The 72,089-nt window shown below is 39.2% G+C and overlaps 2 protein-coding genes across 2 annotated transcripts; one reads left to right on the plus strand and one right to left on the minus strand.

Annotated features, from left to right (window-relative positions):
• The first annotated feature begins 29,968 nt into the window (after positions 1–29,968).
• Positions 29,969–32,098, plus strand: LOC133824083 (uncharacterized). The gene is made up of 3 exons (XM_062256950.1): positions 29,969–30,122; positions 30,612–31,119; positions 31,390–32,098. Exons 2-3 carry the CDS (start codon positions 30,652–30,654, stop codon positions 31,693–31,695), a joined length of 774 nt encoding a protein of 257 aa, XP_062112934.1. The 5' UTR covers positions 29,969–30,122; positions 30,612–30,651; the 3' UTR covers positions 31,696–32,098.
• Positions 32,099–32,222: 124 nt separating this feature from the next.
• LOC133824082 (gibberellin 2-beta-dioxygenase 8-like) lies at positions 32,223–34,295 on the minus strand. The gene is made up of 3 exons (XM_062256949.1): positions 33,653–34,295; positions 33,119–33,440; positions 32,223–32,882 (listed from the first exon to the last, which is right to left on the minus strand). The coding sequence occupies exons 1-3, from the start codon at positions 34,111–34,113 to the stop codon at positions 32,610–32,612; spliced, it is 1,056 nt and encodes a 351-aa protein (XP_062112933.1). The 5' UTR covers positions 34,114–34,295; the 3' UTR covers positions 32,223–32,609.
• Between the last annotated feature and the right edge of the window lie 37,794 nt (positions 34,296–72,089).

Raw genomic sequence — 72,089 nt, forward strand, 5'->3', positions numbered from 1 at the left:
TGATTATGATTTAAAAAAATAATAATAATATGATAACATTTTAGATCACAAACTATCATATTTAACATACAAAATATTTATGTTATTATTCAAATCACACATCAATAATTGACGAAAAGCTTGCTTATTATTGATAAAAGAGAAATATTATTCTAATTTCGTATGTAATTACACAGCTATACTATTTGTACACATGATACTTATAGATAATGTATTTATAATGTTTGTTGTTATTTAATATAAATATATTTATATAAGTTAGATTAAATAATAATAAAATAACATGTTTTCTTTTTAAATATAAATGATAAAAAATTTAATAAAAAATAAGATTATATATTATATATTATTGTAATTTTGATATTTTATAACATTTAAATTTATATTAATATAATTATTAAATATCTAGTTTTGTACTAAATATTATTATAATATTTTATTTTATATTAATATATTGATTAATTTCTTCTACCAAGATTTTATAAAAATTAGGATTTTATAGAATATATTATTATAATAATAATAATAATAATATTTTATAACATTTGAATTTATATTAATATAATTATTAAATATCTAGTCTTGTATTAAATATTATTATAATAATGATATTTAATAATATTTGAATTTATATTAATATAATTAATAAATATTATTTTTAATTAGTTTCAGAAGTATATTACTTTAAATATTTAGAATATTTCATGAAAGTTAAATCAAGAAAAATCGTTAAATAAAACACTAGTTATGTATAAAGATACTGGGTGCAAGCAACGTGCCTTTAATTTTATTTAAAAATTAATTAATTATTTTTATTAAGTTTTTATGATTGTCATATAAATTTTAAATAATAAACAATATTACATATAAAATAATGACATAAACATATTAAAAGAAAAATTAAATTAACCAAAACAATGGCTATGGTTTTCTTTATAATTTAATTATAGATAACATTTTAAATCACAAACTATCATATTATATAAGGTAAAAAATATTCATGATATTATTCACACAAAATAATTGGAGAAGAAAATTATTTATTCTTAATAGAATATAAATGTTATTATAAATTTTATATAGTTACACAGATATATTATTTGTACATAAAAAATATATAATACATTTATATATAAACTAATAAGCAAACATATTATATCATCTAATATATTTATATATGTAACTACTTGCCAAGAATAGACATAAAAATCTAACCATTAATAAATTCAAAATTGAAAATATGATTTATTTTCATAGTCGAGTGTATATTTATTTCAAAATTTAGTATATATTTATTTCAAAATTTCTGTAAAATATATACATATATCGATCATTAGTCGAATATATTAAAAGTAGAAAATTTATAGAATATTGGAGTAAAAATTTTATTATCTCTCTTATAATTGGAAATGATGTGCATTTTAAATGCTAAAATATAATTAAATGATGATTCTACACATTTTAAAGTTCTAATCATCTCATACATAATAATATATAAAAAAAAAAAAATTCTCATACATAAGGGCCCTTCACTTTCAAAAAAAAAATAAAAACTCCAAAGACAATCCCGGTTATTTAGCCGTTTAATTAATTAACTTAATATTTAGTAAATTTAGTTGTAATAGACATAAGCAGGAAATCAAATATACAATATCATTAAATAAAATATAAATTACCATAAATATATATATTAGTTGTATTTAAATCTAAATAGTTGGCAATAATAGACGCGTATTTAAAATCTAAATTAAATAAAAATTTAAATAAATTGAAAAAAAAAAAAAAAATTATACTTCGTAGTCGGCAAGTAACATATTTAGTATATATATGCCTATAACCTAATAAACTCTTAATTCTCTCAAGTCAAGAACTATTGCTTTCGATCTCTAACTATATATCTGAAACCCTCCTCCTTTTCATGATCATCAATGGTGGCGGCAGCAATGAAGAGAGAGTGTTTTTACGGTGCTACATTGTGCTGCTACGAGTGTATGGTGGGGGCGACCACAGCATCGCTGGAAATCCAGATGAGGAGAAGGAACATACTCCAATTGTCCTTTGTCGGAGACAATAATAAGAGTGTTGTCATGAACGTAGACGACGTCGTCTCGCCGGTGTTCAGCACCTGCACGCTTATCCCTCTGTCAATTCTGGCGTCTCCTGCTCCATCGCGAGGGCTGTTCGTGGCGGACTTCCTTCGGAGTGCGTGCGGCCTTCAGGAAGAATCGATATGTGAAAATCTGGCGAACCAGATAGTCTGGTTTGTTGGGAAACAGACTCAGAATTTAGGGCTTCGAGGGTTTGATATAGTGGCTCACGTTGATGTTGTCGCCATTGACGTTAATGATACTATCCATCCTCAACAACAACATGGTTTCGTCACTAATACTGCTACTACTACTACTACTTCCACTTCCACTTCTTCTTCCATGTTGTAACGAGATGAAGCCACTGTAACTTTTTTTTTATTTATTTAAATATATATATGTTCTATTTAAAAAATGGGTAATACAATTTTTTTTTTTATTTTAGCAGTTTTTTTTTTTTTTTTTGTTAATTTTGACGAATATTTTAAATATCTAAATATTTAAAGGAATATAATATTGTGGAGAATTAAATGAAAACATTGTAGCCTTGGTATTGTTTCAAGAAACCACGTGGGAAAAGTTATTTATGTTAAGTGTGTGTTGCTGCAAGCCTTCTGATGCTGTAACTGCATTGGAGATTGGTTGTACTAATTTTAGCATTGAATCTGATTGTCTCAATCCACTTTGCTACGAACATTCCAATATTATATATCCTATCTGGTTTCCTAGGCTTTAAGTTTATTCCTAGAGGCCCCAATAGAGTTTTTTCCCTTTTAAAAAATCCAATATTTATTGAGAGGAACATACATGCCACGCCTAGTTTTGAATTCAATATTTATTGGTTATAATTGTCTGTTGTAAATCGTTTTCGTCAAATGTACTGTAAAGGAAGAAGAAATTAATACCTCAACTAGTCAACTTGAAATCATAACAAGTGGTGGAAAAACGCTAATTGAAACAATACTAAGAAAATTAAGAGCAAATTTGAACAAAAAAAAAAAAAATATATATATATATATATAAGAGCAAGCTTCCTATACTGTTTTCTAATAGTCTCATCATCTGCTTCTTGATCCACACCAAGTATTCCATACCAATCTGCCTCTCCTCCTATTTTCTTCTCAGCGGAAATGTAAATATCAAGTGTGTTGATATCATTTTGGAGATTCCCTCAAGGGTGGGATATAGGGTTTGAGCCTTCAAAGCAAACCTTTTTGCACCCACTATGTCATTTGCCATGAACTTCTTTTCTGCAATCTCTTTTACTTTAATGCCCTCATCTCTATTGCACTCCATTTTCCCACTTATGGCCAATAATATTGTTAACACTAGCTGTTCTATCTACCTACTTGACCTGTATAAAAAATCATACATAAATGAAAAATAAGAAGAAAGAAAAATGAAAATAATATACATACATATATATATAGACTTACCATGTTATTGGTTGTAAAGAGTTTGATGAGACTTCTTTCTTTTTTTTTATAGGCGGCTCGACTATATTTATAAATAACTTGAAATATTCAAATTTATGTAGTGGTTCTTTTATAGGCACTATCATTTGCAACTTTTAATGTTCTAAGTAAAAAAAAAAGAATTACTATTCTATGAATGACTTGAGACTATATTCAGTCTTCCTGATTGAAATAGTGTAAACCAAGAAAATTATAACAATTGTAACTTTTGAAATTAGGAAATATGGGCTGACGTGAAATTGGTATTTCTTAAAACGTTTATTAAAAATTGCTATTTTTCAAAGTAGTCACTGTTAACATTAAATGACATTTTTCAAATTGTATTTATACACTGCAGTATCTTTCAAAATTCTGAATTTATATATTCATAAAAAGGGATTTTACTATTGGGAAATTTATACACTATTTTTACATGTATACAAGATTCAAATTGAGTTCTTTAATTAGATTTTTTTTTTTAAATGTTAGAAAAAGAATGAAAACGAGAGAGAGAAACAGACATGGTTATTTTTGTGTGCATCTTTGATACAAGCAAAGGATAGACGTACTCTTCGAGTCAGTGCCAAACTCCCAAAAAGAGACTTAATTCTTCATTTAGCATAACTCCCATTCTCAATACAACCTAGTTTATATATGCATGGCAAGGCAGTAGCAAAATAGAAAAAGAAATTCAAAAGCAATAAAATTCAGTTGCTCTCGGTAATCCCTCTTGGCTCCACATCTTCCAGCAACCACAACATCCTCATTCATTTTAGCTTCATGCGCAGCCTAATCCCACGCTCTTTCTTGTGCTTTGTTTCTCGTTCTGCTGTAGCAATGGAAGAAGTTGTTACTTCCTAGATGGTCTCGACAGGAGGTGATGTATGGATAACTTTTTGGGTCTCTTCAGCTTGGGTCTTGGCATCAGTCCAATGTGCTACATATTTTTGGGGCAAATGGTTGTCCGATGGTATGTGGGCATGTTTATCACTACCCCCGTCCTCGAAAACGACCTTGTCCACAAGGTCGGAAACACCACAAAACGTGTTGGAGTGAAGAGCTTCCCATGTAGCATCTTATGGGGTGCTATGGGACCAGTGCACCAAGACCTGTGGTATCAAGGTGGTGTCGTGAGACACACAATGCCCAGCGAAGAAGGCAGTCAAACATGTAGCAGACTCCGTCGTCGTCGTGGATAAGTGGAACATCCTACTAATTGCAGCACCAAGCACTAGAAAACTCAACAGAGAAAACGAAACCTACTGAGCTCGCACCGGAGCAGTGCCCACCACGCAAACAGTTTGCCCATCCCATTGAAATGCCACTGGCAGAGCATGACGAGTATGAATGCAAAGGCCAAAAGCTTGTAACCATTGCATACCAAGAACAATATCTAACCCCCTAATAGGTTTAAGATGAACAATTCAACATCAAAATGATGTCCCTGCAGCTCCAAGGTGACTTGTTTACATTGCTAGGAGCGAGTCAAATAGTGACCATGGCTTATATAAACCGTGCAACATGTAGTGTCCTCGCAACAGAGATTGAGTGGGAAAGCCCAAACATCGGAGATAAAATTCAAGTTGCTTCCAGGATTGAGTAGGACCTCCAATGTAGCGGACCATGATTGGCCATGATGCAAAAAATGCAAGGATTGACTGAGTTAGCGAGCGTGTGTAAACTGACCTCGTCTTTATGCGGGGAAAGGACAGTGGAGATGAAGACTCAAAAGTGCCAAACCAGAAGCAACTGTTAGGTGCACGTGTATGCACCTTATGATAGACAAAACCAGATGGAGAGTCATCACCATGAGTGGTGCCCATGAAGTCAATCGGACAATCCTCATAGAGCGAAGCTTTAGCCATCGCATCGACCAAGTCCGTCGGAACATCCCAGAAAAATGCCCTTCGGATAGCCACAGTCAAACTTGAGATGAAAAAATTAAGGAACATCAAAGCAAACACACATGTAATACAAGGCATGAGTCCCTCAAATGCAACTCGAAATTGTGAAACCATTCCAAATTGGGTCAACACAGCAAGACGCCCAAGGGGGTTAGCATAAATGGAAGCCCAAATCGGTGTCAAAATTTTGGAAGAGACACCTCCCAACCAGTGAAAGAGCCACCCCATTCCCTCCATTGAAACCATGTAGATGGGTCACTGTCCCAAGGGAAAGCAACCATGGTCAGTTGCATCTTCAAATCAACTTGGGGAAGATCGAACAATGTATGGAGGTGGTTGGAACATGTTTCGACATCAACATCATCAAATCGAGGTACCTGGACCAGAGAGTCGTCAAAATGGAATTCACATCCTGGAAGGAAGATCTGCCAATAGTGCGCCTAGCGAAACGACGTTGGTCCGACTCGGATTCGATGGGTCCCTTCCATATCTCCAACGGAGGATCAGACCAAGAGTGGGAAAGAGAGAGCTACGAAATCTTCTCCTTGGTGCGAACCTGATGCTGCTCAAGCAAGGGGGTAAAGCGTTCTAGCTGAGAATCAACATGCTATTTGAAGCGTAGCTCCATGGATTTCAAGAGTGCAGCAAGTTCTTCATTCTTCATGGCTAGAAAAGAGAACAATGAACACACCAATTGATATAAGTTAAGGATAGACGCACTCTTCGAGTCAGTGCCAAACTCCCAAAAAGAGACTTAATTCTTCATTTAGCATAACCCCATTCTCAATACAATCTAGTTTATATATGCATAGCAAGGCAGTAGCAAAATAGAAAAATAAATTCAAAAGCAATAACAAAATTCAGTTGCTCTCGATAATCCCTCTTGGCTCCACATCTTCCAACAACCACAACTGTTGGGGTTTTATGCCTTAATTAAAATGTAATTTCTTTGTAATCTCATTTCATTATCAATAAAAGAATATAAATCAATTTTTTGACTTGGTCAATCACTTTGCTCACATGTTTTATTTTCATGATTATTTGTCTAATATAAACTTCTATTAAATCCCGAGCATATAACTAATCATATTTATAGTGATGTAATCACAGTGGAATATAAATATGATTATATGTTCATACATAAGTTAGTCATAAGATTAGTCAGTGCACATGACTTACACTGACTTGCCAATCTACGATATGATCTTATTACATATTGCAGTGTTATGTTTGTAACCAGATTACCTTATGGACTAGCCCGTACTTACATCTTGGGAACTCGTTAGTATAATTTAGTGTGAGTGTTAATCATGGATATGAACATCTATAGCTTCAGATGAAGAAGTAAAACAATGATTTCCTTTTAGTTTGGTTCAATGTGCTAAATGATAGAGATCTCATTTTAGTAATTAATATTAGTTTACTGAAATATCATTTACAAGGAACTAAGTGTTTTAAGGATAAAATACAATGAGGGGTAAAACAATATTTTAGTCCCATCTCATTGTAGACCGGCTATAGAGGATTGAGTGATAATTATGGTTGTAACAATGGATAACTAATAACGTATCTATATTGCTTATAAAGCATTTTATGAATTCAAGAGTGTAATTCTGAGTCTTTAGTGGAGTCACGATAAATTAATAAGTTAGTAAATTTATTTGTTAAATTTATAATAACTTATTGGACATTGATTTCATAGGCTCATGTTCCCCACTGTACCTTAGATAAAATTTTCTAGATAATCTCAATTAATTGATTTGATTATCAATTAGAATTATCAAAGTTGATTAGGTCAATTTTGGATAGTTTCATAGAGTTATACAATTTAGAGAATAAAAGAGATTTTTGGGTAGATTTATTAATTAAGACAAATTGATGTCTAAATTAATAAATAATTATAAATCAAGGTTCAAATTATATATATTTATTTGATAAAGGATTTAAATAATTATTTAATTAATTAATCAATAGAAAATAATACAAATCTTGATTTTGAGTCCAATAGACTTATAATTAAATGGGAAATTTCACAGACCTAAAGCACATGAGAATTTTTACCTAATGACTGATATTATCTATTATTCTATTGATTTTTTAATTAAAATAAATGACATAATTGAGCATATAAAAGGAATGCTAGATGTAGTTGAAATTAGACGATCTAAGTGAGAAGATTAGAAGATCTATTCTTGATGCTCTATGTTTTTAGATTCTCTATACAACAAAAGTCCATTTTCTAAGACTCTAAATTCTCTTCTCTTCTTCTCTTTGTATCTATCTCATGTGTTGAGAGTTGTCCACTTTAGTCTAGGTGATTCTAAGGATACTTTGGAAGACTGTGAAGAAATTTGAAAATCAATTCAGTTTCTTGATAATATCCTGCGACAAAAAAGATTCAAGGGTTAGAGAAACTAAAGGAATGACTAATACATTCCGCTACATATAATATAAGTGTTGAGGCGGTTCTTCGCCAACAGGTAATTAAGAAAATAAGAGAAAGAGATCAGTGCTTAATAATGAACCGAAATAGATAAATGATCTTAAAATGGACTGATGACACAACTACGTTTTTAGGTGGTTCAAAGGTTAAAATCCTTCTACTCCACCAGCCAATATTATTGCTATATGTCTGGTATTCTTTACAGGGTATTTCCTTACACAATAGAATCCAACCCTTTGCAACTCCCAGGGTCTCCATATTTATAGGAGAGGGCACCTGGGAGTTGGTAAGGGGGGTCATCCCGTGACCCTCTCACCCATCATGTCATTTATGCGACATTCATGATTAATTCCTAAAACCTGACAAATGAAGTGTGGTCTAATCAACAGGTAAGGGGGATAATGGGCCGCACCCTAACCCAGTCGTGGGTCCCTGAATACGCACGTTCATGCTGCGTGTTCGAGAATTCAGGGATATATCAGACACGTGATGTCTGATATATGCACGTTTACATTGCGTGGTTGACTTTATAAGGGGTCACGGCTTCCACCTCCAGCTCGTGCCCCGAGCTGGACGCCTTCCTAACCTGCGGTCTTTATCTTCCTGTCTCGGCCCTTAAATAATCTTGGCGAACCTTTGGCTACCTCGAGCTAAAGAGGTAGGACCTAACGACAGCAGCTCCAGTCATGTGGTATCCACGTGGCTGAGATATAATTAGGCCATATCTCAGCTCGCTAATAGCCTGTGGAGAATTAGGGCGTACATTTGCCCCCCAAGCCCCTGCTCGTGGTACACGACGTCGTTTAGGGCCACAGTAGGGGATTTTAGGCTTCTCCATGGACTCTCCATATTCCAACTTTTACGCAGGCGCCGAATACGTGGAACATCGTGGTTGGTGACGGTACGTCTTCCTAGAACCGCATTAAATGGCCTAGCCTATACTCAGCCGTCGTTTCACCTTTCGAGTGGAGAGCCTCGGATCCCACATCAGGGCGATCCAACGGCCCTCCTCTCATGACCTTTCACGTATATAAAAGGGGTGGCCACCTTACGCATGGGCCACCCGTTTATTTGAAAATTTTCTGAATTTCCCTTCTTCTTCTCTCTTCTCATCCTCAAAAAACCCTCTTTTTCTCCCGGTTACCGTTCCCATCATTCCAGAAGATCAGGCGCAAGGGTTCCTTTGAGGTTTTGGAACCAGTCACTCCGTCGAGGCCCCAACCCAGACGACCCCTTCATCCCTCCCTTAGCAAAATACTTTGTAAGTTTTCTGACTGTGCACGCTTTAAATTTTCTTTTCACTATAGCTTAGGTAAATAGTTCCTGTAGCTGCATGCAAGGTTTTGTTGGTTTTTTGTGGGTATGAAGGGTGTAGGCTTTTAAGTTAGGCTATTTCTTGTAGAAGAAAACCATTTAGGAGCATGGCTCATAGGGTGCATTTTCTGGGGAAACCGTCTGGGTATGCTTGTTCAAAATATCCAGCATTTTGGGTGCAAAACCGGGTAGCTTAGGGGACACGCTTCACAGGCGGTTTTGCACCTCTTGTCTACATCAGCCCGTGCAAAGGAAACACTCCTTCAGATTCTTTCTTATGCTTAGGTCGCCTTTTCTTAAATTTCTTCTTTTGTTCGCTAGGCGACCAGATGGGACACAAGAAGAACGCTCCCAAGAAGACCGCAGGCAGCTCGTCCTCGCAAAAATCCAAAGGAAAGGAGGTGATGACAGACTCCCCAATCCCCGCCTTTGGGCCGGCCGTGGAGCGGGAGCTCGAGGTGGCGCCCGACGCTTTTTTCGAGGCCGAGAGGATCATCTTGAAGATCACCGACCAGGGGAGAGTGAATAAAATATTCCTCTCCCACAACATCGAGATGGGGAGGGGCGCCCTGATCGCCCGACCTCCCTTAGAAGGTGAGCGGAGCTGCGCGCCGCTCGACAAGGAATATGCGGCTTGGAGTGACGAGCACTTCAAGGCTGGGGCCTTCCTCCCGCTGGACCAATATTTCGCCGACTTCCTCAACTATGTGAAGTTGGCTCCTTTCCAGCTCCCCCCCAACTCCTACCGTTTGTTGGCGGGGTTGAGATATCTGTTCTTGAAACAGGAGTGGGAGGTCCCCACTACGGCAGATATCTTATATTTTTTATGCCTCAAGGCCAACCCGGAGCAGCGGGGGTGAGGCGACGGGTTCTACTACCTGACCTGTTTCCCAAACACGACTGCGGTCATCGAGCTGCCCAGCCACCCCAACGACTTCAAAGACCAGTTCTTTATGTCCAAGGGGTTTCGTAACTGCGAACTGCACTACTTCAACCGTCCTCGTAAGTGCCTTTTACTCTTAGCTCGTAAGTTAAGTATTGGTTAGCTCCCCTTTATCAGTTTCTGACTTAGACCAATTCTGCAGCCATTTTCACGAGGACAGACAAGTCTATGATCCTCGGGAGTCAGTACGAGACACTGGCGGGTTTGCCCCCAGTGAAAAGGACTATCGCCAGCTCGTCATAGGCAATACGATGTTGGCATGCAAACTGATCTCTCTGGGTTAGACTTTGGCCCTGAGGAGACCCCAGGGGCTTCCCCCAGCTCGCGAGATGAGGCCCATCCCCGAGGAGGAGGCTGCGGGGGAAGAAGAGGATGAGGACGAGGAGGACGAGGTGCCCCTCATAAGGACGAGGAAGAAGCGGGCGCTGGAGGTCACCCAAAGAACGGACGAGGAGAGGATCCGGTCCGGAGTAGCCGCAGGTCCCTCTGGGCAAGGTAATCCTTACATGTTTAGGGGCTTAGATAGGGCCACCACCGATCCTCGTTTAGCTAGGTTTAATCCCAACCAGCCCGTCCAACGCCATCGAAACAACCCCGACCTCGACGTAACCCTACTCCAGTGTGTCGACCGACTCGTGCTGGATTACAAGAGTAGCTGCGCTAGGGGTACTGTAGTCGTAGACAACACCTTAGCCTTTAGGTCGGCCCTCTTTGAGGAGTATGGGACTAATCTCCGGTCGTGGCCCTCTCTTCGGGAGGGTACTGTAGCTCCGGGTCTTAGGCAGTATGTAGAAGAGTCTAGCCCCGAGCCAGATTCGGACCCAGGACCTGTTCCAGCTTGCGAAGTCATTGTCTTAGATTCCCCCGCAGGAGCTCCGGGGCCGATGGTCGTGACCATAGATTCCTCTTCTAGCTCGGGGGGTAGGATCCCTTTCAATATATATACTTGAGTTCCGCTTTTTCCCCCTTATTTTTGTTCTTGCATAAATGCTTACTTGTATACTAATGTTGTCTTTGTTTTGCCAGAGGAAATGTCTCAGCCCGGGAACAGAGACCTGCGAGCTATGTTCACCGGAGGGAACTCTTCTGCTGGAGCCTCTGGGCCCAAAATGAAGAAGCTCCAGGTGGCGAAGAAAGCCGCTGGGACCCCAACCAAGTCCCCTGCAAAGGGGAAAGACCAGACCCCAGCTGCCCAGGCCAAGGTACCTCCACCTCCTGCCGCAGTGGAGAAGATGCCCCCGCCCCCTCCACGAGCTCTGGCCTTTGTTCGGGATATGGAGATGGAGCCTGGGACTTTGGCAGCTGCCGCCACCAAGGTGCGCATTCCAGTGGACCCCCAGGCCCTGGAGAAAATTCCTGACGTCTTTCGGGGGACGGTGTACAAGACGGCGGCCTACACCGTCGACCACTACTACGGGGCCACCGAAAGGGACCTACGGGTAATCGATACAAGGAGCCCGGAGAGCGTGATGGAGTCTTCACTGGGAATGGCTCTAATGGTAAGCGGGCTTTGCTCTTTTATAATTTGGTTACCATGCTTTGTCTTGTCTCTCTCTTTTTTTTTTCTAAGGCAGTTGCCTCTTGGTTTTGTAGGGCGCTCTAGCTCTTCACCGGAGCATATCCAGGTCTAAGGCTCAGCTCGAGGACATGAAGGGAGAGCACTAGGCAATTTTGGTCACCCATCAAACGACCTTGGCCGCCCTGCAGGCGGCCCAACAGCAGGAAAAAGAGGCCAAGGATGCCTTGGCGGCCGCGCGGGCTGAGCTGGACGCAGCCCGTCCTAAGCTTCAAGAGGCTGAGGCTACCAAGGCTGCCCTTGCTGCTGCGGTGCCCGAGCTGGACTCTGCGAAGACTGGAGCCGAGGAGGCCAAGGCCGCCTTGGCAGCGGAGAAGGCAGCTTCCAGCTCCGCCATGGAGGACATGCTCTACCATTGTTGGGTCTTCAACTCGGATGGCGACTTCTCCTTTTTAAGAGCGGACTGGGAGGACTTCCGAGAAGGGTTCAAAGCTCGCCTCCAGCAAGAGGCGCCTTCTGAGACTGGGGAGGCCTCCACAGTGGCCGAGCAGGAGGGCGAGACGGCGACCTCCAAGGAGCAGCCCGGTGGAGCCTAGGGCCTTCATTTTTTTCTTTTTACATTTTTTTTTTTTTTTTTTGTAACTTTTTATGAGGTTTTTTTCACCTCGAGACATTTGGTTTTAGTCAATTTTTGATTCTATACACCTTAGTCTGCTTTTCTTTTTCGTGGTGCCATGATTGATACTCTTTATCTGGGAAAAACATATTAACCAATCTCGATCCAATTTTTAAGACAAATCCTGGTTGAATCCCGGACCTTGCTTTAACAACTTAGTTCGCGTTAATTCTTTGACTAATGTCTTGTGCTTTTTAAGAAAAACATTGATTAATCAATTTGAATCAACTTCAAAGTTTTAGGACCTGGTTATGTCCAGGACGTTATTTTGAAAACTTAGTTCGCGTTAATTCTTTGACTAATGTCTTGTGCTTTTTAAGAAAAACACTGATTAATCAATTTGAATCAACTTCTAAGTTTTAGGACCTGGTTATGTCCAGGACATTATTTTGAAAACTTAGTTTGCGTTAATTCTTTGACTAATTTCTTGTGCTTTTTAAGAAAAACACTGATTAATCAATTTGAATCAACTTCTAAGTTTTAGGACCTGGTTATATCCAGGATAGGACTTAGTTTGTGTTAATCCTTCATCAATATGTCGTGTTTTTTAAGAAAAACATCGACCAATCGATTTGAATCAATCTTCTAAGTCTTTAAGGCGACCTGGTTATATTAGCCAGGTACCATATGCCCCCCAAGTAATTAGGAAAGGGTCTTTCGTGGTTACTTGATATTACATTTGCAAATATACACAATAATGAAAGAAGATTTAATTCTCATTGCTTGATACATAAGAAATGGCCTTTCTGAGTAAGCCTTACAAGGGTGTCATTGATAATACTTCTTCAAGTGGATGGCGTTCCAAGCTCGTGGGACCGCTTCTCCATTAAGTCGGGCTAACTTGTAGGTTCCTTCGTTTATGACCTCGGCTATTTGATAAGGCCCTTCCCAGTTTGGTCTCAGTACTCCATCTTTGGGATCCTTGCCAGCTAAGAAGACTCTCCTGAGGACCAGGTCGCCAATGCTAAAGGCGCGTTTTCGGACCCTTGAGTTGAAATGACGCGTAATCTTTTGCTGGTAACGCGCGAGCTGAAGCTGTGACTCTTCTCGCCTTTCATCAATCAGGTCGAGGGATGAGCAAAGTAGTTCATGATTGCGATCCTGGTCATATGCCTGGATTCTATGAGAATATACCTTTAACTCAACAAGAAGGACCGCCTCGCTCCCAAAAGCCAGGGAGAAAGGAGTATGCCCCCATAGAGGTCTGATGTGAGGTCCGGTATGCCCACAGTACCTGAGGGAGCTGTTCTGGCCAGACCCCTTTGGCTTCGTCCAACCTCTTCTTAAGGCTCGCCTTCAGTGTCTTATTGATAGCCTCAATCTGGCTGTTCACCTGAGGATAGGCCACAGAGGAGAAAATTTTCATAATGTCGTACCTTTCACAAAATTCGGTGAAGAGGTCGCTGTCGAACTGAGTCCCATTATCGGATACGATTTTCTTCGGCAGCCCAAACCGGCAGATAATTCTCTTGACTACGAAGTCGAGGACTTTCTTGGAGGTGATCGTTGCCAAAGGCTCTGCCTCAGCCCACTTTGTGAAGTAGTCGATAGCCACCACGGCGTAGCGGACCCCGCCCTTCCCAGTAGGGAGGGCGCCAACCAAGTCGATTCCCCAGACTGCAAATGGCCATGGGGAGGAGATCATCTTCAGCTCGACTGGGGGAGCTCGGGCAACTGTAGCGAATCGCTGACACTTGTCGCATTTCTTGACATATGAGATCGAGTCCTTTGATAGAGTGGGCCAGTAATACCCTTGCCTTAATACTTTTAGGGCCAAGCTTTGCCCCCAGTGTGATCCCCGCAAAAACTCTCGTGCACTTCCTGCAAGATGGCCTTCGCCTCGCCTGGCAGAACACATCGTAAGAAGGGTAGGGAATGCCCACGTCGGTACAACATCCCATCTATCACCGTATACCTTGGGGCCTGGTACAGTACCCACCGTGCGTCATTACGTCCCTCGGGTAACTTTCCTTCGGTGAGGTACTCGAGGATGGGAGTCATCCAGGTCGGTTTGGCGTCAATCATCTCAACCTCCGCCCCGACCTCTTCTATACTTGGTTTTTCCAGGTATTCCACCAGTACTAACTCCAACGTCTCCATCTCTCCAGAGGTAGCGAGCTTGGGGAGGGCATCTACGTTAGCGTTCTGCTCTCGAGGTATCTGCTCGATTGAGCCTCGTTCAAATGCGGACAGCTCGACTTTTACCTTGGCCAGGTAAGCAGCCATCCTGGCTCCTCGTGCTTGATATTCACCTAGCACCTGGTTTACCATGAGCTGGGAATCATTGAAGCACTGAACGGAACTGGCCTTCAGCTCCTGGGCTACCCTTAGCCCGGCCAGCAAAGCTTCGTATTCGGCCTCGTTGTTGGAGGCCTTGAATCCGAATCTCAACGCCGAATGGAATCTATGCCCTTCAGGGGATATCAAAATGATTCCAGCCCCGGACCCATTCTCATTAGATGAGCCATCCACGAAGATCTTCCACGACACCTGGGGCGAGGTGACTTAGGGTGACTCCTCCACAGGATCTCCCCTGAATCCTGTGCACTCTGCCACAAAATCAGCCAGGGCCTGACTCTTTATGGCAGTTCGGGGGGTGTACAAGATTTTGAACTGACTGAGTTCGATAGCCCACTTTAACAGGTCATCCCGATGCTTCAGGTTTTTACAAAACCTGCCTTAAAGGCTGATCGGTCATGACGTGTATTGAGTGGGACTGGAAATACGGCCTGAGCTTTCGGGAGGCCGTGATAAGACAGAACACCAATTTTTCCATCAATGGGTATCGGGATTCGGCCCCGAGAAGTCTCTTGCTGATGTAGTAGACCAGTTTCTGAACCCGGTCTTCCTCACGGACCAATACAGCACTAGCTGCATCCTCTGTGACAGCTAGGTAGAGGAAAAGAGGCTCTCCTGCCTTTGGTTTGGACAATACGGGCGGCTCGGCCAGATGTGCCTTCAGGTCGAGGAAAGCACCCTCGCACTCCTTGGTCCACTCGAACTTCTTATTTCCTCGGAGCAGGTTGTAGAATGGCAGGCACTTGTCGGTGGATTTTGAAATAAACCGATTTAGGGCTGCCACCCTTCCTGTCAGGCCTTGGATGTCTTTACGCGACTTGGGTGAAGGAAGCTCGAGCAATGACCTGATCTTATCGGGGTTCGCCTCGATTCCTCTAGTGTTGACAATGAAACCCAGGAATTTTCCAGACGCGACCCCGAAAGTGCACTTCTGATGGTTAAGCCTCATGCCGTATTCTCTTAGTATCTTGAAGCATTCTTCCAGGTCGGAAACATGGTTATCGGCAATCTTTGACTTGACCAGCATGTCATCAACTTACACTTCCATGTTCTTCCCGATCTGGTTGGCGAACATTCTATTCACTAATCTCTGGTATGTAGCACCGGCGTTCTTCAACCCGAATGGCATGACCTTGTAACAATAGATGTTAGTCGGGGTCATGAAGCTAGTGTGCTCCTGGTCTGCCGGATTCATGGCGATCTGATTATAGCCTGAGTACGCGTCCATAAAGGACATGAGCTCGTGCCCCACCATGGCATCCACCAATTGGTCAATCCTTGGCAAGGGAAAGCAATCTTTGGGGTAGGCTTTATTCAGGTCGGAGAAGTCGATGCAGGTCTGCCATTTCCCGTTGGACTTCGGGACCAGCATGGGGTTGGTGACCCAAACCGGAAACTTGGCTTCGCGGATAAAGCCGCATTTCTTGAGCCGGGCTACTTCTTCTTCTAAGGCCTCAGACCGAGTTGTTCCCAGGGGCCTCTGCTTCTGGGACTTTGCAGGAATGCTCTTATCCAAATGTAGGGTGTGCATGATGACATTTGGAATGATTCCCACCATGTCCTCGTGTGACCATGCAAACACATCCAGGTTATCCTACAGAAATTTGATCAGCTCCGCTTTCCTCTTGCCACAAAGGTTTTTCCCGAGCTTGACCATCCGTGAAGGATTTTGTGGATCGATGTTTACTTCCTCGAGCACTTCAATAGCTTGGAGCTCGGACTTGTCCTCGCCTATTCGGGGGTCAATATCCTCGCTTAGGACGATACTTTCCCCCTTGGCGCTCTGAGGTTTTTCAATCTCAGGATTAGTCAAAGGTTCATGAGATTCCTCTCGTCCACCTTGGATGGCCATCGTTAGCTTCCTGGGTTTCGATTTTCCCTTCATGGAAATGTTGTAGCATTCCCTGGCAGCAAGCTGATCGCCACGAACCGTGCCTATCCCTGTGGAAGAAGGGAATTTCAGCGCAAGGTGGCGAATGGAGGTGATGGCTTCAAAAGCTATAAGTGTAGGTCGGCCCAAAATGGCATTGTACGCAGCGGGGCAGTCGATGACCACGAACTCAAGAAGTTTTGAGACTGTCTGAGGTCCCTCTCCTAAGGTGATCACCAGCTCGATCGTCCCTATAGCCGCTGATCCTTCTCCCGAGAAACCATACAGCATCATGGAGGTCGCCTTCAGCTCGGCGACAGTCAAACCCATCTTCTCCAGCGTGGGCCGGAATAGAAGGTTTACCGAGCTCCCATTATCGATTAGCACTCTCCTAACCCTCCGATTAGCGAGCTGCACTGCTACGACCAGAGGGTCTTTATGAGGGAACTGAACGTGGCTAGCATCTTCTTCAGTAAAAATGATTGGTTGCCTTTCCAATCGTTGCTGCTTTGGCAGATGCTGCTCGAGGACGAAATCTACTCCATTATGAGCCTTGTGTTCGTTGACGTACCTCTTTTGGGCACCCCTGCTCATGCCAGCCAAATGCGAACCTCCCGAGATTGTGGATATCTCTCCTCCTATCACTGGAGGAGGGACGTCTTGATCTACCCGAGACCGGGCTGACTGACCGGGACTTCCGGAGCTGGTCGGCTTGTTGGAACCCTGTTCCGCGCATACTGAGCCAAGGGGTCGGCTCTGATGAGAGTCTCGATCTCATCTTTTAGGTATCTACAATCATCGATATTGTGGCCAACGTCGTTGTGGAAACGGCAAAACTTGGAGGTGTCTCTCTTCCCCTTCTGGTGCTTTAACGGCTCTGGCTTCTTCCAGGGGAGGCGAGCAGAGTTTGCTAGGAAGATGTTCTCCCTAGAGTGGGTGAGATCTGTGTTAACCCAAGATATGTTTCCAAGAGGGGGGGTGAATTGGAAATTTAAACTAATTTCAGAAATTTAAAACTTAATATGCCAAATTATGCAATAAATCAAATTTATCAAGTAAAAGCAAATAATATGGCAATCAAATAGATATAGCAAATAATCAAACTTGTAATGTAAATAGTTGAAGGTTAAGAAATTGCAAACTCTTGAATTTTACAAGGTTCGGTAGAACTAAGCCACCTACGTCCTTGGTCTTCAAAGCTATGGACCTAGCTTTGAGTTCAACTATCGAGCCAAGTTAGCGGGCTTGACTAACCCTTACAGCCGGGAATTTTTCACCAAGGTATTTCCAAACCTCTTACAATAGTTTTCCACCACCAAGGACTATCAACCTCTTTTTCGGATTGTTGCAGTGCCAATCTCACTCTAACCGGGTTGTTTACAAAACCGGTGCCAACCTCACCTCAATCACAATATGGGAATGTGTTTGATATTACAAGCAAAAATCACTCTAGAAGTATGATAATACAATGAGAAACCTAGAGTGATTAGCAAGCACACTTAGAAGAAATAAATACAAATTTTGGCTCAAGTGTGTGAATATGTGTTTGGATGAGTTAAACTTTGAAAGCTCTTTGAAATCAATGGATTTGGTTTGGTATATGTAATAAATGCTCAGCCAACCTCCAACTTTGAGTGAAAAACGAGTTTATATAGAGTTTGGGAAAAAACTGGCCGTTTATAGCCGTTAGGAGTTAATTTTCGAAGCTGTCTGCCGCGAACCGGAAGTCCGGATGGGGAACCGGAATTCCGGTCTGGAAGCAACCGGAATTCCGGTTGCCAATCCGGAATTCCGAATGGCAAACAGAGAGCAAAAGTCCGAATTGTGCCATTTTCCCGTTTTTCAATTCTTCATAACTTTTAGCTCGTTTATCCGATTTCAAAAATTCCAATTGCGTTACGACCGTATCGGGATGTATTTTCTTAAAAGTGAATTTAGGATATTTATTTCTCATTTTAAAAAATCACCATTGTTTAGTACGTGAGTGAGCCAAATTTTATACTTATGACTTAAAGTATACTTGCAATCACTTTACAAGACTAAGAAATGAAATTAAACCTTTATCTTGAGTTTCTTGAGTCTTGAAGTCCATTTCGGGTCGTTTCCGGAAAATTTGGTAAAATGACCATTTTGCCCTTGGTCATAAGTTTGACTTTGAAGTGCTAATTCACTTTGGTTTTTGCTACAAAATCAACAAATCATTAGTAACAAATAATAATCAAATATTTGTTAATCATCAAAACAATGAGACTTAAGAGTTTGGGTCAACAATCTCCCCATTTTTGATGATATCAAATATTTGATTATTTTAAAAGGGAAAGAAGATATTTTTAAATATGAATATTAGATTAGCTCCCCCTTAATGTGTGCAAGGATAAAAGAAATTTACCTTTTAGTTTTACCTTGCATGATTTTGTAAACTCCCCCTCAATATATCACTTAAGTTCAAATAACATTGTTAGTCTTAGATATTGAGGTTTTGCCAAACATTAAAAAATAATCCTATCACTTCTCCCCCTTTTGATTCATCAAAAAGGATGGCAAAGGAATTCACAAAATAAATGGCAAAAATCAAAGAAAACATAACTAGCCATTGATTGAAATAACCATCAAAGTCAACCAAAAATATACAAGAATATGATGCACATGCTATGATGGTGGATGGCCAAATCTATTTTACCAAATGATGAAAATAGAGAGAATAAGGGTGAGTTTTGAGAGATTTGGGTAGATAATGAGTGTAAAATCATGTGTGGGGTGTTTTGTATGAGAGAAATGGGTTGAAAGAGTTATTTTTACCCTTAATACTAAACTTCCCGGTTCATCCGGAATTCCGGATGGAATGTGCCCAACCAACCGGAATTCCGGTTGGTCATATATCAGCAACTTTTTCGTAAAAGTTGTCTAAAAACTTCGTTTTTAATCTGAATGACCCGAAACTTTTTCCAGAACCTTAAATATGATAAAATGAAGATGCTCAAACAAGAAAATCAGAAAAATGTTGAAAATTGAAGATTTTGGGTAGATTTTTCGATTTTAGTCAAGAAAACTGGAAACGTACCCAAAATGAGTTTTATTTATCCAAATTGAAAAATTCTTTTTGCAACACCTCAAGAATGTTAAATGTGAGGTTTGGGAAGTTACGGTTTCTAAAAATGATGAAAATTGAGCATTTTGGGCAAAATTCCTCTTTTAGGCTTAAAACTTTTTAAAATGCACATGTAAAATGCATGAAATGCATTCAAACTATTTTTCAACCATTTAGAACCTATAGGCATACTAATTTCACTCATTTAGACATGTTTAAACATATAAATTTATATAATGATCAATAATGCAAAAATTTGTGTGTGTACTAATTCAAAAAGTATGTCTAAAATATGCCTAAAAATCACAAAATGACCTATAATCTGATTTTTCAAGGAGTACAAGGTCATATATCATTTAGTTAATTTATTTATGCATTTGAAACATGTAAATATCATATTGAGAGTACATATGAATAAATTTATAAGTAAAGAGAGATATGATACCAATGATTTAAAGTCGCTAGTGAACCTTATATTTCATTGAGGTTGGTCATTCCTAGCTTTCTTCTAATGAAACTAAATCTCTCATCACTAAGAGGCTTGGTGAATATGTCCGTTAATTGGAATTCGGTGCTTACAAAGTCTAGTACAATTTCACCTCTTTGGATATGGTCTCTAAGGAAATGGTGCCTTATATCAATATGCTTGGCTCTAGAATGCAAGATTGGATTCTTAGAGAGGTTAATGGCACTAGTATTGTCACACTTTATGGGTGTACATTCAAAATCAACATCAAAATCCTTAAGAGTTTGTTTCATCCAAAGTATTTGAGCACAACAACTACCGGCGGCAATGTATTCGGCTTCGGTTGTGGATAGGGGTACCGAGTTTTGTTTCTTGCTAAACCATGACACTAAAGAGTTTCCTAGAAAGTGACATGTTCCACTAGTACTTTTCCTATCCGACTTACAACCGGCAAAGTCGGCATCCGAGTAACTAATGATTTCAAAGCTTGAGTTCTTGGGATACCAAAGTCCTAGATTCATTGTGCCTATCAAGTATCTAAAGATTCTCTTAACGACACTTAAGTGGGATTCCTTGGGACATGATTGGTACCTAGCACATAGACCAACACTAAACAAAATATCGGGTCTACTAGCGGTTAAATATAATAATGAACCAATCATACCTCGATACTTGGTGATGTCAACATCCTTACCACTTTCATCCTTGTCCATCTTTATGGAGGTGCTCATAGGGGTTTTCATGGACTTTGCATTGGCCAAGTCAAACTTTTGAAGTAGATCCTTGATGTACTTGGATTGACTTATGAATATTCCATTCTTTTGTTGCTTTATTTGAAGTCCAAGGAAAAAGTTGAGCTCTCCCATCATGCTCATTTCGAATTCACTATGCATACTCTTTGAAAATTCTTCACAAAGAACATCATTAGTAGCACCAAAAATAATATCATCAACATAGATTTGTATTATAATAATGTCTTTTGATTTTATTTTAATAAAAAGTGTATTATCCGCTTTTCCCATTGAAAAACCATTTGAGATAAGAAAAGTGCTTAAACGATCATACCAAGCTCTAGGAGCTTGCTTTAAACCATATAATGCTTTCTTTAATTTATAAACATGGTTAGGGTGTTTGTGATCTTGAAAACCGGGGGGTTGAGAGACATAAACCTCTTCCATAATGTATCCATTTAAGAAAGCACTTTTAACATCCATTTGATACAAGACAAAGTTCTTGTGGCATGCAAAAGCTAATAACATTCTTATGGACTCAAGTCTTGCTACCGGGGCAAAGGTCTCCTCATAATCAATTCTTTCTTCTTGATTGTAACCTTGGGCCACTAATCTAGCCTTGTTACGCACAATGACCCCATGCTCATCTACCTTATTTCTATAGACCCATTTTGTTCCAATCACCAATTGGTGTGACGGTCTTGGAACTAACTCCCAAACATCATTTCTAATAAATTGATTTATTTCTTCTTGCATAGCTGGAAGCCAAGATTCATCGAACTCGGCCTCTTTAAAATTCTTTGGTTCAATTTGAGAAATAAAAGCAATGAAATTACACAAGTTTCTAAGGGAGCTTCTAGTTGTGACTCCTTGTGAAGGATCACCTAGAATTTGGTCTATATGATGAGCACTTTTGAACTTCCACTCATGAGGGAGGTTAGAATCCATACCTTTGCTTTCATTTACCTTTTCCTCGGGTAGTTCCTCTTTGAGAGTTTGTGATGGAGTGTTAGATGATTCTCCAATGTCAAGCTTTTGAACCTCTTCTCCCAAACCTACAACATCATCATCTACACTTTTGCTTGTAGGAGGGTTAGACTCATCAAATGCAACATGAATAGATTCTTCAACAACATTAGTTCTTTTGTTATAAATTCTATAAGCTTTACTATGTGTTGAATAACCTATAAAAATTCCAACATCGGATTTTGCATCAAATTTTCCAAGGTTGTCCTTGGTGTTCAAAATATAGCATTTACATCCAAAAACTCTAAAATATCCAATGTTGGGTTTTCTCCCTTTCCAAAGCTCATAAGGGGTTTTATTCATGTTAGGCCTAATGAAAACACGGTTCAAAATATAACAAGAAGTATTAACGGCCTCGGCCCAAAAATATTTAGGTAATGAGATTTCATTGAGCATTGACCTAGCCATTTCTTGAATTGTTCTATTCTTCCTTTCGACAACTCCATTTTGTTGTGGAGTTCTTGGAGCCGAAAAGTTATGGTTAAAACCATGTTCATCACAAAACAATTCTAAGGCATCATTGTCAAACTCTCCACCATGATCACTCCTGATGGAGGTGATTGAATACCCTTTTTCATTTTGCACACTCTTACAAAATTTAACTAGATTTTCCAAAACATCATTTTTGAGTTTCAAAAATATAACCCATGTAAATCTAGAAAAATCATCAACAATCACAAATGCATAGTATTTACCACCTAGACTAGCAATTCTTGAAGGACCAAATAAATCAATATGAAGCAATTGCAAAGGTCTAGAGGTTGAAATCTCTTTCTTGGAATGAAAAGATGTTTTAATTTGTTTTCCAAATTGGCATGCATCACAAAGTTTATCTTTAACAAAAGGAATAGATGGAAAACCAACAACAAGATCTTTTCTAACCAACTTTGAAATAGAATCCATACTAGCATGTCCTAATCTTCTATGCCACAACCAAGAATTATCATTCATAACGGTTAAACATTTATTTTTGCTATCAAAGGAATCAACATCAATAACATAAACATTATCCTTCCTTTCTCCAACAAAAATAACTTCATTGGTTGAAGCATTTTCAATGGAGCATTTTGAGGATTCAAAAACAACACGAAAATCTTTATCACATAGTTGACTAATACTAAGTAAATTATGTTTAAGGTTATCAACAAGAAGCACATTTTTAATACATGGAGAGTATATGTTACCGATATCACCAATGCCCAAGATTTTTCCTTTTGAATTGTCTCCAAAAGTGACAAAGCCACTTTCCTTGCTCTTAAAACTCGAAAATCTTGATGGGTCACCGGTCATATGCTTGGAACAACCACTATCCAAGAACCACAAGCTTTTGCTCTTCCTTGTTGATTCCTACAAAAATAAAATCATTTGTTGGCCTTTGGTACCCAAACAACTTTGGGTCCTTTCTTGTTAGTTTTGGAACCCTTTGGTACCCATTTGGTCTTGCCTAGATATGCATATCTCTTTACATGACAATATGAAATAGTATGACCATCTTGGTTACAATATGTGCATGTAAAGTGTGGTAGGCTAGTTGGTTTTACAAAGAAGTTTCTCAAAAAAATTTGTTTCCTACTAGGATCATATCCAATACCACTTTTTCCAAAACCACAAGATTGACTCCCTAGCATAAGTTCATAGCCTTCTTTACCTTTTGTAAAAGTATATATGTCATTCTTAAGGCTTTTTATGTTATCATGCAATTTTCCAATTTCTTTCTTATATGAGGAGCAAGTAGTACATTGAGATTTAGTTAAAAGTTATTTTTCATTTAATTTCAAAATCTCAATTTCTTTTAATAGCATGTTGGTCTTTTCTCTAAGAGTTTGGTTTTTAGCAAGCAATTTTCCAAAATCATTAAATAGATCCTTAAATGAACTAGACAACTCATCATATGGTATTTCTAAGTTATCATCATCATTTTCACTATCATAATCACTTTGGCTAGAAATGCTTACCCCGTCATCAAGAGCCATCATGCACATGTTAGCTACTTCATTCTTCTCCTCATTGTCGGAGTCCTCCTCATCACTATTGAGCCAATCCGCCAACATTGCCCTTCCTTTGTATTTATTTTTCTTTCTCATTGGGCAATCCATCTTCATGTGGCCGGGCTTCTTGCATTCAAAGCAAATCGGTGGATCATCTTTGCTTTTCCTTTCCTTTGAGTCATTTCCTCTATGTGGCTTCTTCTCAAAGTTCTTCTTGAATTTCATGAACTTTTTGTACTTCTTTGTGAAGAGTGCTAAGTCCTCCATGTCACTACACATGCTATCCTCATCATCCTCACTAATGGCATGGGATGAGGAAGACTTGAATGCAATAGTCTTCTTTTTCTTCTCAACCTCCTCTTCTTCTTGTGCACTCATGAAAATTTCATGGTTCATGAGTGAACCAATTAGTTCTTCCAAGGGAAGTGTTGAGAGATCCTTGGCTTCTTGAATGGCAATCACTTTGCCTTGATAGGCTTTGGTGAGACTTCTCAAAATCTTGGTCACCATCTCCTTTTGTGAAAGTACCTTGCCAAGAGAATTCAAACCATTAGTGATAGTAGTGAAACGAGTATACATGTTAGCAATAGTTTCATCCGCTTTCATCTTAAAGTTCTCATATTGAGTAGAATAAATTTGAATTTTAGTTTCCTTCATAGCATTTGTTCCTTGATGAGTGACTTCAAGCATTTTCCACATATCATGAGCGGTAGAGGCTTGTTCAATATTTTTGAACACACCTCTATCCAAACCACATATAAGTGCATATTTAGCTTTAGCATTCTTAGAAAGCATTTTCTTATCTTCTTCGTCATATGCCTCATATGTCTTAATAACTTCTTTACCATTAATGACATGTTTAGGAATGTAAGGACCATTAGACACTATATGCCACAAGTCACAATCAATAGATTGAAGATAAGTTTCCATCCTAATTTTCCAATAGGGAAAGTCTACTCCATTGAAGAATGGTGCTCTAGTTGTGCTTAAACCTTCTAACATGTTATTTTGTGAATTACTTGGAAACGCCATGCTCTAGATTGTGAAATCTAATCAAATAAATGAGCCCTTGCTCTGATACCAATTGTTAACCCAAGATATGTTTCCAAGAGGGGGGGTGAATTGGAAATTTAAACTAATTTCGGAAATTTAAAACTTAATATGCCAAATTATGCAATAAATCAAATTTATCAAGTAAAAGCAAATAATATGGCAATCAAATAGATATAGCAAATAATCAAACTTGTAATGTAAATAGTTGAAGGTTAAGAAATTGCAAACTCTCGAATTTTACAAGGTTCGGTAGAACTAAGCCACCTACGTCCTTGGTCTTCAAAGCTATGGACCTAGCTTTGAGTTCAACTATCGAGCCAAGTTAGCGAGCTTGACTAACACTTACAGCCGAGAATTTTTCACCAAGGTATTTCCAAACCTCTTACAATAGTTTTCCACCACCAAGGACTATCAACCTCTTTTCCGAATTGTTGAAGTGCCAATCTCACTCTAACCGGGTTGTTTACAAAACCGGTGCCAACCTCACCTCAATCACAATATGGGAATGTGTTTGATATTACAAGCAAAAATCACTCTAGAAGTATGATAATACAATGAGAAACCTAGAGTGATTAGCAAGCACACTTAGAAGAAATAAATACAAATTTTGGCTCAAGTGTGTGAATATGTGTTTGGATGAGTTAAACTTTGAAAGCTCTTTGAAATCAATGGATTTGGTTTGGTATATGTAATAAATGCTCAGCCAACCTCCAACTTTGAGTGAAAAACGAGTTTATATAGAGTTTGGGAAAAAACTGGCCGTTTATAGCCGTTAGGAGTTAATTTTCGAAGCTGTCTGCCGCGAACCGGAAGTCCGGATGGGGAACCGGAATTCCGGTCTGGAAGCAACCGGAATTCCGGTTGCCAATCCGGAATTCCGAATGGCAAACAGAGAGCAAAAGTCCGAATTGTGCCATTTTCCCGTTTTTCAATTCTTCATAACTTTTAGCTCGTTTATCCGATTTCAAAAATTCCAATTGCGTTACGACCGTATCGGGATGTATTTTCTTAAAAGTGAATTTAGGATATTTATTTCTCATTTTAAAAAATCACCATTGTTTAGTACGTGAGTGAGCCAAATTTTATACTTATGACTTAAAGTATACTTGCAATCACTTTACAAGACTAAGAAATGAAATTAAACCTTTATCTTGAGTTTCTTGAGTCTTGAAGTCCATTTCGGGTCGTTTCCGGAAAATTTGGTAAAATGACCATTTTGCCCTTGGTCATAAGTTTGACTTTGAAGTGCTAATTCACTTTGGTTTTTGCTACAAAATCAACAAATCATTAGTAACAAATAATAATAAAATATTTGTTAATCATCAAAACAAGGAGACTTAAGAGTTTGGGTCAACAATCTGTATAAGTCGCATAGACCGGCTTAAATTTTTCTACGGACTTATTCTTCTTTAGGCCGTGCTGGTTGCCCTCGCCATTCCCTTTCTCTTGCCTCCACCGAACTGGTTATTCTGTGTAACGTTCTGGGTCGCTGTCACGACCTCCGTTCCCACTCCAACGGGCTGCTCAGGGACCTGGCTGGTTCTTGCAGCTGAGGCTTGGGCCTCCTCCAAGTTGATCCACCCTTGGGCCTTATTTAGGAATTCGTTTACTGAGCTGACTCCCTTCCTTTGTATTTCGTTCCAGAGCCCCCCTCTAATGAGGATTCTAGTCCTCAAAGCCATGAGCTTGGAGCTGTCATCTGCGTCTCTGGCCCGAGCAGTGACGTTCACGAACCTGCTTAGGTAAGCCTTCAAAGGCTCGTCGGGTTGTTGCCTCACGTTAGCCAAGGAGTCGGCCTTGACGCGAGCGGCCTGGGAGGCTCAGAATGCTCTTTTGAAGTCAGCAGAGAAAGTTTTCCAGGAGCTGATTGACTGCTTCTTGTTTTGTTTGAACCACTGTCTGGCCGGCCTAGTCATTGTGGAGGGAAATATCAGACACCTCAACTCGGGGCCAATGTTGTGGGCCATCATCAATGTATTGAACATACCCAGATGATTTGACGGATCTCCGTCTCCGTTGAATTTGGACAAGTGCGGCAAACGGAAACCGGGCGGGTATGTTGTTACTGCTATGCTGGGGGCGAAGAGCTCAAGCTCGCCCCCCGAATCATATTCGTCTTTCTCTTTCTCCGACAGGAGCTTCCTCATCAGCTCCTCCATCTGGGCCAGGCGCTCAAGGGTTTTGTCCTGATCTCATTGGTTATTCCGGGGCTGTTCAACAGCTTCGGATCCATGGTATACATTTGGTGGGTTATTGCCCCTCCTATCTTGAGATAGGTTATTTGGGACATTCCCGCTGTTACGTACCTCGGACAGGTCTCCCCCTGAGCGAGCATAGCTACCACCTCCTACCGAGTCCCCCCTGTGAGAGTTAAGGCAATCTCGTAGGTCACCCTTCGGGGTGGCTTGAGGACTTTGCACCGAGCTTAGGCGTTGACGCAGGTCTCCGCCAGAAAGGTCACTTCAGCGAATTCCAGTCCAGTAGCTCCTGTTAGAGAAGCTCGGAGCCCGCCTCTGGGGGTGAGGATCCGGGACTTCTCTAGGCGCCCTGCTACGATGGGAAGGTCCTGTTGAAGGCGGGTTTCTCCTGCTGCTTCCATAAGCTGGAATATCTCGGATAGGCCGAGGAGGAGACGGATATCTTATTGGTGAAGGAGGATGCCTGACCGGGGATGCAATCCTGGTTCCGTCAGGGCAGATCAGGTTAGGTGGGGGCCTTTCGGCCCTGCCAACTTGCGGGCCTTGCGCCTGGCGATCTGGACGAGGCGCAGGACGGCTGGCCGGGACGGGCTAGTGCTGTGAGCCCTCCCCGGATCTCCTTCTAGAATTCCCTCGAGCCCTCCTGGGCGCACTCGAGGCTGGCAGTGAGATGGGAGTTGAAGTTCGGACCGAGTGGCTATACTATTGTTCGGCTCTAGGTATTCCTTCGAAGTTTTCCTCTCGGCGGTGCGATGAGGGAGCAGAGTTGGACGTCGGAGGTCTGACCGAGTGGCTAGGCCTGGACCGATTACCCCGGCGGGACTTACGAGTCTCGCCTTGCCTCTTTTCGACGTTAGCGTTGGTTGTAAGAGGGGGTAGTCGGGGCAACACCTCCTTAATCTGCTGACTAGCTTTCGCCAGTTGACTCCTCAGCTGAGCATTCTCCATCTCTACTGCCGTGTAAAATTCTGGGTTCGGATTAGGTGGCCGGGGTGCCGAACTTCCCGTGTCATCCTGGGCTATTGGCTGCTTGCCCGACCGCTGCTAAACTTCAAGGTTTTGCTCACCGGAGATGGCGGCATGATGGGCCTCCTGCCCATCATGTTGTTCCGCCTCGTTACCGTGTCTTGATCGAGTGGTCACCATAGTTGGATGTTTGCGATAGCACCAATCTGACTAGCTCTCAATGAAAGCACCAAACTGTTGACGCGGTTCTTCGCCAACAGGTAATTAAGAAAATAAGAAAAAGAGATTAATGCTTAATAATGAACCGAAATAGATAAATGATCTTTAAATGGATTGATGACACAACTACGTTTTTAGGTGGTTCAAAGGTTAAAATCCTTCTACTCCACCAGTCAATATTATTGCTATATGTCTGGTATTCTTTACAGGGTGTTTCCTTACACAATAGAATCCAACCCTTTGCAACTCCCAGGGTCTCCATATTTATAGGAGAGGGCACCTGGGAGTTGGTAAGGGGAGTCATCCCGTGACCCTCTCACCCATCATGTCACTTATGTGACATTCATGATTAATTCCTAAAACCTGACAAATGAAGTGTGGTCTAATCAACAGGTAAGGGGAATAATGGGTCGCACGGCCCAACCCAGTCGTAGGTCCCTGAATACGCACGTTCATGCTGCGTGTCCGAGAATTCAAGGATATATCAGACACATGATGTCTAATATATGCACGTTTACATTGCGTGGTTGACTTTATAAGGGGTCACGGCTTCCACCTCCAGCTTGTGCCCCGAGTTGGACGCCTTCCTGACCTGCGGTCTTTATCTTCCTGTCTCGGCCCTTAAATAATCTTGGCAAACCTTTGGCTACCTCGAGCTAAACCTGACGACAGCAGCTCCGGTCATGTGGTATCCACGTGGCTGAGATATAATTAGGTCATATCTCAGCTCGCTAATAGCCCGTGTAAAATCAGAGCGTACAATAAGCATTCTTATCATTATTTCTATTTAAATTTAATTATAGAAACATGTTCTAGGTTGTCTTATACTAATTTATTTAATATAAAATTTATATAAAAATAAACAATATCATGTATAAGTTTTCCCACGACATCCTTCATCCATTTTAGCTTCATGCGCAGCCTAGTCCCACACTCTTTCTTGTGCTCTGTTTCTCATTCTACAGCAACAATGGAAGAAGTTGTTACTTCCTAGATGGTCTCGGCAGGAGGTGATGTTTGGATAGCTTTTTTGGTCTCTTCAGCTTGGGCCTTGGCAACAGTCCAATGTGCTACTATTGTTGTGGCAAATGGTTGTCCACTGGTATGTGGGTCTGTCTATCAATCTCCTCATAAGTTTGGTATTTTAAAAGAATGATACTATGTACACTTTAATAAAATATAGTCACCCCATTTATTAAAAAAATAATTAAATTATTATTATAATTTATTCTTAACACTTTTTTTATATTTTTTAATTTTTTGTGTTAATTTTAATTTTTTTTATCTTGTCTTCATAATTTTCTAAAACATAATTTGTGAATTTTTTTGTTTTAATTTTTTATGTCTAAATATTTTTTTTAGAGAAAGTATTTGTATAGCTTTGCCAAATATACACTACATATAGAAATTGATGTTACTTGGATGAAATAGATTCAATCTTTTATTATGATTTATGTATTTTATTATTTTTATCAATGAATATTTGGTCATTTAAAAAAAAAAAGTAAAATATTTTATTTATATGTATTTTTTTATATTATGAAAAAAAATGTGAACATAAGTTTAAAAAATTATAATAAATAAAATTTTGGGGTGTTAATATGCCCATTCCAAAAACAGCATTCAGAAATGTAATGTTTGTCTGTCAATTTGCGAAATAAATGACATATTTTGGTATTACTGAGAATATGAAGTTGAATATGATAGTTTGAACAACACACATAAATCATGGTACAAACCTAAATTAAAAGTTTTTCTACCTGGCGCTCGAACAATTTTACATTTTCTTTTCCCAAATATAGTGGGTGGCGCTGAATTAAGAGAAGGAAGAGGAGGAATCTACGAGGTCAACGGTTGAATTGCACCTTCTCCAGGCTCCTAGGTATCTTTCTTTTATTTGTTGAAATCCCTAGGGTTTATGATCGAGTCTATGGCGTTAGAGGACAAGAGTGATTTGGTAAACCTGATCCTCAATATGGTATTCGGAATTACTAATTTTACTGTTATAAAACTCTATTTAATGCATTGCTTCTTGTTCTTAGAGTTCAAAATTGAAATTTTAGAAGGTGAAGTTTACCTTTTTTATGAATTAAAATTTTGAATTGTCTTCAATGTTTTCAATTTTAGAATCTGCCCAGAATTTAGGTAGTTGGTTGAAATCAAAATTTGATAGTGAAATTTCATTTTATTGAGGGTAAAGATAAAATAAATGAAACTAAGCATATGATCATTGTAATGATGTGTAACATCTGTGTTGGTGTGAAATTTTTCAATGGTTGGTAGTAATGTCCATCCATGTACAATGCTTAGTTCTAGTGAGGGTGTTAATAGCTTTGTGTGATGAACAAACTATGTTCTTGTTTTCACTCAGATATTTCACATGATTTGGTTTATGAAAGTCTTCTGTGAAAATGTTTGGGGGAGCTCTTGTAGAGGGAAGTGGGCGGCGGTTACCGCAATGGATGCTGGGAAGACCTGATCAAGTGGAGAAGTCTGGTAAAACAACAGAAGCACACACAAAGCAATCGGAGGAAGGACCCTCATCTCAAACTGTGACGAAAAGTTTGGGAAAAGGAAGCTTGCTTGTTGAAAAGGAAAAGGGTTTGCAAAGTTTAGATGTTCTTGTGAAATGTAGGACAAAGAAAAGAAAATTAAAGGCAAAACAAGTAAATGCCGACTCTGATACTGACATTTCTGAAGATGAGCAAGATAAGAAGTCTAATAGAACTAGGAGAAAAATGTCTAAACCTGCTTCTCAGAAAAGAGGGAAAACAAAGAAATTTGGTTTGAATAGTATTGAGGAACTGGATATCCAGCCTTTGAGTGAGGGTGATGATTTTGAACTGACAGTGGATGATCTAATGACCATTGCTGAAGAGGTTACTTTCTTTTCCATAATTCATTTTGATTGTTTCATTTATAAGTTGAAACTTTTGTTTCATTTGTAAGTTGAAAGTTTCCTTAAATTTGGACTTGTTTTGTTATATTTATCATAAACAATGTTAAATGAATAACATTATCCTACTGAATACCAACTGCAGAAGACCACTTCATAGTTGGAACTTTCTCGGGATATTCTCCATTCCTAGAATGTATCTAAGAAATGATTTTTTTTAAAAAAACTAAAGTCTCGATCATTTTTCGTGCAGTATGTTAGAGCCAACAAGGATACGGAGCAAGAGCAAGAAGGAAAGGGAAAATCTGATTCGAGAAGTAGACCATCAACAACAGTATCTTCTAGTAAAGAGTCAAAAGATTGTAAGAGAAGCTCAGCCACTAATGATAATATTAGTTCTTTCATTCAAACATCAACTACCAATGATTTTAGTGCTTCTTGCAAAGCAAACGACAGTTCATCTGCGACAGAAGAAATTGGCATTAAAGCTGGAGGAACAGGGGATCCTGCTCATGACATGCTGAATCTGTTTTTAGGTCCTTTGTTGAGAAACCTGTAGAGGAGATTAAAGATGACTGCTGTTAGGGGTATGGAATTTTTCCAGGAGTATGAATAGAATGGTATACAAAGTAAGAAGATTGATATAGCTAGAGAAGTAGTCCTCCTGTCAAAGAAGTATAGTCTCAAGGACAAGGTTGCAATGTTCCTTGACTGAATATTTTTTCAAATTTGTGCAGAAGATAACTAGTTTGTGTATACTACGATAAACTGCATATATTTAGATTCAGCCCATGGGAGTGTACTGTATCTTCTAATTTTGGTCACCATAATTCTCAGAAATGTAGTTGATTTTTCTGTATATATTATAGTGCCAAATCCTGATAAACTTATGTATAACACTGAGTTGTGTGAATTCAAAAGATAGTTTAGCACCGTCAATAAATTTATGATGATTGAAAAGCTGCCCATTTGTTATGTTATTATATATAACCTTATTTTAATATTAGATGTGGTATTTGCCACCCAGATCAGATGTTAAATTGTATGCTCTGATAGATTCAAGGACCTTTGCTGGATATAATAGAGACCTTTGCATATTATATGAATGTAACAGGTTTCATGATGACTTGCAAACAAGACCATCTACATCTGCAAAATGAGGAAATAATAAAATATTTTATTATCTATATATCTCAAACTCATACAATTAGGAGCAAATCTTTCATAAGCTATATAGTATATACGTACTTTGTTTTTCAATATACATAGTGTATGCTATAGTATTCAGTTATATTGCTTTTAGGGTGAAAATTATGAAGTGAAAATATTTCTGAAGCCATAAGTCTTGAAGCTGGGATGATTGTAAGGATCTTGAAGCAGGTCACCTGTCTTCAATGGTTCTGAAGAACTCGACGCAGGACAGTCGAGCTTCAACAGAGGCGCCACAGACTTTTCATTTATTTTCTTAAGTCACTATCCAAATTGTCTTTGAATTACTCTAGTATGCATATTTTGATCTGGAAGAAGAAATCTTGAAAGGCCTACTTTGTGTCCAATCTTCTTAACATCTTCTTGGACTTGCATTCTGTACTCTCGAAAAGTGAAGTCTCTGTAGATTGAGGGTTCTCTGCTGCTCCCAATCAAAGAATCATAAGAAGGGCAGAGGAAATAAGCTACTGAGTATCTGTCCATCTTGTTAGCCATCACCCTGTGCTCCACACTTTTGTACACATCATTGCTCCATGCCTATTATTTTGTCAATAACTCATTATTAAATTGTTTTTTAACATATATGATATAAATTACATTAAAGATGTCATGGACAATGGTGCAGAAAAAGTTAAAAGCACATATTATAATGTAATAACTGGATAGAATCATTGCAGAGTAGGAAATCCAGATTGAGTCAACTTAGACCTTCGAGTCAACAAAAAGAGTTAATATTAAGAAAGGCATAATTATAGCCAGATAGAGGAGTTTACCTGAAAGAGATCTCCAACATTGACAATAAGAGCTTCTTGGTTTGGTTTTACAGATACCCATTTGAAATCTTTCATGAGCTGAAGTCCACCAACTTGATCTTGACAAAGAATTGTGAGAAACCCACTGTCAGTGTGTGGCACCAGACCAAAAATCTCTGAAGAAACTGGGCAAGCTGGGTAGTGATTCAAGCGAAGAAAGCATGTGCTTTCATCACAAATGTCTTCCAAAACTTGTCTGCGGTGGCCCAAGTTCTCCACCAGAATTCCTGCCAGTAGCTTTGCTAGATTTGACATGGCTGCTGCAAATTCTTCTGTCACTTCCCTGTGTAAATAAACAATGCAGTTAGTTACCCATTGCAAAAGGGTATCATTACATGTAAGTACTTTCTCCTCATTTTGTATTATGTTTGAAACAAATTCTAGTTTATGGTGCTTAGAAGAAGAATATGCAACTCTTTGGAGTCAGATAAATCTTGAGTGCATATGAATGTGACAGCATAATGCCCAAAAGGGTATATGTAGTTTTTCAATTACCTTAAGGAGCTAAACTCTCCATAGCAAGATTCATCTGAAATTTTAGTGAGAGGAATATGAAAAGCTTCAGACCAAGAAAACTGGTTAGGACGAGTAGCAGTTGGTGTCCCCCACCTGTATGAATTATTCAAAAGCCTAGAAGTAGCTTTGTGCTCAAAGGGTGCTTCAAAAAGTTTCATTTGATGTTCCCTCATCCTCTTGACTAGCTCAGGGCTTATCCCATGGTTCACTACTTGGAAAAAACCCCATTCTGATGAAGCTTTTGAAATAGCTCTAGCACATTCTGCCTGCTCCCACATGTCATGACTTTTTAAGCCACTGAGGTCTATCAATGGCAGTTGGCATTCTTCCATGACCACTCCATTATTGAAGTGGCACTCTTGAGTTTTTTGGAAGGCTGTTGATGAGTGTCTCAAAAGAGCTCCATAGTGGTCAAGTAGAGGTGGGCTGGAGTATATCATTCTTATATAGTTTTAGTTTCTTTTGAAGGGTGGTAGTGCTGAAAGAGTTTGAAGAACGAGTTGAAGGTGGAAACTTGAGAAATGGTGTAGTTAGATTTTTTGGTTCTGAGAATTGGTAGACTTATTTATATGGTTGTAAAGGGAGGGAAAAAGGAAGAGACTAAGAGAGAGAAAGAGAGTCATTAAGAGTAGGCAAAGAGCACAAGAAGAAGGCTACAAAATTATGGAGAGGGACAAATAAGGGAGGGCTTTTAACTTGTGACAATTGTCACAAGGAGAGCATCTCTAATGGAATTTTTCTAAATAGAGACTAGGTCCTGTCAGGTATAGCAATTTTTTGCTGAGAAGATTGAAATTAAGACAATATATAAATAAATGAAGAAAGGGAAAATGAGTAGGAAATTGACAAATAGGATGGATCCAAACCTAACTTCCTCTTTTGACTTTCTTGACGACACGAAAAGGTTGATTCAAATAGAGGGTAGGACCCTTTCTTGTCAAATGGCTTAATTTGTCCCCCTCGATGATATGACTTGTTTTGGGCTCAATTAATACATTCTAAAATTCTCTCTCTCTCTCTCTACATATATATTTACATCATATTTGTTTGTGTTTATCTCATCTACCGCGGTCAAAAGTGATCACACAAAGTTATCATCACATTTAATATTTGCAACCAATCTCATGCATTCACACTTATTCATAATTCATTAGATTGGCACATTGAAAGTTACACTAAAAATCTCTTCCACACTTTTTTAACATTTACTCTTTCTGCCAACATCGTACCCTTATTTTTTTAACTTTGGAGGAAACATGGGCTCTGCAAAGAAAAACTCAAGATAAGTTTTTTTTTTTTTTAAAAAAGGCTCTGCTGATACATTATTGTTTGAAAAATCCAAGGCAATGTGGAAAATCGGCATATTGCTTCCTTTTATGATAATGATGATGGATCATGAAAGGAACTCCAAGTAACTATAGTTTCTAAATTTACTATAATTTACTATACATATGCATATAGTAAATTATATTGTTGTACGGTATGTATTGACTATATATATGCATATTGTAATTGAACATATATATTATATAATTAGTACTAGCCAAAACAATTCTTTCAGCCATGACGTACTACAAACTTATTAAAGCATTGGAAGAGAATTATTAGTTAAATGTTATAACAATGATATACATTGTCCTTTTATTCCCCTTGGATGATATATATTTATATATACTAACCACCATACCTACTCAAATTGTAGGGAAGAATAAAATTAAGAATTACATACCTTCTCGACTAACTCAACTCAAGATAACTTGCTGTCTAGTGGTAAATCTAAATTCGCTTTTGGACATAAAAGTATCCCCGTTGAACTACTGACACTACCTACTCTTGTTTTTTGAATTTTTTCACTTGTTAAAATCCCCTTCCTCCAACTCTTCAGAATACTTTAAATGATTTTTTTTTTCTTTCAAAAAGCCTGACAGAAGAGTTGACGGTGCTTGATAATTTATTGACATTTAAGATTTTTGTCCTCGAGAGTTGTGCGGCCCTTGCATTGCAGAATTGTACCATTCAAATAATCTATTTTTTGTAGTTTAATAAGCTCAGAGAGTTTTTAACAAGCAAAAAAATGAAGAGGAAAATAAATAATGTTAGTAGTTCGAGAAGGAAAAAAAGTCTGTCACTTTTTGCCAAAGTTAATCTCTTACATGTGAAAATTCTCAATTCTCGAATGAGAAAGAATTGTGATTCTGGTTAGAACAAGTACTGGCTTGTATAAATAAATAAAAATACATATTTAAGTGAAATATAACATTAACTATGGTAACATATTAACATTATTGTGATGCCCTAATGCTCTCAAAATGTTATTTAAAACTTAAAAGTGATTGAATCAAATAAATATATATATTATATTATATATGATGAAAATCAATATATGAAAATGAAAATAAAAATAAAAAGGAAATGGTTGTGAGGCCCATGCAAGCATGTGCTACGCCTTTGTAGTACTTAATATTAATTAGAGACTAATTCAGAGCCGCCCAGAAGACATTAACTGCAAAATCAGGCACTCTTACAAACATGCAAAAAGCAGAAAAATCACTTGGTCTCATTCTCACTCCAATTATCAATTTGACCCACCATCATATTACTATTATATATATATACATATATAATTGTAGGGTAATTCTTTGGTAGTTATAATTGTATAATTGTATGTGACAATTGGAGTAGTTATAATTTTTTTTTTAAAAAAAAAAAAGAGCAGCTTTTATTACATTTATGAATTATTTTAATTTCTAAGTTAATAATGCATTGAATGATGAATGGGAACCAATTAATTAGGCGGCTAATTCTTATATATCCAGAAAGAGTATCAGATTCTCAACAAGAGTTTTTAATTTATTTGGGATTTTCAAATAGATTAAAATAAAATTTAAACGTTTGACTATTTATGTATAAACTATAGTTAATGAATACTTATAAGAGGGTTACAAAGAATTTGCTTGGCTGTATGCACATGTTTTGTTCAATAAGGTAATAATGGAACCGTTTGATCTGTTTGGAAAGAACATGCCATTAATTTGGTCCTTTTGTTAGGGAAAGAAATCAATTAATTTTTTTAGTTAGTTGCATTAATAAGTGATAGCAATGCTTGTGGAATTCTCTAAATAAAAACTAATTAATGTCCCACTCACGTGCATTAGAAGTTAACATCTCACGTGGAATATATAGTTTTCAAATATACTATAATTTTATATATGGCATATATTATTTTCTCACTTCACTTACTACTATACCCAATAATAGAAATCATATTATTGATCTGACATAGTTGAAAGCGAGAATTATCTAACATTATAGCAAAAGTTAGATCGGGTAAGAAGAATATGTACTTGAAGCCCTATATAACACCTTTTCGTACATTAAAAATATTTAACCATTTTCATTACTTTATCATTTCATTTTTGAAAAAAAAATTGAAAAATAGAAAAGGTAATGGGTTGAAATTAAGCATTTATAATGTCACTTTTTTTTATAAATTTTTACAAAAATAATTTCAATCTAAATTTTTTTTATCAGCTATATGAAATTTTATACCAGTTGATTAGAATTTTCGACTGGTTATCTAGAGCATCGCAAAAAACAAACTTGTGAGGTGTTTGGTATAGAAGTTAGATATGGTGAAAGTGGTTTAAATTAAAAAAAAATGTGAAACTCAAATATTTAAAATATTCAAAATTATCATCAAATTAAGTTAAAAAAAATAAGGTTTACTTAGAAACATAAACTCTCGAGGCTATTAAAAATTAATTTTACCCAACATAAATTAGTTTTGATATTCCTATTCCCACTAAACTTAATCACATTCTCGTACCAAACACATTCTAAAGTGATTAACACCATTTAATATAAATTATTAGTGTAAATCAATACCAAATCTCAAATCACACATATGTTATTGGTTCCAAATAGTGAAAGAAGATCTTCAATCCAATTTAAGACAAGTGTTTCTTCATAATTAATTCAAATGCTAAAACTATGTATTTTTTCATAAAAAAAAAATATAGGAGAATTTGACTCGTACTTTACCGACACCACAAAATTCCATTGACTAAAGACAGAGAAATATTTACAAAAACGCACCATACCTACACTTAATATAAATTAATAGAATGGTTATCGACATGTCTTGTCAAACAAAGCCGAACACGAATCAACTAAAAATCAATGAAAGAAAATTTCTTTTGCTATTTCAGTATATAAAGATTATTGGGAATGAAACTTTCAAATCAAATGCCAGGCCTTAAAGTAAAAAAATAAATCAGAACAATAAGCCAAACAACAATAGGCAAAAACAAACAAAATTAAAATATGCTATTCACTTAAAACACTATGCTGTTTCTTCCTCCTTTCCTTTTATTTTTACTTTTTTGGGGAAAATTATTAGGATATTGATGGTTCCATCTCCTCATTATTTAAATGTCTCTTTTATTTTGACTTATTTGGACAATTTATTCTGAAATTTTAAAAAAACGATAATTAATTTTTTAGTTTATTAATAAATACAATCCTAAGTCAAACTTGAATCAAATATAAATTTGGGTTAAGAAAGGGAAAATAACTAGCTTGCAAAAATCTAATTAAGTTTAAAATCCTAAAACTTGAAGGAAAAAAATAATATATTAATTTTTTGTTAAATTATGAAAGTTTATAATAAGGTGATAAAATAATAGTGTATTGAGTTTTGTGTTTTATTAATATTATTATTCCAACAGGTGATGTAACTACAGTTGACTCATTTTTTCATCAACTTAAACAGAATAATAAATGAAGAGTTGTTTTGTGTGTAAAATCTAAAGTGGAATCTTGGTTGTGAATAGTGAACCAAAGAAATAGAAATAAATACGCTAATAAATGAAAGAGACACAGGTTTATAGTGGTTCGGCCCCAAAAAGATAAACTACGTCCACTTTAGTTAGTATTATTTATGATGAACTTTGAACCTTCAAGAACAGTTACACTGAGTTTGATCATGTTCTTGGGGCAGTTACAACAATTGAGAATGAGAACTCTCTTGAAGATGAATAGTTACCCACTTTTTTAACCACCTCGCTAGATCCCTTTTTACATTTTGATTTGCAATATTTATAGCCGCAGAGATGGGAAGAGCTGACGGTGGCAACTTGTTTCCCGATCAGGATATTTTTTGGGACACTCGGATGAGAGCAGGTTTCCGTCTCACAAAAAATGGTAATCCGACGTGTCATCTTCATTAAGGGATTAAGGGCGCACTCTGGTGTGGAAGAAGGTTCGGGTGACAAAAGCCACTGGTGATTGGCTAGCGCTCCTGGCAATTGGCTAGCACTCTTAGTGATTGGCTAGCATTTCTGTCGATTGGCTACCGCGTCTGGCGATTGGCTAGGACCTCTGGCAATTGGCTATGGCGATTGGTTAGAACCTTTGGCGATAGGCTAGAGCGATTGTCTAGGAACTCTCCCTCCTGCAGTTGGCGATAGGCTAGGGTCTCTGGAGACCACTTGACTTTGCTTAATGGGAGGAGTATACTTGTGTTAGCAAGGTCTGTTTTCTGACTAAGTGTTGAGGGAATGACGAGGGTCATCCTCCTAGGTGAACGACAATGATTACGGTGTCTTGCCACTTCAGCACTTATTTTGACACGTCATCAGCTTCGTGGGACGCCACGTGGAAATGCCAAACTTTGCGTATAACATTTGCCCCTTAAGTTAGGCTCTATGTTGGCATGAGGCTGACTTGAATCAGTGAGGTGCAGCCCACTTGTTCTTGTCCGTTACTTTTTCGTCTCCGAGTTCTTCCCGACTTCCACTGCTCAAGCTAGGAAGTCTTCGAGTGGGACGTAGTGCTTGAAGTGGAGTAAGTGTTCTTCTTTCTTTGAGCAATGGTCCGTCCCGGTTCTGCCTATTTGCGTCGAATTTATAGACATTTGAATTCTTGTGCAGCATGGGCTCGCCTTGGTTTTGCATTTCACTGAGGCGATAGTGTCCTTAGCCACACGTTCTCAGGGATAGGATGACTGCTTAGCCCGACATGTTCTTCTCTGTTCTCAGGGAATCTCCCTTTTAGTAGCCTTTCACTATAGCGAGTCACAAGGCTACTGGCTAAATGAAGCTTCAGTACCTACTCTGAGGTAATTGGCAACATGAGGTTCGTGCATCGGCTATGGCGAGCTCGGGAATTGGCATTCCTTGACATTTTTGAACTTTTCCTTTTATTGGGAATCTTCTTGGATGTTGGATTTTTCTTTTTTTGTAAAATATTGGAGGGTACCACCTTTTGGGTCCTTACGTCAGCGGTGGCAGGGAGCCACCCATACGTGTCGCCTTCTTAATAAAATGGTGAGGAGTAGCCTTTAGGTCTCATTCATGTCGTTGCCTTGCACAAAGAGATGGTGCCTTAAATCCTTCCCATTTCTCTCCTCGTGTGGTCCTTGCTATCTTGAGGAATTGGTGAGTTTCATGCTTCAAAGGAGTACTTGAGAGGACCACAAGGCCAATCGACCATATAGCTTCGTTGAGGGCACTAGAGTTCTTAGTATCCTCCTTTCTTGCGTGGAGCCTCTTGATTGGAAGAATGGTGGATTCAAGGCTTTAAAGATACGTTTGAAGAGATTTTTGGGCACCCATTTGTGAAACATTCCGGTGTGCGACGAAGCTCTCGCCCATTCTCCCTCATGCACGGCGCCGTCACCCCTTGTAGCTCGTTGGGTCCAAGCGTTCCACCAAGTCTACCTCTTCGAGCTTCACCTCTTGACTGGTAAGCTTCTTTTCCATTTTCCTTTTAATTTCATGTATTTTTTTTTTCTTAAATCCCATTGAATGAACGAGCTCTACATTTCTCCATTGGAAACCCCTTCTGTTGACCTTCGATTTGGTCAACTGACACGGAGTCAAATACTTGATGTGACTAAATGTGCTGAAATAGATCTAATGGCAAAAAACAATAAACGACACACAAAGTTATAGTGGTTCGGTCCCAAGAACTGGTAATGACCTACGTCCACTTACGCTATTATTGATATCGATTCTCAAAGGAGTGATCAAAGAACTAGGGTTCTCTGAGTTTCACAGACCTAAGAGAGATGAATAATACAATCGTAAGATAATTGCCTTAATTCTCTTGTAAAGCGTAAACTTAAATCAGTCAAAAAAGTCCCTTCCTTGAGCTATCTTTCTCTATTTATAGGGTCAAGGAGGATTACATGAATTTGTTACAGATATTCGTTCCTAATTAATCGGATAATCAGGAATCATAGGAGATAATTTCGGCATTGATTATGATTTACCCAAGATCATCTTGAAATACGTGGAGTATACGACCATGCTGGTCGTATAGAAACTTCAAATGTTACGTCAGGGGAATCTCACTGGTCGATGGTCGAACAGATCCTCTGCCAGGTGTCAGCCACGTGTTCAAAAAGTCTGCCACATCACTCATGCCTACTTTTCATATAACATTTGCCCCCCAAGTTCATTTATTACGACCAGTAATAAATGAACTTTAAGGAAAATGACTCTTCGATTACCCCACCAAATCTGTCAGAGTAGTTCGTGCCTTCTTGGAAAAGTGACCTACCCCTGTCTAATCACGGCTTTTCGGTTCCCAAGCAATCCATTGGCGGCCATCACTCTTCCCCATGCTTTGAAAAGAGGAAACTGATGATTACCTCTTTTTTTTTCATGCCACAGACAAAATATATATAGCCTTCCCAGAGTTTCCTTTCTTTTTTTACGCAAGCTATTTCTCTATGAAGAAACCCTAAGTCAGAACCTCCATTTTCTCTGAAGATCACCTTTCGACGTTCCAAGAACCGTCAGCCGTTCGCTCGCCTATGCTCGGAATTTCTTCCAGCCTTCATAATCTTTGCTTCGGTAAGTTTCAAAACTTTTTTATTCTTTATTTTCGTTGTGCATGTCGCTGCGAGTTAGCTTTTAGGTTTTGATATTGTCTGTGTTCTTGGGTTGAGATGCATGAAAGTAGGGGATTTATCGAGTGATGCTAGGTAGGATGGTGTTTCTTTGCCATTTAGGAGTTGTGAATCAGTTTGATAGTTGAGATCATAAATTTAGGACGTAAAATCGAAGTGAAAATTCGATTTTTATGCTATCTGAAAAACTGAGTTTTGCCCGCCCTTACAGGAGTTGAAAAAGCTTTTTTAGAAAAACTTTTTACTTTCGCTTTTTGATCTGTTTTTCAAACTGTTCGTGTGTAAAAATGGGTTTTTTGTTAGAATGTTGTTGTATAAAATTTTGGCTTTTATACACGACCAACGTTATTCTAACCATCTTTCTAGATTCTCCATCCTCACCTCCCCATTTTTCTGTCCGCAGATTTTAATGCCAGATTTGTGGGGAGGTGAGCGGCCTATCGAAGACGATCTTCTTGTGCAACTGCTTGAAGGTGAAGAACAGCCTGCTCAGCGCGTTCACGAGATTCCATTCTCAAGGCTCTCTTCTTCCAGACCTTAACCATCATCATCCAGAATGGCTCGTTCCAAATCTCCTGGCCAAAAGAAACCAAATCCTGAAGACAATCCAAATCCTCCTGCCCAGCCTGATTCGCAAGCTAGGGTTCCCTCGACCAGCGGTCGAGAAAACATTGTCTCGGACCCTCGCATCCAGGTTAGGGCTCGCCCTCGGCATTCAACCTTTCCTGATGTCGAGTGGTACCTTTCTCCATTAAGACAAGTAACCCCCAGGATGCTTGCCAATTATCTTAGGAAGTATCCTCTCACTGGGGTCAATCTCAAAATCCCCACTGCAGACCAGAGGGCTAACTTGCCTGGAGGCGCTTACAATGCCTGGTCGAGGTATCATATAGAGGCGGGGGCTACCCTTCCTCTACATCCATTTTATCAGGGGGTGGCGAACTACTTCGGTGTCGCCCCCTTTCAAATTACTCCAAACAAACTTAAAAAATGGCCAAAGCCTACTCCTCAAGAGGTCAACTTCCTTTTTGACCTTAAGTCCAACCCCCAACAGTCCTGGACGGGCTTTTTTCATTTTTGTCACCAGGAAACAACCCGAACATTCCTGAGTGACACCACTCACATCTCCAACGTGGGGAAATACAGTCAGGAGTATTTCCTCACGCCCGACATGACGGCAAACAACCTGGCCTTCGCTCGAGGAGGTAAATGTCCTTTTCCACTGGTCGCTATGTTTACTCAGCAATTTTCCTTGTACTTCGCTAAAGTATCTTGTGCTTTTCAGGACCATAGTTACGCCCAAACCCAACACCAGACATGGTGTTAAGGTCCAACACACTGGCCAGAATGACTGATGCTGAAAAGAGCGTTAGTCTCTGATCACTGATGAGAACTTGAGGCTGTTTGGCCTCCTGACCCCTTATCAAGAAATGAGGGAACCCGCGGTGGTTGACGCCACTGCCGAGGGGCATCCCGAGCAGCAACCCCCAGCGTCTCCTCCTCGAAGGAGACCGGCTAGGGTTACGATCAGGGAACCCACTGGCGCCCCCACAGCAGAAAGGCCTTCTGCTCCCCAAGGGAAGGGGAACAAAAGGCAGCAGAGACTGTCGTAGACTTGGATGAGTCTTTAGACGAAAACGGTACTGTTATTTCGCTTTTAGGTAGCTTGCCAATTCCCTGTCACTTATTTGACGGGGACGGCAATTTTACATATACTCCAAATTTAAGGCCAGACTTCTTCGTGCCAGAGAGTGAGTGTATGACTAGTAGAGTCAGTAGTGTAGCGACAAGTAGTAATAGCTCGGGTATTGGACTTTATAATTTCCTTTATCTTTTTTCTAATGTGCCATAACTTGTCATCTACTTTCTGCTTATTGTCTGCATGTTTATCTCTTTCTGTAGAAATGGCCTTCGCAAACGTTTTCGACCTGTACAACACTCAGGAGGAGGAGGAGGTTCTGCTGGTCCGAAGGAGGAAATTGGCCAGGAAACACGATGGCGAGTCTAGCCAAGCACCCTCGGCCAAGAAGAGTCGAGCAATTGACCTCCAAAGGATGGACCCTCTGGCCAACCATCTGCCCAACCTTCCGCTCCTGCTGAGAAGGAGATCCCTCCTGCTGCTGCCACGAATCCTTCACCAGCGGCTCCAACCGAATAGACCCAGCAAGCCGATCTTCCTGGGGCCAAGCTCTCGAGCCGCTCCCTGCGATTAGCTAAGGATCGCCTCGCCCATATAATGAAGCATGACCGTTGCAGGGAGGCAATGGGTGAGGCTGAAAACATGGGGGTCAACCAAATCCTCAACAGGACCCTTAATGAAGTGGCCAGTGTAAGCACTCTTTCTCTTTTTGTGATCATAGTCTTGATTTTTTCTTGTTTTAAGTTTGCTTAACTCTTATTCTTTGTTTGCAGGCCATGCTGACAATGACTGATGCTCGTGCCCACGCGAGTTCAAGCATCGAGCAGTCCCGAACGAAGCTCACTGAGGAGCTTCAAGCCGCGGAGGCTAGGCATGCTGGGGAGCTGGAGGTGATCACCCAGTAGAAGGATTCCCTGGTCGCGGAGCTGGCAGAAAAGCAAGCTTCGCTAGAAAATGTCAGAAAGCAGAGGGATGAATTTTAAGATGCTAGACGGACCTCCTGGCGCGAAGTCAAAAAACTTAAGGAGGAGCATCTTGCTAAGGAAAAGAGCATTGCTGTCCTTAAGAACCAGGTGGAGCAGCTTAAGCTCACTAATGCCAAGGATCTGGAGAGGTATAAGAACGCGACATTTCGGTGTTTCTATGATTTTTGGAAACACAACCAAAGTGCCAACTTCAACTACCTACCAGAGGATGCCAGGAAGGCAGAGCTAGCTCGCTGCACTGCTCAGCTGGCTGCTGAAGAGAGAGCCAGGATTCCTGCTTCCCCAGACATTTTGCTGGCCGCGGGAGTGGAGGGAAGTGAGGCTGTAGGAGACGTGGTCGATCAGAATGCTCCTCAGGATCCTCCTGCTCCTCAAGCTTAAATTTTTTTTTTCTTTTATCTCAACTACACGACCCACAAGTCGTATTGTAAAGACAATTTATTTTTTTATTTGATTTTGCTGCACGGGCAACTATTTTACTTTTATTTAAAAAATTACATCCAAGCAGTACTGCTTGCGGTGTAAAAGAATTCCCTTTGATATTATAATATTTTTGCTTATTATAACATCTGTTCGCATGACCGAACTTAGCATAGTACTTTGGCTTGATTTAACAAAATATAAATTTTGAAAAATACTCTAAGTACCGTAGCATGGTTTCACTTATTTTGTTCATGTGTTTACATACCTCTTGGTATGCTTTGCTATCGATGTACCTTATATGCCCCCCAAGTGACTGAGGAGCTTTAGGTCCTTGGCCACTTGCCTTGACCAGGACCTGTACGAACATTACTGCTCGGTTTAAAATGCAACACTTGTAATACAGCAAAACAACACACGTAATGAACAAATACTTGTAAAAAATAAATTTACAAAGGTTTGGAAAGAATGACTGGCTGTGCACAGTCCCTTATAATTCTCGTATTAAATGGACTAAACATGTCTTTACGAGTAATCTTAAAAGATCTTACAATTATAAGCGATTAGCCATATAACATGACTAACCCTTTTTCAAAACTTGTAAAAGTAAAAATTAATACAAGCCAGTTCTTTAAGAAGGATTGTTCACTGATAATACTTGCGCAGGTGTTCTCCGTTCCAATAGCGTGGAACGAGATCTCCATTTAAGCGTGCAAGTTTGTATGTGCCTGGGTGAAGGACTTCTTCAATCTGGTAAGGTCCTTCCCAGTTTGGTCCGAGTACTCCAGCAGCCGAGTCGCGGATGTTTAAGAAAACTATTTGAAGTACTAAGTCTCCGATGCTGAACTTTCTTTTACTTTAGAGTTAAAATACCGGGCGACTTTTTGCTGGTACGCAGCCACTTAGAGTTGGGCTTTTTCTCGTTTCTCCTCAACCGAGTTTAGGGAATCCATCAACAGTTGGCTATTTTGGTCTTGGTCGTATGTGATTCTTCTATGTGAGGGCGGATCTAACTTCACTGGCAACATAACTTCATACCCGTATGCTAAGGAAAATGGGGTATGACCTGTTGCTGTTCGATTAGAAGTTCTATACGACCAAAGTACTTCAGGCAGCTGTTCTGGCCATGCTCCTTTAGCGTCCTCGAGTCTTTTCTTCAGGGTATCCTTTAGTGTCTTATTTACAGCTTCGACTTGCCCATTTGCTTGTGGATGCGCAACTGAACAAAAGCTCTTGATGATTCCATGCCTTTTGCAGAAATCTGTGAATAGGTCGCTGTCGAACTGGGTACCATTGTCTGAGACAATTTTCCGAGGTAATCCATATCGGCAAACAATGTTCTTGATGACAAAGCCAAGGACTTTCTTTGTCGTTATGGTAGCAAGTGGCTCAGCTTCGGCCCACTTGGTGAAGTATTCGATTGATACAACTGCGTATTTTACTCCACCTTTTCCTGTTGGCAATGACTCGATTAAATCTATACCCCATACTGCGAAGGGCCACGGACTTTGCATCTGCTTTAACTCATTAGGAGCTGCGCGTGGGATCTTGGAAAACCTCTGACACTTATCACACTTTCGCAAAAACTCCATCGAGTCTTCGTTCATAGTCGGCCAGAAATAACCCTGCCTCAGAATCTTCTTTGATAAGCTCTGCCCCCCAGCGTGATCTCCACAGAAGCCTTCATGTACCTCCTTCATCAGCTCTTTAGCCTTTTCTGGTGTAATACATCTGAGCAGTGGCATGGAGTATCCTCTTCGGTATAGAACACCATCGTCCAATATGTATCTAGCAGCCTGTCTCTGAAGAGTCCTGACTTTGTTTCTATTTGATGGTAGTACGCCACTAGTGAGATACTCCAAGTACGGTGCCATCCATGTATCTTCTAACCGTACCTCCATACTGGTTTCATCTGCTCGTATGCTCGGCTCGTGTAGCTGCTCCACTGGCACTATATTTAAAGTGTTAGCATCTTTCGCACTCGCAAGTTTGGCTAAGGCATCTGCGTTTGAATTCTGATCTCGAGGTATTTGCTGGAGGGTATATTTTTCAAATTGCACCAACAGATCTTTGGTTTTGTTCAAATAGGCCACCATTTTTAGACCTCGTGCTTGATACTCCCCCAAGACTTGATTCACTACCAGCTGTGAATCACTGTAAATATCCAGCACCTTTATGCTCATGTCTTTGGCTAACCTTAACCAAGTGAGTAGGGCTTCATACTCAGCTTCATTGTTTGAAGCGGTGAAATTGAACCTAATAGCGCAGTGAAATCGATGCCCTTCTGGCGTTATCAATATCACTCCTGCTCCTGCGTGAGATTCGTTGGGCGATCCGTCCATGAATAACTTCCACGAAGGAGCTTCAACTTGGGGCTCAGGCGCACTAGGTTTTTCGCACTACTCGTTGTCTGGGAGTTCAGTAAATTCGGCGATGAAGTCAGCCAAGACTTGTCCTTTTACTGCTGCTCGCGGTGAATATGTTATATCGAACTGCCTGAGTTCGACTGCCCATTTCAACAAATGTCCAGCAGCCTCCAGTTTTTGTAGAACTTGCCGAAGGGGCTGGTCAGTTAAGACTGTGATGGGATGGGCTTGGAAGTAAGGACGTAACTTCCTTGAGGCCAAAATTAAGCAATAGGCTAATCTTTCGATGGAAGGATATCTCAATTCGACCCCGATTAACCTCTTGCTCACATAATAAACTGCCTTTTGTACGCCTTCTTCTTCTCTTACTAGCATGACACTAGCAGCATATTCGGTGATCGCCAGGTAAATGAACAAAGTTTCTCCATCTATAGGCTTTGATAAGACAGGAGGTTGTGCCATGTGGGCTTTTAAGGCCTGGAAAGCCTATTTGCAGTCTCCAGTCCACTCGAACTTCTTGTTGCCTCTAAGTAGATTAAAGAATGGGACGCACTTATCCGTTGATTTATAAATGAATCTACTGAGTGCGGCAATCCTTCTAGTCAAACTTTGCACATCTTTGATTTTTACTGGCGATTTCATATCGATCAGGGCTTTGATCTTTTCGGGGTTAGCTTCGATTCCTCTCGAATTGACAATGAACCCCAAAAATTTCCCTGATCCTACTCAGAAGGAACACTTGAGAGGATTTAGCTTCATCTGACACTTATTCAAAACATTGAAACACTCTTGCAAATCCTTCACATGTCCTTCTGCCTATTTTGACTTTACCAGCATGTCGTCCACGTACACCTCCATGTTTACTCCGATTAACTCCTTAAAGATGTGGTTAACTAATCGCTGGTAAGTTGCACCAACATTTTTCAGTCCGGAGGGCATTACTTTATAACAGTATAACCCTGTATCGGTCCGAAAGTTAGTGTGATCCTCGTCAGGGGGATGCATACTGATCTGATTGTATCCTGATTATGCATCCATGAAAGAGAGGATCTCATGTCCTGCAGTTGCATCGACCAGCTGGTCGATCCTTGGGAGTGGGAAGCAATCTTTTGGGCAGGCTTTATTAAGGTCGGTGAAATCCACACAGGTTCGCCATTTGTTGTTAGGCTTGGGAACCAGTACTGGATTAGAGACCCACGATGGATAAAACGCCACCCTGATGAACCCATTCTCCTTCAGTCTTTCAACCTCTTCTTTTAAGGCTTTCGGTCTGTCTTTATCGAACAACCTTCTTTTCTGTTGCACGGGTGGAAAAATTTTGTCAATGTTCAGGACATGGCTGATGACTGCAAGATCTATCCCAACCATGTCTTTATGTGACCAGGCGAAAACTTCTTGGTTCTTCCTTAAAAATTCCACCAGTGCGTGCTTCGTTGTGGCTTCCAAATTTTTACCGACCTTTACTACTCTGGTCGGAAATTATTCATCAAGCTGGACCTCCTCGAGGTCCTTAACAGGTCCAACATCTTCTTCAAAATCCCCAAAGCGTGGATCTAACTCGCTATCCTCACTTTGGGAAACACCCTATTTGGTGACTTCATCACCTGATTGGGCTTGTGTATCAATGGCCATCTGCAACCTCTCTGGGGGAGTGCTCCTCAACTTTCCCTTCTTGGCCTTAGTAATTGAGGCATTATAGCACTCCCTTGCTTCCCTCCGATTTCCCAACACGCGTCCTACCCCTGTGTCTGTTGGGAATTTCATGGCTAGATGCCATATTGAGATGATGGCCCGAAGGTCAACCAATATGGGCCTTCCGATTACAACATTATAAGCCGAAGGACAATAGACTACTATGAAAGTAGTGAGTAATGTCCTGGTAGCAGGCACTGTACCTGCTGTTACCGGAAGTTAGATTGACCCTGTTGGGGCGAGTCCCTCACCAGAGAAGCCGTAAATTGTTTGGTTGCAGGGTTCCAAGTCCTTGACGGACAACTTCATGCGTTTCAGCGAAGATTTATACAGGATGTTAACTAAACTTCCTGTATCGACCAGCACTCTCTTTACCATCATGTTGGCAATTTGAACGTCCACGACCAGCGGATCAGAATGTGGGAACCGGACATATTGGGTGTCGCTATCAGAGAAGGTTATTTCACCGTCCTCTGACCGATCCTTCTTTGATGCCCAGTCCTCCACAGTCATCATCTCGATGTCCTGGTCGTGACATAGGGTCTGAGCATATCGTTCCCTTACCTTTCTGCTGCTTCCCGCAAGGTGCGGGCCACCGCAGATGGTGAGTAAAGTGCCAGCTATGGGATCAGGCTGCAAAGGTGGCGAGCGTTGGCATGCAAGCGCTTGCTCGTTGCCACCTGGAGCCTCTCATTGGGAAGTTCCCAAGGCCTGTACATATCTCCTTAAGTGTCTTTTTCTGATAAGGAACTTGATTTCATCTTTCAGCTGGTTGCACTCGTTCGTATCGTGTCCGTAGTCGTTATGAAAACGACAGAACTTGGTGGTATCTCTTTTCAAAATATCCTTTCGAATGGCAGCGGGTCTCTTATAAGGCACACTGGAACTTGTGGCCTGGTACACCTCTGCTCGAGATTCGACAAGGGCAGTGTAGTTAGTGAACCGTGGCTCATAACGGTTGCCCTTAACGTGTTTACTTTCGGAAGTGGAAGGTTCATTATGGGGTCTCTTCCCCCCATTTTTGCCATTGCCATTGCCGTTCCCGTTGCCTTTACCGTTTTCGTTGGGTTTTGATCCATTGGAGGCTTTGGTGGGATCTTCAGTCCCCTTATCTTTGCCTGGGGGCTTTCCCTCGCTGGCAATGGCATCTTCAAGCTTGATGTATCGATCAGCTCGATCCAAGAATTCTTGGGTAATCTTAACCCCATGCTTCCTAAGGCTACTCCACAGAGACGTACGATGCCTAACTCCTGCAGTTAGGGCCATCATCTTGCCCTCATCTCCCACTGTTTTAGCTCCAGCAGCTGCTTGCATAAAACGTTGGACGTAATCTTTCAGTGGTTCTCCTTCTTGCTGGCGTATCTCAACCAGCTGGTTGGCCTCAGTTGGGTGCACACGACCCGCATAGAATTGTCCGTAAAATTCCTTTACGAACATCTCCCAAGAAACAATACTTGCAGGAGGGAATTTGAAAAACCACTCCTGTGCACCATCAGAAAGTGTTGCAGGAAAGATCCTGCACTGAGCGTCTTCGGACACTTTCTGAATGTCCATCTATATCTCAAACTTGTTGACATGAGATACCGAATCACCATACCCATCAAAGTTTGGAAGTGTGGGCATTTTAAACTTGCTAGGAGTCTCCGCCACAGCTATCCTCTGAACGAAAGGAGTGCCTCTTCTCCTGTTGTACTCGATATGAGACATTCTTCCCCCGACCAGCTATTGTACTACTTGGTTCAGAGCATCTATCTGGGCTTGCACGGCTTCAGGAATCGTCAGGGCCTCTGCTGTTGGGGGAATGTACTCGTCGTTCCGCTCCCGGCAGTCGTTGAGTACGTCCCTTAAGTCTTCGTCTCTTCGCCGTTGCTCGCTTGCTCCGAGCCGGTTAAAGACGTTGTTTTGTCTGGGCTGCCCCCAGCATTACGTCTCTCTTGTTGGTCTTCTCTAGGTGATGGGCTTCTGCCTCCACTGACACCAGAGTGTTGACCTTCGATTTGGTCAACTGACACGGAGTCAAATGCTTGATGTGACTAGATGTGCTGAAATAGATCTAATGGCAAAAAAAAATAAACGACACACAAAGTTATAGTGGTTCGGCCCCAAGAACTGGTAATGACCTACGTCCACTTACGCTATTATTGATATCGGTTCTCAAAGGAGTGATCAAAGAACTAGGGTTCTCTGAGTTTCACAAACCTAAGAGAGATGAATAATACAATCGTAAGATAATTGCCTTAATTCTCTTGTAAAGCGTAAACTTAAATCAGCCAAAAAAGTCCCTTCCTTGAGCTATCTTTCTCTATTTATAAGGTCAAGGAGGATTACATGAATTTGTTACAGATATTCGTTCCTAATTAATCGGATAATCAGGAATCATAGGAGATAATTTCGGCATTGATTATGATTTACCCAAGATTATCTTGAAATACGTGGAGTATACAACCATGCTGGTCATATAGAAACTTCAAATGTTACGTCAGGGGAATCTCACTGGTCGAACAGATCCTCTGCCACGTGTCAGCCACGTGTTCAAAAAGTCTGCCACGTCACCCATGCCTACTTTTCGGATAACACCTTCATTTCTTGTTAGACCCACAAAATTGGGGATTAGAATTTATTGGGCTAAGTGGGTTTAGGATTTCTTCTGTCAAAATTGTATTTTGGGTTGCCAAGATCTGTTGTAGGGAAGTGTGGTTGGATGTAGGAGTGTTGGGTAGGTGGCATCACGGATCAACCATGGGCGCCAATTGGATCTTTCCTTTAGCCCTTCAGTTCTCATGGTGGTCGGCAATGAATCCGTGTTTTGACAAGGGTGGCCTAACCATTCTAGGCGGACGGCGACGAAGCTCGCCATATCGTCATTGGCAATGGGGATCGCCAGTCTGCATCGGCGACGGGAGCAGTGACTGCATTGCTCGGGTGTAGGCGATTGTCTCAACGGGCCAACCAATGATGGGCCTCGGTGGGATGACTGGCATCGGGCCTCGGTGGGGCTAGCGGAGGCGCTTCCCATTTGGACCGGCGAGTGGCGACTGGGCCGAGCGGAGTATCAGATCTTGGTGAGGTGAGTGGCGACTTGTGACGGGGATGGGCAATGAACCCCGCTACTTGGAGAATTTCACGATCTAGCCACTTTTGGATGAGGAGGGTTCTCACTCATTTTTTGTGACTTCGCCTCTGACCTATCACCATATCAACTGGTGGTAGGCTTGCCTTTCTTGATCCTTAACAACCGCATTTTGTCGAACAATGCCATTCTGCCATCCAAGGGTGTCGCTTCTCGGTTGAGCAACCAAGGTCTCATGCATCCTCACCAATCTTGGGGATGATAAGGGAGTACATTACATTTCCTTTGTGAATTTATGTTTCTGGGATGTCGCGCTTTCATTAACGAAGAGCGGGCCCGTCATGCCTGATTATTTTTTAGACGTGGATACTAACATGTTGCTTCTTTTAGGTACCCTAACACGATAACAGTTCTAGGGAGATTTGTCAGCTACATTGGCATGGTCCCTTAACAACCTCCACAGGCTCAAGCTCGTCTGAGACGGGGAGCGGTTCGTATCGCCATAGTGGAATCGAGGTCGTCTTACAGTACTGATTCTGCCAAGGTTGTTCAGGGAGCTCACGATACAGCTCTGTGATCAGATGAAGGTAATTTCATCACCATTCCATCTAACATGATCGAGGCCCAGTTGAATCAGATGATTGGTAGGCTTCTCAGACATGATGAGTGCGCTGACCGTCTTCCCGAGGGTTGGCAGGCATGGAGTCCCAGGCATTGTAATCTTGGGGCCATACTCCCACTGCATGATTACTTGCTCAGTGTTGCCAACTATTTTCAGGTTGCGCCATTTTAGCTAGCTCCTAATGCCTATCGGGTCATTATTGGGCTTAACATCTTGTTTAGGACCATAGCATGGGAACTTCCTATGCTCCGCGAGATTCACTACCTTTATCACCTTCAGTTCAATCAAGAGGGGAGAGAGCCGACTTTTACCATCTCTGTGCCCAGAATGGAGTGCCCAACCTGGTGGTTAGCAAAAAGTCTAATGCTAGAGAGTACACTTATAGGTCTTCAGAAAAGTTGGTAAGTTGATTTACTCCCTACTTTTCATGAAGCATTTTCTTGAATTTCCAGCACATTGTCCTCTCCAATTGGTGTGGGAGCCCTCACTAATGGCGATTGGCGTGCTCCCCATGCATACGACGAGGGTTGCCTGGATAACTCTTCTTTTGTCTAACATTAACGTGTTTGTTGTCTCTGTCAGGTATATTTACTCGTCTGTTGGCATGGCCAGGCTACAGGGAGCGCTTGGAATATTTTCAGAACTGGGTCCCTGAGGAGTACAAGACTGTTCACTTCCTTCTAACCGAAGACAACTTGAGGGCCTATAACTTTTTGGGAGCGAACCAATCATTTAATCTCACTAGGCACTCTCCCTGCGTCCAATATATCATCCCAAGAGGTCTCCCTGCTGTTTATATTGGGTGTATTGATGCTGGCGAGCCTGGAACCTCAACCAACCGCAGCATGGGTAGTAGAGTGATTGGCGACGGTGAGCCCATCTTGAGACCGAGAGAGGGTGGCTCTTGAGGTGGGAGGTACTTTGACTCTATGCCATACTCACTCATTAACTTGTGACTTTGGCAGACTTCAGCGTTGCCGCCCATTAGTGTTTGCGGGGCCTCGCCCGTAGTTGGGCCTGCGAAGCCTGTTTTAGGGTGATGAGGGTCTTCACGGTCGTTGTGTGTTCCTTTCCAGTCGCAATGGGTTGATTTCCTAGCTAAATTTGTAATACACTTGGACGGGTTCGATACCAGTTTTTAACACCCGAAACTTGATAAACATGAACCCTACAAGCCTACCCGATGTGCAACCCTACCACATTCTAGAAAAGGAAGGGGTCATCAGCAGCTGGGCTCCCCAAGTCATTGGTGGTTGGTGGTCGCCTGTGATGGTCCCATCACTCTTCCTCTCGGGCGTTCAGATGGTCACACAAACCGTCTCTGTCTTCGACATTGTGATCTCAGGCGTCACCTCATCTATTGCTCAGATGTTTGCGCAAGTCGGGGTCATTCCTTGGCCTTACTCTTTCTCAAATGCGGGTGAAGATGTTATCAGAGTTAGCGCTATCAACTCCCTCGTCTCACCCACGTGGACAGTTTCCAAAGCGATCAGCTGACTGAACCCCCATCATGGGCCCAAGCTTAGGGTGGTGGTCAATCTCCTTGATTTGGAGGTTTAGGAGGTCACTCCTCCCGAGTTGACACCTCTTGGGATTCGTAGTGCTTCTCGATTTTTCCCTTGCTCCTAACTGGCGACCAATTGATTGCTCCATCCTATCACCGTTCATTGGACGGGGTCATCCTGGGGAGGCTTGGCAGCCACTCATTTCCAAGCGAAGTGCCGTTTTGAAGGTGAGGGTCGCCTTTCTCTAGCATTGCTTCATTTCCCGTCGTTGACCAGCCATCTCGGCTACCGCATTGACGTTCATGGCGCACAATCATCCCATCTCTTCTCTCAAGGTGGCGACATCCTCCCGGGCTGCCTCCGGCAATTAGGGGATGTGGTCACCATTTCTTTCTTCCAAGTTCTCACGAGAGTCTTCCTGAATGTTCCTCGAAGGAGAGGATGAGGATTTGGTGGGGCCACATGGTCTTTTTCTTTGGTTGGACCATGCCTAGGTGCCATGATCATCGAGGGTGTAGGCAACCTTGGGTGGTAGGTGAGGAGATCACACTCCAAGACTAACACTCTCATGATCAGCGAGGGTGTAAGCAACCTTGTGTGTAAAATTCGAAGTAGGAATCTTGGCTGTGAATAATGTACCAAAGAAATAGAAATAAATGTGATAATAAATGAAAGAGACACGAGTTTATAGTGGTTCAACCCCAAAAAGAAGACCAACATCCACTTTAGTCAGTATTATTTGTGATGGACTTTGAACCTTCAAGAACAGTTACACTGAGTTTGATCATGTTCTTGGGGTAGTTACAATAATGGAGAATGAGAGCACTCTTGAAGATGAATAATTACTGACTTTTTGAACCGCCTTGCTAGATCCCCTTTTACCTTTTGATTTGCATTATTTATAGCCACGGAGATAGGAAGAGCTGACGATGGCAACTTGTTTCTTGATCAGGCTAAAATTTAGGACGTTAGATGAGGGTAGGTTTCTGTCTCACCAAAAATGTTAATCCGACATGTCTTGTTCATTAAGGGGTTGAGGGTGTACTTTGGTACGAGAGAAGGCTTAGGTGGCGAAGGCCACCGGCAATTGGCTAGTGCTCCTGGCAATTGGCTAGCACCTCTGGAGATTGGCTAGCACTCTTAGAGATTGGCTAGAGCTCCTAGCGATTGGCTAGCGCTCCTAGTGATTGGATAACGCTTCTTGCGATTGGCTAGGGCGATAGGCTCTAACCTCTGCCTCCTATAGTTTGTGATTAGCTAGGGTGTCCGACGACCACTTGACTTCGCTCAATGGGAGGAGTAGACTTGTGTTGGCAAGGTCCGTTTCTGCCTAAGTGTTGAGGGAATGACGAGGGTCATCCTCCTAGGTGAGCGACGGTGATTGCGGTGACTTGCCACTTCACCACTTGTTTTGACATGTCATCAGCTTCGTGGGCCGCCACATGGAAATTCCAAAGTGTTGAGGGAATGACGAGGGTCATCCTCCTAGGTGAATGACGGTGATTGCGGTCTGTTTCTGCCTAAGTGTTAAGGGAATGACGAGGGTCGTCCTCCTAGGTGAGCGACGTTGATTGTGGTGTCTTGACACTTCACAACTTGTTTTGACATATCATCAGCTTCGCGGGCCGCCATATGGCAATGCCAAAATTTGAGTATAACAACCACTAACCACCACATTTTTAGTGTAGTGATGGCCTTCTTGGCTTGGTGCCTATGAGACTACAGGTTCAATATTTAAACTCTTTCCTTATTGTAGATATTTGTAAATTATATATAGTATCATATATTGTACTCTTTATGGTGGTATGTGTTGCATGTCTCCCTTTGTGGTGGTGTATCGCGTTCCCTTTTTGGGTGAAATAGACCTCAATTCTTTAAGACTGGCTCTAATTATTATGGATCATTAACGCGCCTACACATATAACTTGGATGGGTCGAGACCGGTGGTCCAAAAAAATTGTGTTTTGAAATTTTGGGGGTCATTAGGAATATCTTCAAAGAGCTTACTATCTTTAGGATAGCACAAAAGGCAATAAAACTCATCTCTGCCTTATTTCCGAGATGGGTTCCTCTTCAAACAGAACAAGTAAATAATCTCGTAGGATGATGGCTCCTGCCATTTCAACTCAAAGTATATGAACTTCAATGCCGCCAGGATCGGATACGAGTTCTTCTGGAGTTGGAATTGAGCAATATCGACCCAATCAATAAAGCTCTTGAAGTATTGTTTTAGGGGTAGCAGGGCCTAGCTTTCATATGCTCACGGATCCATACCGCGAGCTTGTACTTTCAATGAGGCTTGTGTTTGCTTGGTGCGTAACTGCTCTTCTCATCCTTGTAAGGAGCTCGACAAACCAATTTTTTTGATGTCTTGATGCCATGGGAGGACAGGATGTTAGAGATATGCCTCATGTTTTGAATTTAACTTTCACAGTGATCGGCCTCAAAAAATTTGAGCTTGGTGGCTAAGAGAGAGGTGTTTACTTTGGTTACAAAATAAGGGAGTGGGCGCCTAGAGTAAGGTTACGAAGCTCTGCTCAAAGAAATTTTCATTATTTCGTAGGAAAGTTCATTAGGCCGGAAGGCTAAAGAGATCGCCAAAGTACGGTCTAGTGGTAAGGCTTGAGGAATTGAAATTAGCTCAATAGAAATCGCGAAGCGTAGCCTCTTTCTCTTGCCCTCTTGGATCTCCGTGATGAGGCGTCGGTAGAAGGAACTTAAATCTTGACGTTCTCTACGCTCCTCGGATTCTCAGATGAGTATTTGGTTGCGTGTGAACAGAGACTCAGATCGGGGAGAAGGAGTTCGGTATGGGATGGTGTGATCAGAGGACCCCCACCAATTCTTCTAGGAAGAGTACTGCAACATCTAAAAATAAAATAAAAAAGGTGAGGGCCTTTGCTTAAAAGTAAAAGCTAAAAATATGGAATGAGTTGTCTTGAAAATTTGAGTTAAAAGGAGCTCGAAATAACGAGATACACCTAGCAATAGTAGGTGATTCCTTTTATGGGTTATCCCAATTTTTTAAGAAAAGTGGGCAGTTGCCCAAAAAATGAGGTTTCATTGATTTTTGTTAAAAAAAAAAAAAGAAAAAATCGAAACCCTAATGCCAAAATACCCTAAATATCTTGTACTACATGAAACTTCAAACCTTATAGCTATATAAAAAAATAAACCATTTTTATGGGTTGTTTTCTACAAAAATTATATCAAAATGCCCTTATTTCTTTAAAGTTCTCAAGAACACCTCAAGAACTAGTGCATGCATGCCAGGTTACAAACACAACAGAGAACAAAAAAATTGCTGAGAACAAAGAGGAACAAAAATTATAAAAACTTACACAAAAGGAGTTGATGGTGAAACCTAAGTGATGATCACAACAAATTGTTGAGGGAAACTCTTGGAAATTCTTCTTGAAAATTTGAATACTTTAAGGGAAGGGTTAGCTCTGGTTTAATCTTGTTTGGAAGATAAAACATGCAAAAATGGTGAAAGAAAATAGTAAGGGGGTTTTATAAAAGAAAAGAGAGGCCCTAATGATTTATAACCGTAAGATTGAGGTTGCTTTTGATCCTACAATTCAAAATTGATCTCAAAATGGCGGTAATAAAAAAGACGAAAGGACGTGGGCAGTAAGACAGTACTCGAGTACTGGGATTTCTCACTCACAAGTTGACATGTGTACACACTCGAGTGTGGTAGGTGGGAATGTTTCCCGATAAAAGAAGTTCAAAATTTCTCAGAGATTGAGTAGATATTTTTGAGGGGGCAAATGATATACTATAATTTTGAGACAAACAAATTATCTCGAAAATTCAAGCTCGAGAAATAGTTTGATGAGCCCGAATGCATATGGAAATTAGTAATAATATTGTTAAGTAGTACTAAACTATTTTTGCTCGAAATGGAGGATTAGCTTGAAAGGCCCAACCACTATGAGAGAGTCAGCTCGAAAGGTAAATCCCTGCTAGCTCGGATAAAGTATGTGTTAGCTCAAAGATGATACATACTGGCTCGAAACTACATTTTCAAAACGTTAGGAAGCAAAGTCTGAGCTAATAATGCCTAATTTTAAGGAGTTGGTTTATATATTAATATAGTCAAATCGATTCATTTGTAATTCAAATTTTTTTTTTTTCAAATTTGAATGTATATTTTTATGTATCTCCCCCCTAAAATCGTGGGGAAGAGTATTTGAACCTAATCTATAAATACCTGGGATTAGTCACTTGTATTTTTCACTCAAATTCTGGGAAATTACTTTCTTAAGCTTTAACTCAAATTAATTAATAAAAGTAATTCGTGGACTAGGTAGAGTTAACTACTGAACCACGTAAAAAATCCATGTTCATATATTTTTTTTAAAAAATAGTTTTTCTGCCATATTGCTCTTATTTTAGTTGACGAAAATCTGCGTCAACAACACTCTTCGTTACCCGTGTATGACAACAATATATAGTTTATTCCAATTTAAGGGGTCGTTTGGTATGCAGTAATCTGGAGACGGGAATGAGAATCTTAAAACTTTCCCATGTTTGGTACTGGATTTGAATTTTTCTAACCCAAGGAATTATACTCCAGGGGTTTTAACTTTACCTGATTCTGGGTTCAAGTGAAACTCATATGACAAATGGCTTTCAGATACCCATGAATGTGAAACACTTCAATTTAAAAAAAAAAAAAATATCTTAAACCAATATTTTTTTAGTTAATGACTTATTTTGTTTTTTAAGCTTATAATATAAAAACGAATATACATATATAAAACTATAAAATGATAAATAATGTTTGTTTATTTAAACAAATTAATATGTAAAGTATTTATATCATTATTAGTTTAAAATAATAAATGAAATATGATTAAAAATAAAATAAGGGTACTTTTGTATTTTTAAAAATTATACTAGATTCTAGTACTTAATAACTGTATTTTTTAATTCTGTCAAAAAAATATTTCATAAGTAAAATTGTTTATAAATGAGTAACAAATGATTTTTTTTTAATTCTGTGTACCAAATGAGTATTTACTCTATAAATTATAATCTAAGGAAAAAATTATAATGTTTTAAAATGTCATTTGTTATTTATAATTATATTATTTATTATTTTGATAAAATATATTATTATATTAATTTTATAAAAATATGAAAACTTGACAGATTTCTATGCACAACCAAACACATAAAATGATATTTTCATGAATCATAGATTAGATTCCAGTGCACAACCAAACACAGTGATGCAAGTTTCCAGACTATTAGATTATTCTCTTCAACTTTCCCAATAATATGAAAATTGTAAACTCCTCATATCAATTCAACCCCTAAATATATTTATATATTTATTGAAATCAAATCTCTTTACTTAATTTATTAATTAACTAGGAAATATAGTCGCACTTTCTACGATTTTATAACATTAGAAACTTATATATGTGAATTTTTATATTTATTTGATTATTTTATAATATTTTTTAAAAAAATATAATATGAGTAAGAAAAATATAATTTTTTTTATAATAATAGAAAACTATAATTAATTATTCCACTTTTCTTTAATGTTATATATATTTGTGTAATTCATCCTAAATTATATATATATACACATATATATTATATCATCACTTAACATTGTCTCATTAATCAATTTAATTTTCAATCTGCCAAATACTTATTCAAATTCTTATATAAAACATATGAGGAATTATATCATAATTTCATTATTTTCTCTTTTCTCTTGTATTATTAGCACAAAAGATAAATCATAATACAACAAAAATAAATTAATATTATAGGGTCTTAATTTTTTTGGGTATCTTGAACTTATTAATATATTAGAGCGTCCCTTTTCTTTTTTACCAAAACAAACTCAATATCACCACATCATATAATCTTTTATATACCTCTTCAATTGTGAACATGACTTTTTTTTAAGAAAATAGGTGATAAAATATGTGTATATATTCTTGTTATATTATATATTATGTCATATACATACATTCTTGTTACACTATATATTTATCATTTTTTTCAATATATAATATATACTACAAAATTAAATATATAAATATAAATAATATGTTAAATATTAATATAAATTTAATAAACTAAAAAAAAATATCACTATTGGGCAAGATTGAGTTAAATCAATCACCATATAAGAAAAAAAAATAGTAATATTTCGACAAATTATAAATCAAAATGAATGATTGGTACTTTATTTATAACCTAAAAGTATATCACTCACAATAGTTTGCAAACCATGTGAAAATAGATAAATAATGTATTATTGATTCTAAGAAGTCACATAACTTTCGTATAGTTCTCATTTATATAAATATTTAGATATAAGTATAAATAGTTTTTTTTCTTTAATTATTAATTAATAATCATATATTAGTTTATTCATGAATTAATAATCATAAATTTGAAGAAAAAAAAGAACTAAAAAATGTGAAAAAAATTTAAAAAATAAACGGATATTTGTAGCGAAAGTACTTAAAGTATTGTGTTTGTAGCACTTAAATACCCAAGTTATTTTTTTGGCGGCGAAAGTACCTTCTGTTCGTATTTTGGTGCAGTTTAGTGCATCTGTTTGTTTCGCCATTAAGTCTGCCATCATGACGTGAAATTTACTTATAACTTGGGTACTTTTTACTACAAATATCTCTTAAATTGAGTACTTTCACAAATATCTTTTAAATTTGGTATTTTCGCCGCAAATATTCATTTAATTTGGCACTTTCGTCTACATGTCATAATCGAACTTAACAGTGAGAATTGACTGTTGTATTAAACTACACCAAAACATGAACGGAAGATACTTTCGCTGCTATAAAAATAACTTAGGTACTTAAGTGCTTCAAACATAATAAATTTAGTACTTTTATCGTAAATATCTCAAAAAAAAAAAAAAAGTACTTTAGATAAATTTTAAAGTGTGACTTCATCATTTTAATAATCTCTTTTGTATAAATATATAGATTCGGTTTAAGTTTCATTTCAACATATGCATTGAATAATGCAAGGGAACCAATTGGCGGTCGGCTTTTCTAAATTAAAAATTTAGTATCAGATGCTCATGAACGGTTTCAACTATAAATATGCATATATAACTATATATATTTTTTAAACTTAAATTATATGCAGACATTGTGTTTTAAAAAAAGTTTGTAAGCAGTTTAAGAATTAGAAGTCCATGGTTTTATTTTTATTTTTTGGTTGTAAGCACATGTTTGATAGAATACTAACACAATTGAATTCAATCATTTAGGGGGTGTTGGTATGAGGTAAAATAAATGGAGAATGAGAATCTGAAACTCTTTTTATGTTTGGTTCAAATTTTAAGGGGTAAAATTAATAATTTGTGTGGGCCCACATGTATTTTAAGGGTAAAGTGAATTCTTTTGTACAAAAGAGTTTAATATTATCTCCATTCTAAGTCTCTCTACAATTTCCAAGACAATTCAACTACTCAAAACAAACACTCCTTAAATATTTGGAAAGACAGGCATATGTTATTGGCCCCATTTGGAGGATATTTTGTTGTTAGCAAGTGAAAGTGAAAATACTATAACAAAATATTTCTAAAATAAACAAATATATAAAGAAAAAATACATAAACCAACTACTATATAAATAATAATTTCAACAAGAAATACAAGGCCCATGTCGGGTGGTGGAATAATTATATATTTATATATCCATTACTGTTAGTTAGTTAAAGATATACATGTCTTAAACTTCAGCTTAAAATAATTAAAACAATGTTTTTTTAGCAATTAAAACAATATGTTTTTACTTAATCATGTACATGGATATTAGTTTATCCTACTCAGTTAAGCTTTTCCACACATGTACTTAAATTAAAATTTAATGTATTTTAAACTTGGTTTGATATATGAGACTTTCAATTATTAATAACTATCCAATTAGTCAAACTTCGATATTCTATAACTTAAACAAAATATATTTTTTAGTGAGACAAAATTTAAACCCTATATATATACAGTAAAACTCTATATAATAATAGTTTTGGCATCATATTAATTGTATTTTAATTAAGAGATTATAACCAAATAGAAGTATTGGTACAAAAAAAATTTCAAACACTCAAAGGTATCAACTTTAACAACAACAATAATAAAAACTCCCTAATAAACCATTACATATTTAAAAGTAATTCATGGAATTCATATGTGCAATAAATCTTTAATATTTTATTTTGAGTATAAATAAATGACATAATATATATTTATTTGACTGTATATATAATTATTATTATATAAATGTATAATTTTTTAATATAAGATTTAAAAAATATATAATTAATTACATTTTAAAAATTATTTTTATTTATAATTGGCCAAAATTATCAACAAAATATTTTATAATAAAATAGAGGATATTCGAGGTTTTACTTTAGAGGCAAAGAATATGTAATTATGTATCTTTTACCTATATAAATAAAAGAGAAGGATAATAACTAAATTTTACTTATTTTGGCACGAGTCAGGCCGGGGAATATATTATAAAACAAAACGAATAAGAATATGAATCAACCAATCTTTGCAGGGAGTCTTTAATTACTACACTTTTAGAGATCATAAAAGGAATCAAAGATTTCACTAATGAGTTTAATTACAATACTTATTAATTATATCCATATAAGTATATTATGTGTTTTTCTACGATTATTCTGGGAATTAAAAATATATAAATTAGGTTTGAATAATTAAATATAAAAATTTAAAATATACAAAATCGATTCGGTATATGATGATTAGCAATAATTGTGAGTACATTTTTTTTAATAAAAATTAGAAGTAGCATCAAACAAATAGAGAGGAATCTCATTAAGGTCGGCACTTAATTAACTCTAAAAACATTTTCTGAAATTCAACCTAATATATTAATAAAAGAAATACAAATTCAAAATTACTCGGTGAATAAAGAAAAATAACCAAGCACCCCAAAAAGGATAACCTAAATAAGAAAAGAACTGTCTATAAAAAAACAGCACCATAGAAAAGTCTCATGCTGTATTTTACAGTTTTGAATGAATATATATATATAATAATAAATAAGAAAAATTACAACTCTATACCCTAGTATATTACAACCTTAAATTATGGTCATGGCATACATTGTAAGTTTATTTTGGGAATGTGTCAATATTATACAAATTAATATTAAAAAAGTGACTATCTGGGAATGTATATTACAATAGAAAATTACCAAAACAAAACATTATCGTGTGATGTTATATTTTTGTGTATTATTACAAGACACTATAGTGTTTAGAGTGTGATTGATGCAATTTAATATGGAAAAATTATACATAGTACTATAAATTTTAAAAAAAATTGAAAAATGCAAAATTGTACAAAAATTAAAAAATACGAATAACAATTTATAATAGTTCTCTTATTGTTTGTTATAATTTTCTAGTTAGTTTGTAAATATTGTTTAAAAAATTATAATATATGTTTACAAATTTGTAAACTTTGGTTAGTATTGTTACAAATTTGTAAATTTTGTTTTAAAAAAAAACTTTATATTTACGATTATGCCCCTCCGTATCTTTGTAATTTTTCTTATAGTTCGTATTTTTTTTTTAAATCTTAGGTATTTTTGTAAACTTCCCATTTAATATCAAATCTTACAAATTCTAATTAAATTAAAAAAATATACCTGACACAGCCCACCAGGAACACTCACGGGGAAGGAGTGTCAAACATCTTAATGATGAGGGAAGCAGAAACAGGAGCAGCACCACCTTGGGGGACATAAATACTTGTGTATATACGTATAAACAAATTTTTAGCCTGAGTCCTTATTGAACTTGTAACTCCTTGGTACAAAGCAAGGATCTCCACCGCAAGGCCAAACGCACCATGTTGTAACAATATTTTATATTTTTAGGCTGGATATTTTTTGTATCGCTCTGGATAACCACGACTGTTACACTGTGTGTTTGAAATAGTGCGAGACTTGCTACTCAAGTCATTTAAATAAAAATGTGAATCTAATGACACAAACAGGTTAGGTTTAAAAGATTTTGGTTATAAATGAATAATTTTCATTAAAATAAATGTTTGGTACATGGGATCCCAAATCAAGGTTTAAATAACATAACTACAGAATTTCCAAATGTTATAAACAATCAAAGCCACTCTAATGGAAAAATACACGTTTTAGGTTTCCGTCCTTGTACAATCCCTCGACCGTGGCGACCGAGCAGCTGACAATGTACACCTCGCCCCTAGAGCTCTCCAACTCATGGTCAACTCACCTTACCCTTGCCCTTACCTGCACCATGTAGCACTCGTGAGCCGAGGCCCAGCAAGAAAACATAATATTATAGCATAATCAGTATCAGTAACTAAGTAGTTCACAGAGCGTAATCATATGATTTACAAGACATTAAACAATTATCCAGCAAGCCATAGCATTCATTCAATCCAGGTCATCAGGCAATAACCAAAAATCTAGTTTCCAAATATTCAGCATATCATACACATCAAATTAACAATGGTTCACATGCTAAGCAACAACTAGGGTTGACGCCCGTAGGACGCACCCTCTATTTAATCCACTGTCTATGGCTTGCTTAGGCCAAGCCCAGTGTTATACCCACTAACTCCGGCCAGCTTAACCGAGCTCAGTGATTAATAAGCTGTCCTTAGCTACCAGTGGTTGAGCCGCGCCCTGTGCGCAAGTATCGATTCTGGCACCCTTAGGCCGTTCATCACATGTCCCCATGGCATAATACCACCTCATGACATTCATACAATTATAGGGAGCTCTTAGTCCCAACATACTCACATGGTTTATCACAATCATATAACAGTGCATACAAATATAGGGAACACTTAATCCCATCCTATCCACATAAACGGGTGCAGTTTTCTTACCTTTAATTCCAAGTGCTTTGATTAGGAAAGACGACCCCCGAGCCCAAGCGTATACCAAGTCACAACCATGATAAAGGATTCCATCAATAAGGGTATAAAGGTTTTCGGATAGAGTTCTAACCTCCGGGACATCGAATTCCACCAAACACGGCAGTGGGATCGATCCCAAGCACCCTAGGTTAGGTTCCCACGCTTAAAAACTCCAAAAGGCCAAAAATGCCCTTAAAGGCCACGACTCAAGCTTCCCATGCCGCGGCATGCCCCCAACTAGAGGCCCAGCCTTGCCCAAAATTAGACACGGGCCGTGGCTCAGCATACCCCATGTCGTGGCCCACCCTTCTTCCTCGGCCTCCATCTGCTTCGAAGGGCCATGACACACCAAGAACTGAGCCGCAGCCTGAACCCTTCGAACCCAGAAAAACCACCATTTTCTCTTCCAAAACCAAGCCAATTACCCCTTAAATCAATCTAACAACTTAATTTAATCATCCCAGAAGTTCCACTATGATTCCAACAACAAAACCTAACAAACTCTAGCTTTAAAACTCATCAAACCCAAAATTCAATCTTCAACTTCAACACCTTAAAAGAACTAAGAAAACCAGCCAATAACCATTGAATTAACTAGCTAAAATCACAGTTTAATGCTTACCTTAGCCTCTACTTGAATCCATAAAGTGATGCAGAACAATCTCCAAGTTTTAGAGCCCCAAATCCTAGCTTTGTTCTTCAAGATCCCCTTGGTATGACTTAGAGGAAAAGAGAGAGAAAAGGATGCCTTGGGTCGGTTCACCAAAATTCTGAAAGCTTCTTGGTTTTGTTTTATTTACCTTAAGTTCCTAATGTTACCTCAAAGGCTCGGGGTACCGAAAACGTCCCCGGGGGCAAAATGGTAAAATTCACCGGTATTCCCACCTAGGCTTCCTAACCTCAAATATATCTCCAATTATTTATTTTCATAACCCAATAACCCAAACAAAGGCCCATCATCCAAAATACCCCTTGACTCGCCTCGAGTCAAGTATTGGGTCTTGTTGTGACTTTCCCGCTACTTGCTCCCTAGGATCGTCTCGTGCCGAATGCTGCAAGTATAACTATATCCACATAATAATGTGGTATCAACAGTTTATCACAAATAATCATATTTATGCCCTAACAGGCCAAAATTACAATTATGCCCTTACAAACCAAATAGGGCCCGCATGCTTATCCAATACTCATAAACATGCATTTCACATAATCATGCATTTTCACCATTAATTCACATAACTTCCAATTATGCCCTCCCAGCACACTAATCAAGGCCCTTAAGCCTTATTAGTAATTTTGGGTCGTTACATTTTTTTTAGTAAATATAAGTGAATATCCCTTTTAGTCAACTAAAATCATACTAAATTATACCAATAACAATTTACAATATTAAGTGATTGATGGTACTCTTTAGCAATGTTGATGTTTAAAACCAGCAACATTAAACTTTTTAGTTAAATAAATATTTTTTTATGAAGATAAAAAATAAGAAATAAATCAACTAAATTAAGAGCATCTCTAATGGAGTGTCAAAAAGTTAGTGCAATACTATATTTAGCACATCTAACAAAAAATATAATTCCAATGGAGTTCCAAAAAATGTGCCAAATTTGGCACATGCTAAAAGTTGTGCCAAATTTGGCACAAAATATAGCATGGGCCAAATTTGTCGCATCAATAAATGCAATTTTTTTATTTACCATATTGTCACTAATTATTATAATTGAGTAGTTAACAATTAATGACTAACCATATATAATTTTTTTAATGACAAATTTCTTGGAGTGCAAAATTAGAATGATAAAAAATAATAAAAAAATTAATTTTTGTATGTTCTCAATAAAAGTTAAATGAATTACTGACTATTTTGTCTTAATTTGCATCTTGTGCATTGGAGCATAATTGTAAATATTGAGCCAAATATAGCGTAACGTCCTGGTTAGCCAAGACCGTTACACTGTGTATTTTAAATAGTGTTAACTCGCTAAACGAGTCATTTGGCTATAAACGTGATTAACGGTCCAGGGTTAAAAATTTTCGTCAAAAGGGATAGACATTTCATTAAAAACATTAAACTGTACATGAGATTCTATAGTAAACATTTACAAAGTGGTTTACAGTTCCAAAAGGGTAATTGCAGCTCAAAAGTTACAACTCGCCGACCAAAACGACAAAAATAGGGTTTAACCCTAGTTCCTTTGAGAAACATTGGCCGTGGTGGTCAAGCGGTCGCATATGTACACATCGCCACCTAAGCTCTCCAACTCATGGTTGTCCAGTTTTCCTTTCCCTTTACCTGCACCACATAGCACCCGTGAGCCAAGGCCCAACAAGAAAACTTAAACATGCACATTAGCAGTTAATAGCACATTTCCAAATCACAATAAACATGTCCATCAATAATAACCCTACTCATGCATGCATACAATTCATATTAATGACTACAATGTCATATGGGACCAAATTCCCAAATAAAATGATTAATTGAATCATATCGGGGCCCGTTATCCAAGTTACATGATTAATAAACCACACTGGGGCCCAACCCTAGGAAACGGGACTAATAAGTCACCTCGAGGCCTATTGACCTATCATCTGAATAACCAGTCATGGAACTGGCCCAACGTACCTGGCGCTTTAGTTTTCCATGACCATTGGGTCGAACAAACGTATGATGCGATCCTGATTAGATCTAACTAAAACGACCAGCGCTCAGCGCGCTATTGCCACCCTTCACTCATAAGTCAATGTTTTTCAATCAGCGCTATTGCGTCCTTGACATAAGTCAAGCCTTTTCGACCAGCGCTCAGCACTATTGTAGCGTCCCAAATTTGCTAATAAGGCTTAGGGCCTTGATTAGTGTGCCAGGAGGGAAATAATTGATTTAATTATGATATTAAATGAACTTGATAATTATGTGATTGGACATGCATGATTGTGTGTATTAAATATGCATGTGGGCCCATTTCTGTGAATGAGAGTGTGTTTGTAATTTTGGCCTGTTGGGGGGCATAAATGTGGATATGCATGTGTTGTGAGTGAGAGCCCAGTGTTATGGGGATATACTTGAGATGTGTGATCCGAGACGATCCTAGGGAGCAATTTAGCTAGAAAGTCATAATGGGGTCGGATACCCGACTCGGGAGGGGCCTAGGGGTATTTTAGGGATATAATATGTGTTCGTGAATTATTGAGTAATGGATGGTAATTTTTTTTTCAGTGACTTAGTATGTCGGGAATAAATGGGGATTTATAGGAAAACTCGAGGACTTAACAAGATTTGGTAGATGACAAAATTGCCCTTAAAGGCACTTGAGGATTTAAGATAAGCTTAGGGGCAGGTTGGTATTTTTGATAAGTGGATATACACTGGGCTGGGGAATGTACTGGAACAGAAAAAGAAAGAAAGGAATAGAAGGGATACTTAGTTTCCTTGGCTCTCTCTCTCTCTCTGCTGATTCTCTCTCTTGGGGTGTTGGAACTTTAGAGGAAATCTTGAAGAATTTGGGCTGGTGAATTGGGGGATTGAAGAACTTGGAACTCAGGGAGTTGGTTCAGAGGAGTAATTAAACTCAGAGGTCTTACCGCTCAGGCTTAGGATTAGGATCGTGCTCGGGATCGCTTTGGATTGTTAGCTCGGGACACCAGGTAAGAGACCTGTTTGTACCCGTAGAGATATGTGGTGTACTGTATTGTATGTATTGTTTGTATATGTCATGTCATATATGTGAATATGACTGTTCGATAAGAGTCGGGATCTACAAGAGCCGGAAGCGGCAAGAGCCGGGAACAGCAGAAGCCGGGAGAGGCAAGAGCCGGAAGCGGTAAGAGCCGGGAGAGGCAAGAGCCGAGTACGGCAAGGGGCCGAGAGCAGCGTCAGCATGCGGAGTGCGAGTTGCCAGGGTGAGACCCTAAAGAATACCTGGGATATCCTCATGGTGTGGACCGCGAACCCAGGGCTTGGTAAAGTGCTTGGGACGGCATGGCCGCTATGTGTTTAGCCTGTTGGCTACTTTATTATATGCTGTGTTTGTATTGAGCTGCTGCGTGGATATACTGTTGTATTACTACATTGTCCGGTTATAGTGCTAGTGTGTTAATGCACTGCTGTATTAATAGGCTGTTATGCTATTGTGCTTTTGAGCTGGTCTAGATGTTGAGTCTTTGAGCATGCTAGTAGGATTTGGTATCTGTTTGTTGCTCTGCTTGAGTATGGTTTATTGCATGATATATTCTTATTGCAGGATATGCTTGTAGTTCTCTTGCTGGGCCTCGACTCACGGGTGCTCTGTGGTGCAGGTGAGAGGTAGGAAGCTGGGTCTTACAACCATGAGTTGGAGGGCATGGAGCGGTGTGTACATGTTTGGCCTGCCTGGCCACCACGAATGGGGGTTTTTTTTAAGGAACATGTGATAAATGTTCAGTTTTGTAGCTTAGGTCGACTGTACTGTACCTTTGGTTTGTGACTGCATTTCAAAACATTTTTCTGGGATCCCAATGTAATATTTTTACAAATTTCAATAAAAGACCAACTTTTTATACTTAATGTTTATTAAATGAGTCCTTATTTTTATCCGAACACAGTTTCTAGTCTTAAACCTCGATTAGCGAGCTAATGGAATATTTATAAATCACTTAGTCATGACTCTAAGGAACTAGGGCGTTACAACTTGGTATCAGAGCATGCCAAGGTTTATGGTTCCTGGAGATTGACCAAACATGTACCCTCACAACCAAAGATGAGCTCGACTCATGGTTGGTATTAAATGCGATATTTGTTTAACTGTTAGTGTGAGTTGCCTTATCTGCTAGAATAAGGAGTATGATAAATATGTATGTGATTTATGGGAATGAGATTTGATGATTAATGCATGAGCACTTTGGTTTTGTATCGTAGTTTGTGTATTTTTTGGCTATTATGTTGATTGGCCTTGCTATGGTTTAGCATTGTATAAGAATATTGGGGCTAGAAGGCCAGGCTGATGGCTGCAGACAGAGTTGGAAGTTTTGTGTATCTGAGGCAGGCGGTTGGATCAGGTGGTGTGAGTGATGGTAGTTGAGGCTAGAATCATCCACCGGCCCTGGGATTGGCGGCAAGTCGTTGCTGACATACATATAGGATTGTAAAGGCAAAAGGAAGAGATTAGGTGATTGAGACCGTGGGGTTCCATCAGGGAACGCTGTCTTATAAGGGTTGGCACTAAAGGCACCAGTTATGATTTAACTTAATGGTGGAAATAGACGAGGATTACTACATGAAAAGTTTTAGAAGGGTTGACCTCCAGTCTCTGAGAGAGGCGTGGACTCATGTAGAATTGAGCGGTGGACGAGCATGGCCAGCCTCATCCTCAACTTTATAGGAGTGAAAGGGGATGATGGGGTGGTTTGTGCCACGTACGTTTTTCGGGAGGATGCCCGAACGTGGTGGGAAGTTATATCCCAGACTCAGAATACTGTGGTGATAGGTTGAAAGGAAACTCAAACAAAGGTTTAGCGAGAGGCACTACGATGACGCAGTTTGAGTTGCGAGGACTGATGAATTTATGAACTCAGTTCAGAGTATGACAGTGACAAGGTATGTTAGTAAGTTTCGTAGATTAACCCAAATATGTGTTGTGTTTGGTACCCATGTATGAGGCTCGAAAAGGGTGATCCACCCGAGGATTGAACCCTGGGATGGCCAGTGTGTCAAGATCGCTCTAGTGTAGGAGATCGTTACCTATGCTTTGGCAGTAGGGAGGACCCTTATTATGGAGGATGCATGAATTGAGACATGAAGTAAGAGTGTCGATGGGTTGAAGCTCGGCCAAAGATATCATCATTTGCGGAAGCAGGTAGGGGCGGAGGCCCAGTAACCAGGAAAGAAAGATTTTTGATGGTTCTGTTACTCCGGGTCCTGACAGGAGAATTTGTAATGTTCAGAACGGTTGTTAGGACGACAGTGAGGTCCGAAGAGGTTACATGGTATATGCTGGGCGCAGGAGACATCATGTGAGTTAGTATTGAAGGAAGGTATGTTATTAGAGAGAAACCGTAGGGGGCTTATCAAGGAGAGTTGCCCGAAGACATAGACAGAAGAACTAAAGAGTACAAATAACTCTACCTCAGCTCGAGTGAACGTTTTGATGTGGTTAGAGTCCGAGATTGATCCTTGGAGGCGATTGGTTGGTTTTCTAGTTCTTGTTTCTGCTTATAAATTGAATTGAATAAGGTGGTTTTATGAGGACTATGATCAGATGATCTTGATGGTGGATTTGCCGGTCAAATCAGGGACAACCATGGATTGAAGAGGAAGATGGGGACTTTTGAGGTTAAAAGAAAAGGGCCTGGTTATAGTTGCTAGGTGCCTAGTTGTTGAGGAAGATACCACTGAGGTTATATCAGGTAGACCATATGAATATCAGATCGGCAGATAAGGTTCCAGATGGATTTTTAAGGATTTGGTGGGACAATTGCCACGTTTGGGGAAAAGTGCATGTAATGGAATAAAGGCAGAGATAGAAGCAGTATCTGAGACATTATGAAGTATAGCTTTAGCTCACTTGGAAGAATTAAGGTTTAGTTGAAGAAGTGTTTGACTTGAGGATTGATCAGACGGAGCATTTTATCATGGGACACGTCAATACGGTTTGACAAGAAATTGGGCCAAGTCTACGAGGATAAGATGATGTTTTCAAGAATTACCCTGATAAGGATCAAGGCAAGAAGCGTTACATGAATTTTCACTTGCACTAAATAGGATATGGTAAAGCTTTAATAAAGATTTCTAAATTGACCAATGCATCAGCGGCTCAGGTAAGTTCATTAAGTAGAGAGTACGGGGATAATGTTGATGAGGCATATTCAGATCGATCAAGGATGTTTCAGACGACTCCCAGCTAGAAGCAGAATACGAATAACACCTTTATTGATAGTACCAAGGTTAAGAAAACAAGGTTACAGGTAAGGTACCAAGAGAGACAAATTCTGATTTGACCATAAGATTTTTAGAGTCATGTTATGGAAGGTAATGGGATTAAGTATAATGTAACTAAGATGGAAACCTTAAGGGAATTACCAAAGGAACGCCTTAGGGGGCGAAGAGTATAGTGAAACCAGAGGAACGCATCTATTTATGTATGAGGCATGTTCGAGGACATCCATATTTTGATCGAGGTAACATGAGAACATAAAGTTGATCTGAATGGATGGTTCCATACCAGACTTTCAGAAGTTGTTATAAAGATTGATTAACATATCACACTATTAAAGTTTG

The sequence above is a fragment of the Humulus lupulus genome, chromosome 3 (assembly GCF_963169125.1).
Source record: "Humulus lupulus chromosome 3, drHumLupu1.1, whole genome shotgun sequence".
NCBI classification, from domain to species: Eukaryota; Viridiplantae; Streptophyta; class Magnoliopsida; order Rosales; family Cannabaceae; genus Humulus; species Humulus lupulus.

Coding starts and splice junctions, on each gene's coding strand:
- LOC133824083 (XM_062256950.1), top strand. CDS start 30,652: ATGTTTGGGGGAGCTCTTGTAGAGGGAAGTGGGCGGCGGTTACCGCAA. Junction 31,120..31,389: donor TAATGACCATTGCTGAAGAG/GTTACTTTCTTT, acceptor TTTTTCGTGCAG/TATGTTAGAGCCAACAAGGA.
- LOC133824082 (XM_062256949.1), bottom strand. CDS start 34,113: ATGATATACTCCAGCCCACCTCTACTTGACCACTATGGAGCTCTTTTG. Junction 33,441..33,652: donor GGAGAGTTTAGCTCCTTAAG/GTAATTGAAAAA, acceptor TTATTTACACAG/GGAAGTGACAGAAGAATTTG. Junction 32,883..33,118: donor ATGTTGGAGATCTCTTTCAG/GTAAACTCCTCT, acceptor ACAAAATAATAG/GCATGGAGCAATGATGTGTA.